Source organism: Apium graveolens, chromosome 2 (genome assembly GCF_009905375.1).
Source record: "Apium graveolens cultivar Ventura chromosome 2, ASM990537v1, whole genome shotgun sequence".
Lineage (NCBI taxonomy): Eukaryota > Viridiplantae > Streptophyta > Magnoliopsida > Apiales > Apiaceae > Apium > Apium graveolens.
The window spans coordinates 82226625-82298713 of record NC_133648.1 but is presented as its reverse complement, the minus strand read 5'-3'; the positions used below and the strand labels follow the sequence as shown (position 1 = coordinate 82298713).

Genomic DNA, 72089 nt, shown 5'->3' with positions numbered 1-72089 from the left:
GGACGTGGTACTTTAAATAATGGTCTGTATGAATGTGACATAATTTACTTCAGATTGAACAAACTAATAAAAGAAAAGGGATGATGAAAATCTCACTTAATTGTGGCACTGCAGTCTCCATTTAGTAGACATGGAGAGAGGGCTGCAAATTTGCTAGGAATGGTACACACAGATGTATGTGGACCAATGTCTATGCAAGCCATGGGTGGATTTTCATACTTCATTACTTTCATAGATGATAGATCTGGATTCGGATATGTGTTTGATGAAACACAAGTCTGAGGCCTTTGAAAAGTTCAAAGAATATAAGTATGAAGTGGAGAAACAACCAAACATAGTATTATAACTCTTCGATCAGATTGAGGTGGTGAATACTTTAATGGAGTGTTTCTAGATTATCTCAAAGTAAATGGTATAGTCTCCCAGTGGACTCCTCCAGATTGGTATCTGAAAGGAGAAATCGAACTTTGTTAGACATAGTTCGGTCCATGATGAGCTATGCAAATCTTCCAGTATTCCTATGGGGTTATGCATTGGAAACCTCAGCATATTTACTGAATAAGGTGCCTTCCAAAATCTGTTCCTCAAACTTCGTATGAGATATGGAAAGAAAGGAAACCGAGTCTTAAACACGTTAAGATTTGGGGATGTCCAGCTTATGTCAAGAAAGTTGACCCAGATAAGCTGGAATATCGATCCGTAAAATGTAGTTTTGTGGGATATCCTAAAGAGACTTTAGGGTATTACTTTTGCACCGATCATCGGGTGTTTGTCTCCAGACATGCTACCTTCTTGGAAAAGGAGTTTATCCTTGAAGGAAACAGTGGGAGCAAAATTGAACTTGATGAAGTTCAAGAAGCACAAACTACTACAGATCGAGTGGAAACACCTGTTATGACTGAACAACCTTTTATGGAACAGCCCATTCAAAGATCAGGGAGAGTGTCTCGCCAACCTAAGAGGTATTATGGCCTTGTCATTGAGAATGACAATGAGTTGTCGATCATTGATGATGACGACCCTGTAAACTATAATGAGTCTATGAGTAGTGTTGACTCAGAGAAATGGCATAGTGCCATGAAATCCGGAATGAAATATATGTATACGGGATACAAAAGAATGATTAGAGCAGATGGCCAGGTGGAGACCTTTAAGGCCAGGCTTGTGGCAAAAGAATTCAAACAAAGGCAATGGATTGACTTTGATGAAACCTTTTACCTGTAGCCCTGTTATAATCAGTTCGGATTTTGCTTGCGATTGCTGCTTACTACAACTATGAGATCTGGTAAATAGCCAGATGGTTTTCTTTCCAAGAAAAATGAAAACCTAGTGTGTAAGCTGCTGCGAACCATATGTGGTTTAAAGCAAGCTTCTCGAAAGATGGAACATTCGTTTTGATGAGACAATCAAAGAGTTTGATTTTATCAAAAACGAAGATGAACCATGCGTCTACAAAAGGGTTAGTGGGAGCACGGTAACATTTCTTGTATTGTATTGAATTAGAGTTGACACACATAACAACATAGCAGACCCACTCACAAAGCTACTTTATGAAAGTCACTTTGATCATCATAAAGACAAGATGGGTATTAGATACCAGAGTGATTGGCTTTAGTACAAGTGGGAGATTGAAAGGAATATGTCCTACGTCCAATCATGTATGAGGATTTAGGAATAACTTTTATGTAATCTGTTTTGATTTCATTGATATTAATAAAAGACTTGTTTTGTTTTTATTACGGGCTTTATCTATTTAAGTGTTTAAATAAGATATACCATAGTTTAGAGTAAAGCTTTTTATGGATTATGATGAGATCATAATAGTGAGACCTAAAATATGATAACTCTAAACTTAAATAGTTCCTGGTTGTAGGATTACTAACTGGTAATTAATAATCCGCAAAGATCGGTACATACTATGCTTGCTTCATTATGAAGGATGTCTGTTCTCATAGACATTTGTGTGGTGACACTATAGCTAGTATGTAGGTGCTTATTATAGAATAAGTTTATTGAACATGACTCACCCAGCTGAACAACTGATGGAGTTCACTTACGTGTTAGCAGTTGTTCACATAGTGATAGTTGTACAAGTATCCTTAGACTTGAGGTCATCATAGTCATCTTGTGTACACTGAACTATGCTTTGGTTTAGTTCTTAGTCTCCAGGGACAATTATTAGGGCTCTACTGGGCATACGAATTTGTACACGAAGATAGTGTATGATCAATAAAGGATCTACCCCTTCCAGTGAAGGAAGCGAATGTTCAAGGCTGATCCACTTATGCTAGTTCAGGAATCTCTGGCCAGAGTGAATGAAATTAGAAAGGAGTTTCTAATTTGCATAGAACTAAGCATAGTAAATGGTAAGCAAGTGATTGAATTAGATAGGCTTGACACGAGATCCATGCCTTGTATTTAATCGGGACATTGTAGGGTAGAAGGAGTTTATTGTACGGTAACTATTCACTGAATAGGTTCTTGGTATTCTAAGCAGTGAATTCATATTATCCGGATAGTCGCGATATGCTGAGAAGTATCCCTCACGATGTAGAACAAATGTGATTAATTAATTAATCATATTTAATAAATTAGAGAATTTATATAAATAATGATAAAATAGTTTTACTATTATTTATTTCTACTACCGGCTTAATATTGAACCTACAGGGTCACACCATAAAAAGAGAATGATTTAATGGTGGAGGAATTAATTAATAATGGCTGATAATTATTTATTTATGAAATAAATAATTAATTAGCAAATTTAATAATTGATTAAATGAGATTTAATTGATTATAAATTAATTAAGAAAAGTTCTTAATATTATTAATTAAAGGATTCAATTTTTGGAAATTAAATCAAGAGAGAGAATTATTTCTAAAGTGTTTAGAAAAAGGATTAATAATTAAAAGGTATTTTAATTATTAATGAGAATAATAAATGGGATAATAATAATATTATTTATGGGAAAATTTCAACTGAAAATTTTGCCTATAAATATACTATTATAGACCCTATTTTCATTCGAACCCAAAAAAAACCCAAAAGTTTTAGAAAAACAAATTCTCTCCACCTCCTCCTCCTCCTTAACGTCGTTTTTTTGGTGGATACCGGTGGAGTGCTTCACGTTTGAGGAGCAGCTGCTAAGGATCTCCGATCGTTGCTTTTGGATCGCATATTAATGGTAGTATTCGTTCCCTATGTTTTTACCACGATTTATATGCTTTTATTTGGATTTTATGTGTGTAAAAGTGTTTTACCATGCCCCCGCTGTGTTTAAAATCCAACAATAAGATCCCGGGTATGATCCCTCAAATGATAAACGAGAACGAAAGTTAAGCGAACCATATAACAGATAAGCGGTCATTAGCCAAGTAATTAGGGGTTAATCAAAGAGGTTAGTGGATGATGATGTCATCACACCACAAGTAAAAGACATGTGGCAATTGGATGACATAAGAAAGATGACATAAGCATGACAAAAAGAATTGTGTTGTTGGTTGATTCTTGGCCATGCAAAAGTTACCATGGTAAATCCTAAAAATTAGCCAAGCCATAAAAAGAAACAAAACAAATATCATAAACAAACTTGGAGTTGACTTTCCCTTTCAAGAACATCAAGCTCTCGGCTCTTCATCTTTTCAAAGAGGAGAAAATCCAAAACCAAGATCCAAGCCTTGTTAAATTGTGAGGTAATTATCCAAGGTTCCTTATACTTAGATATAGCTATCCTATGAATCTAAGCTTCCATTTCCTTCACAATATCTTTCAATAAATCATTGAAGAAGAGAGTTAATAGTGTTTTCAAGAACTTGAAACTTTTGATCTTGTGTTTTTGTTTAGATAAAGCTTTGGTAAGGATTTTCAAAGGTTGTTTCAAGCTCCTTAGTTACTTCTACTCACCAAGGAAGGTTTAATCTCTTACCCTAGCCTTATTATTGAATATTAGAGCTTATTATATTTGGTATAGTCCATGGAAAGTATGATTCTTGTATATTTAGAGTTTGATTGGATTTGTAATGAGTTTGAGTTGTAAATCTTGGATTATTGGTTAATGAACTTAAGTATAGCTTTTAGTTCATGTTTGGGGGTAGTATAAATTGGAAAATCTTGAGATGTTGGGACTGTTGTAGTGAAGTATGGATGGAGTTTGGTTGTAATGATTAATTGTGGGTTGATTTGTGGATTGATTGGAGTAGTTTAAAATTTGGTAATCGCGTAAATATAGCCGTCATAATGCCCGATTTACCTTAGACTGTTTTTGTTCTTAACTTCAGGACCCGTGAACTCACTGTTAGATTCTGACCATTGCCATGTTTAGATAGTTCATGTTATGAGCTTCGTTTTGATATGTGGTTCACTTGAAGCCGATGTACGGTTTAGGAGAAACGACCGTTTTAAGTGACGGCGTATCACGAACGAACCATTACCCCTCACCTTACTTTGAAACCTTGGTTAAGGATCTTAAATGACTAATTGGAGTATGAAACAATTATGTAAAGTGTATTAGGTAGTTGGTAGAGTACTCGCGAAAGAATCGCCTTAAAATTCTTAATGGTTAATTTATTAAAAAAGGGTGGAGCCGAGGGTACTCGAGCGACTTAAGTGAATCGTTAAGCGCAAAAGCGAATGTTAGAGTCTAATTGGCTAAAGTCTAGATTCTTAAGCGACTTTGGTTTAATTCCAACTTATATGTTGTTTATAGGTTACCAGACTCTCCCCAGGCCTTTTACCACCCCCAATCGCTCAGGCAAGTTTTCTACCCGTTATACTGTTGTTGTGATGTATATATGTATATGCATTATCCTGTGATAAGTGCATTATTGTTATTAGCAAATCTTGCGATATATTGGAGCATGTTGATATGATATATATGCATGCCTGTTTTGTAATCTTGATATCTAATTGTTGATTCAATTGCTTATAATTTGCATAATACATATGCTAGAGATAAGCAGTAATTGCGTATACCCTTAGTATAGGGGACCCGAAGTTGAACATTTTTCTAAACTGGGAGTCGGTGTTCCCGAGTATAATATATGTATATTTATATATATATATATATAAATAGTTTTCAAAACTATTAATTGAATAAGGTTTATTCGATAACTTTATTTATTTAATGAATATTATCTTGAATATTCATTCGAGGACTTATGACTCCGCTTATTTTATTTAATGAATATTATTTTGAATATTCATTCGAGGACTTATGACTCCGATTATTTATTAAATAATATTCTTTATTTTGATTAAAGAATAAGGTTTTGATATTTCAAACTTATTTTCGATTATTCAAATAAAGATCGTACATTCGTATATAAGTATATCTTTGGTTATTTATTATTCAATTCGAGTATGAGCTTTTAAAACTTTCACTTCATTTATTTTTATAAAGATCATCCTTTATGGGAATATTATTTAAATAATAATATTCAGATATTCTCCAACATATCGGGACTGATTTATTTTATTAAATCAGCATCACTCCAAACATTCTCAAAAATGTTTTCGAGTCTTCAAAATGATTTTAAAAGTTAGAGCAGATCCCAAAACTCATTTTCAAATTTAAGATCTTCCTTCGAAGGGGACTTGAATACTCGCTCAAAAATCTGAGGGATCCGGCTATGTGATGTATTTTATATTCGCAACAAGGTTGTTATTTTGATAAAAGAGTTTTTGATTACTTACCCAACACTCGGGAAGTAAAATTCTTGGAACAAGTTAATCCATTAACAGGCATCGCCTGGGAAATATCGGTGAGTTTTCCTTTCCAACTAGATACAACTTCTTGGTGGAGCCGTATCAACAAGTTTCTACTTGGGGAAAGTGGGGACGAGCTTTACATTTCAGAGTCATGGATTTCATCTGAACTAGGAGTGGCGTAAGTGGTCGAGTGGCGCCGGCCCAACCTTATTATATTGGCCCAAATGGCCCGAAAGTTCCGCTAAGACGGTCCATTCCTTAGGAGTCCTCTGTTCGGTTGACAAGTAAATCCGACTGTTCTCCTCTACATGAAGAAAATAGTGGGGTTGCACTACTGCGACTGATCATCGTGAGTGGTCTTCCTTGCGCGGAAAACTCCCGTAATGAGTTCATCATCCAATTGGATATTTCTGTAACACTACCCAGAGCACTTCGATAGAAAGGCTACGGCTGGGCGATTGTTGAGTGTTGGCAGGGTTGAGTTTTTAAAATGATGTTTTCTTCAAATGAAGTATCTCGTAACTTCATTTCATTTTGATGGTATTTCAAAGATTGATTCTATACAAGTTTTTTCGTGTAGCTTCATCTATGGGATGAAATATTTATACCTTGAACGGTGATAGTTCAAGTAGTGTTCGGAAAAAGATATAAGTATATTGGAGTATCTTGTACCTTCATCTTTTCAACTTATATCTAGTAAATGATTATCTTATGCATGACAAAGATTTTCAGAAAAACGTTGAGACAAGATTAGATATATGAGATCACCTTGCAACGATATTTTATACAGTTATAAACTGGAACTCTGTGTATATTATACATGTCAGAGGATTTCAAAGATTTGAGAAGTATATATGTAAATATATACTGAATATTTTGCGACTTCATCGCATTAAGATATCAAACTTGGTTCATTTCTTTTTGACCAAGACTTTCATGAGTACTATGAGAATGCTCATATATTGTTAATTATTATACATATTATTTCGGCGGGCTTGTTGCTCACCCTTGCTTTCTTCTTTCATCACACAACAACAGATAGACAAGATGAACAAGATCAAGCTCCCAATTCGTGAGTGGTTAGGAAATATTTCGCAGTTTCCTATAGGCGTTGATATCGTTGTAGCTGAGGTAGGAACTACCAATAGGCTAGGCTTTCAACTTTTGTTGCGCCAGACTAATGTGTATTTATGAATTGTAATAATGGCAAGGAATATGTAAATTTATTCAGAAACCCTTTTGAGGTGTAATGGCTTATAATTGTGGAATAAAATGACTTGTGTTATTTTTGGATATTCATCTCTGAGACTATAACTTGTGGTGTGTGTGTATTGTGGGGTCACAGTACGCAGTAGTTGGTTGATTATTAAGATTAAGTATTATTAAGGGAAATGGAACTCGAGATAACCCGGATCCCCGACTCCGGATTTGGGGGTGTTACAGAATTCCACTAGCAGTAAATGTTCGTCCCAACTGCCTTCAAAATCTATTGCACATACACATAGCATATCTTCAATTGTTTGAATCGTCCTTTCACTTTGCCCGTCCATTTGTGGATGATAAGCGATGCTCATGTTTAGTTTATTACCAAGGCATTCCTGAAATTGTCTCCAAAATCTTGAATTAAAATGTGGATCTCGATCAGACACAAGGGATACAGGAACTTCATTGCACATCACAATTTCTTTGAGATATAGGTGCACTAACTTATCAAGCGAGAACCTTTCGTTGATTGGGAGAAAATGTGCTGACTTTGTTAGTCTGTCGATAATGACCCAAATCACATCATGGTTTGCTCTGGTTCTCAGAAGTCCTACTACGAAATCCATTGTTAAGTGCTCCCATTTCCATTCTGGAATATCCAATGGTTATAGTAATGCTTTGACTCGTCGTAGTCTTTGATTAGCTCTAGCCAACGTCGATGTCTCATGTTTAGTTCTTTCTGCGTGAAAATATATTTCAAACTCTTATGATCCGTGTAGATTTCACATTTTTCACCATAAAGATAATGTCTCCAGAGTTTCAGTGCGAACATAATAGTTGATAGTTCCAGATCATGCATCGGGTATTTTTGTTCATGAGGCTTTAATTGTCTAGAATCATGCGCGATTATGTTGCCATGCTGCATTAATACACATCCAAGTCCTCGATAGGAAGCGTCGTTGTAGATGATGAAGTCTCCTTGATCATCAGGTAACACAAGTATAGGGGCGGTTACTAGTCTATTCTTTAATTCTTGAAAACTTTCTTCACATTTTTCATTTCAAACAAATTTTTCATTCTTCCGAGTCAACTTCGTCAATGGCGTAGCTATCTTCGCAAAGTCTTTAACAAATCTTCTGTAGTAACCAGCTAATCCCAAGAAACTTCTAACTTCCGTCGGGGTCTTTGGTCTTTCCCAATTTAAAATAGCTTCAATATTTGTTGGGTCGAATTGAATTCCTTTAGTACTCATTATATGACCTAGAAATTGCACTTCCTTTAACGAGAATTCGCATTTTGAAAATTTCGCATAAAGTTGTTCCTTCCTCAATGTTTCCAAAGTGATTCTCAGATGTTCTGCATGCACTTCTTCAGTCTTCGAGTATATCAAGAGGTCATCAATAGATACAATGATAAATTTATCCAAGTACTTTTTGAACACTTTGTTCATCAAATCCATGAACGCTGCTGGTGCATTGGTTAGTCCAAACGCCATCACGAGAAATTTGTAATGTCCGTATCTCGTTCGAAAAGCAGTCTTAGGAATATCTTTTGTCTTGATCTCCAACAGGTGATAACGCGATCTTAAATCAATAGTTTAATAGTATAATTTTATAGCCGGATTAGTAGTATTTATTATTTCGTGTTAACCCGAGACCCATTATATCAACCAAAGCTAATTCATTATATTTATTTTGCTTAAATTTATTTTAGCCAGAAATATCAATTAGAATAATATAGAACTCGATATAATATAATTTAAATTGGTAGAAGAAATTAATTTAAATTGGTAGAAGATGCTGACTTTATTATCAATTATAGTGATATAGAGTTCGATATAAAATAGAATTTAAATTGATGGAGTAATTAAAATTAGAATTGATTGACCAACACCAATTAGAATTAAAATTAATAGGTATGGGTAGATAAGTAATTTCAGCAAGTATCGACCGATCAACTACCAAACTTTTAATGTTTCGTCTATTATAATATAGTATAGATTATAGATAGATAATATAGATTAGTTGTTATAATATCATTATTCTATTTTATTAAATAAACGTGTCCGTGATATTTAGAGAAATTATTTTAATTGAGAGAAATAAAAAAGGTAATGTGTTATAGTTGAAAAAAGATTTTTATTTCTTTTTTATTATAATTTGATAACTTTTAAGTAAAATGTTAGATATATTTGATAATGTCATGTCTAATATGATTTGTGTTTAGTTTTCAGATCTTACTTAAACAGGATAAATCAGTACTTAACTGAAATCAGCACTTATACTGAAGTCAGAACTTAAGTTATCAGTACTTAAGGTTCAGGAGATATTTATCAGGAGATAATATCAGGACTTAAAGGAAACTTTCAGATAAGGAAGGTGGCTGATTGAAAGGAAAGAAGATCAAGACAAACGTAAGAAGAGATATGCATGAAGAAGGAATTCTATGAAGAATGGAATACTTGGAAGAAAAGATATCTGATTGATATATTTTAGGAAGCAGAATTATATTCCATATCAATTAGTGATTATCTTGTAACTGTGTAATATATAAACACAGACATAGGGTTTACACTATAAGTGTTATCATTATCGAGAATATTATTCATTGTAACCCTAGCAGCTCTCGTGATATTTGTTCATGACTGAGAGAGGACAGTTCTACATTGTAACAGAGTTTAATAAAGTTTGTTTTCTGTTACTTGTGTTCTTTGAATTCGATTTGATTGTGCTATACACTGTATTCAACCCCCTTCTACAGTGTGTGTGACCTAACAAGTGGTATCAGAGCCAATCTGTTAACACACAAATAGTTTAAGATCAAAAAACAATCATGTCTGAAGCAGAAACTCCAACCAAACCCACCAAAACGGAAGAACCTCCAAAGACTCAAATCTATAGTCGATATGAGGCTATTAGAGTTCCCATACTGAACCATCTGAATATCCCATATGGAAGGTGAGGATGACTATGTTTCTGGAAGCTACAGATCCAGAATATCTTGATAGAATCAATGAAGGACCTCACAAGCCAACAAAACTCGTTGTTGTAGTTGCAGGTGAAGCAGTAAAGTCTGTACCAAAGGAGAAGAGTGATTATACTGCTGAAGATATCGCATCAATTGCTAAGGATGTTAAGGTACGACACTTGCTGCATAGTGCCACTGATAATGTAATGTCAAACAGGGTAATTAACTGCAAGACTGTAAAGGAGATATGGGATGCCTTGGAGACAAGATGCCAGGGAACTGATTCAATTAAGAAGAACAGGAAGACTATACTCACTCAAGAGTATGAACACTTTGACTCAAAGCCTAATGAGTCATTGACTGATTTATATGACAGATTTGTCAAACTCTTGAATGATTTATCACTAGTTGATAAGGAGTATGATCTTGAAGATTCAAATCTTAAATTCCTATTAGCTCTTCCTGAAAGTTGGGATTTAAAGGCCACAATTATAAGAGACAACTATAATCTTGAAGAAACAACTCTTGATGAAATTTATGGGATGCTCAAGACTCATGAACTTGAGATGGAACAAAGAAGCAAGAGGAAAGGAGGAAAGTCAAGGACAGTTGCTCTTAAGGCTGAAGAAGAATCCCCCAAGGCAGCTACCTCAAGGAAAGGCAAGGGAAAAGCGCTCATCATAAAGTCTGATACTGAGTCATCAAGTTCTGATAGTGATGATGACTCTGAAACTGAAAGCTTGCCTGAGATAGATGCTGATGAAGAGATGATGAAGCTGTGTGCTTTTATGGTGAAAGGAATCATAAGGATTGCATACAGAAAGTTCAGAAAGGGAAAGAAGTTTTCCAGGAAAGGTGCAAGTTCTGATAAGAAGAGTTTCAGGAAATCTGAAGGCAAAGGAGGGAAGTCTGACAGAGGAGATTACACAAATGTCAAATGTTACAACTGTGGTGAAAAAGGCCACATATCTCCTGATTACAAGAAAGTGAAGAGTGACAAAGGCAAGGCTCTTGTCACAAAGAAGAAAAGCTGGATAGACATTTCAGATTCTGAAAGTGAGGTGAACTATGCCTTGATGGCAAATGTTGATAGCAGTTCTGAAGCTGCTGAGTTAAAGGTACCTAAAACTACTTATGCCTTTCATACTGATGACATTGATGAGTTGATAAGATATCTTAAAACCATGTTCATTAGTTACAGAGATCAAACTTTAACATGTGAAAGATTAACTTCTGAAAATCTTGCTTGTAAAAAGAGGAATGATCGTTTAGAAAAAGAGTTAGTCATGTTCCATCAAACTCAGAAAGATAGAGATGATGCCTTCTATGTTAGGGATGAAGTTCTTAAAATGAATGAATCTCTAAAAACTGAGTTAGAAAAGGAAAGAGTGATTATCAGGACTTGGACTAACTCTGGCAGAATAACTCAGAATTTGTTAAGTAGTGGAAACTGGAAAGAGGGCTTAGGTTATGGAGATGATAAGAATGATAAAGGAACTGTAGAAATTAAGCCTATAGTTGTTAAACAAAAGTCAAAGTTAAAACCTGTTAAGTTTGTAGCTGTAAAGTCTGATACTGAGAAATCAGAAGTTAAAGAGGAATTAACTTCTGACAAACTAAAACAGGAAAAGACAACTGAAGTTAACGTAGGCTTAATGACAAAGAAGCAGCTTTAGTATAAGCTGAAAGATATTAAGAATGTAAACAAGGTAAAGTCACCGAGGAAAAATAGGAATGGAAAGGAAGGTGTGAATAAAAGCAATGATTATAAGCCTGTTCCTGATGCTTCTAGAAAAACATGTCATAACTGTGGAAGTTCTAACCATCTGGCTTCTTTTTGCAGGAAGAATAAGAACATAAACTCCCCACCTTCAAAGTCAGGAGTTAAGAGTCAGTCTGTTAGATATAGGCCACAAAATCCTTGTTTTCATTATGGTAGATTATGGCATTCCATTTATACTTGTAAGGAATATCATAGTTTGTACTATGATTATTATCAAATAAAACCTTCTTTAAAGAAAGTTAGCATTATTCCTTCTAGTGTAAGTTCTGATACAAAGTCTGATAGTGTAAATGCTGATATGAAAAATGTTAACATAAACTCTGATACTAAATTCGCTGCAAATGTTAATAAACTTAATAAGGCCAAAGGATCCAAGCAAGCATGGGTCCTTAAAACTAATCATTAGTGGTCTTTGTGATTGCAGGGCAACAGGAAAAACATCCTAGTTCTGGACAGTGGATGTTCAGGACATATGACTGGAAATAAAGCCCTGCTATCAGACTTTGTGGAGAAAGTTGGCCCAAGTGTTTCTTATTGAGATGGCAACATTGGAAAAACACTGGGATATGGCAATACCAATCTTGGGAATGTCATCATTAAGGAAGTAGCTCTGGTCTCAGGACTTAAACACAATCTGCTGAGTGTTAGTCAAATCTGTGACAGAGGTTATCATGTGGATTTCTTTGAAGAACACTGTGAAGTTGTAAGCAAATCTACAGGCAAAGTTGTTCTGAAATGATACAGGCATGGTAACATTTATGAAGCCAAGCTTTCAACAAGTATTGATGGTTCTGCAATCTGTCTGTTGAGTAGAGTATCAATTGAAGAAAGCTGAAATTGGCACAAGAAACTCTCTCATTTAAATTTCAACAATATAAATGAACTAGTCAAGAAAGATTTTGTGAGAGGACTGCCAAAATCAGTATTTGCTCCTGATGGCCTTTGTGATTCATGTCAGAAGGCTAAACAAAGAAAATCTTCATTCAAGAGCAAGACTGAATCATCAATTCTTGAGCCTTATCACCTACTACATATAGATCTATTTGGTCCAGTGAATGTCATGTCTATTACAAAGAAGAAATATGTTATGATCATAGTGGATGAGTTCACCAGATACACATGGGTGTATTTTGCACACAAAAAGTGAAACTGCATCTATCTTGATTGATCATGTCAAGCAATTGGATAAATTGGTCAAAGATTCTGTAAAGATCATAAGAAGTGATAATGGCACTGAGTTCAAGAATTTGATCATGGAAGAGTTCTGCAAAGACCATGGAATCAAGCAGGAATTTTCTGCTCCTGGAACTCCACAGCAAAATGGAGTTGTTGAAAGAAAGAATAGAACTCTTATTGAAGCTGCACGAACTATGCTTGATGAAGCAAAGCTACCAACCTATTTTTGGGCTGAAGCTGTGCAGACTGCTTGTTTTACTCAGAATGCAGCACTCATTAACAAGCATGGAAAGACACCATATGAGATGGTGAAGAAAAAGAAGCCAAATCTGAAGTATTTTCATGTATTTGGATGCAAGTGTTTTGTTCTTAAGACTCACCCTGAACAGCTATACAAATTTGATTTAAAAGCTGATGAAGGAATTTTTGTTGGATATCCACTTTCCACAAAAGCCTTCAGAGTCTACAATTTAAGAACAAGGGTTGTCATGGAATCTATCAATGTCTCCTTTGATGATAAGAAGATTACTGGACTTGAAGATTTCAATGATCATGATCAGCTGAGATTTGAAAATGAAGACTTAAATTCTGATACTGAAAATCCTGACAGTCTAAATACTGATACTGCAAACTCTGATGGATTAAACTCTGATGTCATTGAAACTGTGGTGACTACGCCAAAGGAAGATGCACCTGTGCAGGGGGAGCATACTGAAGATACAACCACATCTTAAGAAGCATCAGAACATACAACTGGCTCTTCAAGTTCTGATTCATCAAGTTCTTATAAGCCAAGTTCTGATAGTTCTGATAACTTAAATTCTGAAGGATCCAACTCAGAGAGCATAATTTCAGGGGGAGCATCAGAAAATGTTGATGAAGACAACATGGATTATGGGGAAGCATCCAGTTCTAGAGAAAATCTTCCATCTGCAAGGAAGTGGACCAAATCACATACACCTGACTTAATTATTGGAAATCCTGATGCAGGTGTCAGAACTAGAACAGCTACTTCAAGTGAATGTCTCTATAATTCTTTTCTCTCTCAAACTGAACCAAAGAAAGTGGAAGAAGCTCTTCAAGATGCTGATTGGGTGCAAGCAATGCAGGAAGAGTTAAATGAATTTGAAAGAAACAAAGTCTGGACCCTAGTACCAAGACCAAAGAACATATTTGTTGTTGGTACAAAGTGGGTGTTCATAAACAAAACTGATAGTGATGGCATAATTACAAGGAATAAAGCAAGGCTGGTTGCAAAAGGATATTCTCAACAGGAGGGAATTGATTATGATGAAACATTTGCACCAGTTGCTAGATTGGAAGCCATAAGAATATTTTTGGCTTATGCTGCTCACAAAAATTTTACTGTCTTTCAAATGGATGTGAAAAGTGCTTTTCTCAATGAAGAGTTGGAAGAGGAAGTATATGTTGAACAACCTCCAGGCTTTGTAGATTCCAAATTTCCAAATCATGTCTACAGGCTTGATAAAGCACTTTATGGCCTTAAGCAAGCTCCACGAGCATGGTATGAGACTTTAGCTCAGTTTCTTCTGGAAAGTGGATTTAACAGAGGAACTATTGACAAAACACTGTTCTACCTCAACCATGGAAAGGACTTACTTTTGGTGCAGATATATGTTGATGATATCATTTTTGGTTCTACAAATGACAGACTTTGCAAGAAGTTTGCCAAACTGATGCAGTCAAGATATCAAAAGAGTATGATGGGGGAACTTAGCTATTTTCTGGGCCTTCAAGTCAAGCAGAATGAAGAAGCCACTTTTATTTGTCAAACCAAGTACACCAGAAATTTGCTGAAGAAATTTGGAATGCAAGATTGTTCAAGTGCATCCACTCCCATGGCCACTATAACAAAATTGGATAAGGATACTGGTATATCAGTAGATATTACTGATTACAGAGGTATGATTGGCTCACTACTCTATCTAACTGCTAGTAGACCTGATATCATGTATGCTACATGTCTTTGTGCAAGATTTCAAGAAGATCCAAGAGAACCTCACTTCACATCTCTGAAAAGAATTTTCAAGTATCTTAAGGGAACAGTTGATCTGGGATTATGGTATCCTAGAGAATCAGACTTTAAACTAATAGGTTACTCAGATGCAGATTTTGCAGGATGCAAAATTGACAGGAAAAGCACAAGTAGAAGCTGCCAATTTCTTGGAGGCAGATTGGTTTCTTGGTTTAGCAAGAAACAAAAGTCAATTTCCACATCAACTGCAGAAGTAGAGTACACTGCTGCAGGAAGTTATTGTACACAGATTCTTTGGATGAAGAATCAGTTACTGGATTATGGGTTAACATTTTTTAAAATCCCTATTTACTGTGATAATCAAAGTGTTATTGCTATGACAGGTAATCCAGTTCAACACTCAATGACAAAGCACATCTGCATTAGGTACCACTTCATAAGGGAACATGTGGATGAAGGTACAGTGGAATTGCACTTTGTTCCAACAGATCAACAACTAGCAGATATCTTCACAAAACTACTGTGTGAAGCTACTTTTACAAGATTGGTAAATGAACTTGGAATGGTTTCAGGTTCTTTCTCTAAATCTGCTTAGTTTTTGTTCTGATGCATCAGACTTTATGATCAGTATTTACAGATATTACTATCTTTGTGTATTCTATACTTAATTGAAAATTGCTTAAGTACTGATTGTTGTCTGATGTGAATTTCTAAATTCTGATAGTGATAATGTTTCTGTGATTATTCAATCCAATGAGGATAACTATGCTAGATGCTGACCTAGTAGTCTTTAATATAATAAAGATCCCATGTTTGAAGTAATTGTTTATGTGGAAATCTCTCAACACAAGCAAATTCTGATACTGAGCTTAGTTGAAGTTTACTTTGTGTATCTCATTACTAAGTCACAAACTGGAATAGTGCTTCTTATCTGTTAGGTTCTGATGTTAGTAAATCTGATGGATGTACTAAGTGCTGATAAACCTCACTTATCAAAAGAAAAAGAAAAAGAAATTAAAATCAGGTACTTCTTTGAGATCTAGAGTAAAAATGTGGAAGGAAAGACCCAAGTGCATTGCTGGTATTAAGTAATATGCATCAGAAAAGCAAAATGAATATTTTTCTTGGTGACTTTTTACACTCTATGATTACTGGAGAAATACTCTGATAATAGCATAAATTCTGATGAGCAGTCGTGACTCACTTAAACTGAGAAGCCACTGTAAAATGGAATTTCAAAAGATGCATAAAATGAGCACAAAAAAGTTGAGGTGGACTCATGCATGAACTCATTATAAAGTAGACTTCAGAATCATGACAGATTTTGAGCAAAGTTCTTAGTTATGCCTTATTTCTAAGATGTACTGAAGTGAATCAGACTTTAATCTTTATCTGATATTTAGCTTACTGCACACACATACACTCCATATGAATGATGAAAATTACTGTGGTGATAAATGTTGTTTTAGATGAACGATTAAGTGTCAGTTGCATAAATTCTGAGGACAAGTTCTGATGGAAGTTCTGATGATTAAGTTCTGAAGAAACGAAATCAGAATTTGTGTGAAGAATTACAGAAATAGGCATTCACTTTTCGAGTTAAGAAATCATGTTCTGATGACTGTTAAGTTCTGATATAAGTCTAAGTTCTGATATTAAACTCTGATTCTTTACTTGACTTATTTATGGTTAAAATATGAAACAGTCTTATTTAAAATCAGAATATGTTTGGGTGAGATATTGACAGTCAATATAATTTGGGTTAGTGGTACTCGTCTATGCACAATAATTTTTACTTGTTTCGTGTGCGCATTAAATCCTGTTTTAAACTTCCAATGGCTTTTATTATTCTCATCAGTCTAGGGAGACGAGGTAGAATTATTTCTACCTGTAACCATTCAATTTTCCTTGCGTCACTTGGTATACTATTTCCTATATAAACCAACACCTCATTCCAGCCAACACATCTCTCATTTTTTTCTCAAACTCATTTTTTTCACTCATCACAACCATGGTTCACTTTAACTTAGTTCTGAACTATGACACTTTCACTATCAATTTGAGGTATCCTGAATGCCAGCAGGAATGGCATGTCACTGCCATTCCTGATGATGCCTGGGACTCTGTTCCCCAAGAGGTCCTCACAGACCTCTTGTTCTTCTACATGGACTACCATCGCCATCTTGAGCGCCTGGAAGAGGAACGGAGAGAAGCTCTCCGACAGCAGAAGCGAATCATTCGTCTCGCTGTTCTTTTTGTTGAGAGTAGGAAGAAGAAATAATTGTAGCTATATGTTTCTCTTCACCGTCAGCTTTGTCTGGCTTCTTAGCTTAGGACTAAAGCTGTTGATGTTAGGATTTGTAGCTTCGGATAATCTTGTAATTTTAAGCATGTAATTTAAATTTCATGAAATGTATTTGCTCAATATATTAATGAAATTTTCTCTTTATGCAAGATTTTGTCTCTGAGTCGTTTGATATTCTGATAACATTTTAAATCCTGATACTAACCATATTCTGATGACCTTTTTAGCTCTGATACAAATCAAGTTCTGATTCTGACGTGGCAGTATTTGTTTACTTGGTTTATTAATGGTCATTTTCTCATTGGTCATAATTTTACAGAATATTGGTAAGGCAGTAATAAAAAAAATTAAGTGGGAACAGTTTTTAAAATTTAAAACTTAACTACCTTGATTAATGGGATTACTTGGAAAGTGGAACGGTTATTCCTTGAAAAACTGCATGTGATAAGTAATGATTACTGAATACCCGTGCCCATTAATTATCTTTTACTACTGCATGACTGACAGGCGTCTCAACGGTTACTTTTTCTACCGTGTATAAGTAAAAGAGAGAAAAGATTGTAAAATCTTTTATTTACTTTTATATTTTATCTCTCTCTTTTTACTTTTATTCTCTCTCATCTACTGACAATTTTTCATACAGACATTTTCTCAAACACCTTACAGGCAATTTTTTTCCTCACAAATTCTCATGGCACCCAAGGACATAATTTTTGATGAAGCTACGTTTGTTCCTAATAACTTCTCTGTTATTCTTAGCAAGTCAGAAGCACCCTCTGAACTTCACTTCATTCAGGACTTTCTTGCTAGTTCTGATATTGGGTATGCTCTGACTGAACCCGAAGCAGTCTCTGGTACTCAAGTACTGGAGTTCTGGAGAAGCAGTGTATATGATGATGGTGGTGCTCAAGGGTCCCCAAGTATTATTTTTTCATCTGGGAGGATGAGTATGTTGTGACATTGTCTACGGTTCGACAAGCACTGCAGCTACTTGAGAACTGTGTTTATTCTACTGTTGACGAGCCAGTTCTTCAAAACATGATGGCCAGTCTGGGATATGAAAGGACATTGGCAAAGCTGGGCCAGTTGAAGAGATCTTTCATAAGGAGGGAATGGAGTTTCTTCTTTGATTGCATAACTAAAGCTTTTACAAACAAATGTTCCAACTTTGATGCAATTCCCATATTCAGCCAACAAATCGGGTATACTCTCATAAATCGAACTGATTTTGACTATGCAAGTGTTGTTTTAGGTTTTATTGGGGACAGAAAGTATGAAGATAGATCTACTATTTATTTTGCTAGATTCTGTCAGCTTATCTATAGTTTCTGTTGTGATAATAATCCCCAAAATTATGGTGAATTAATTTCATCATTCAGAATAGCTAAAAGAACTTTTACTGACTTATTATCTATTGATAATAAGAAGGCTGTGTTAAGACCCCTCTTAATTCCTTTATCTGTCAAACAAGCCTTAATAACCTATGATCCTGTTAAGTACACTGCACTATATCCTGATGTTCAACCATCTGAACCTCATCCATCAGCACCTACCACCTCTACTCAACCACCTCAAACTTCTCCACCTCATCCATCAGAACCTACCACCTCTACTCAACCACCACAAACTTCTCAACCTCAACCTTCAGAACCTACAATGCAGCCTTCATCTTCCAAACCTAAGAGGACTAAGAAAGTACCTCAGACACAGCAGAAGAGAAGGAGATTCATTCTGCGAGATGAATCAGATGTTGAGGAACAGGTTCCTGTATCAGAACCTGTTGTTCTAGAAGCTGAGAAGGTCTCTTCTCAGGAGGATGTTGATATTGGGAGTTCTAGGCCCCTAACAAGGCTTAGAAAGTGTAATTCTGATGCCACAGCTCCTAAAGTCACCTTAAAAGGTAAAAGATTCAAAACATTGGTAAAAAGGCCTGAAGATTCTGGTAAAGGAATGGAAGCAGCAGCTAAGGAAGGGGATCAGGAATCTCTGATCTCACAAGACCCTGTTGAAGCTCACAATCCTCCTAGTGCTGATCCAGATTCTCATGCAACTCATCATTCTCCACTACATGAGCCAGAAAGTACTCACATTCCTACACCTCCAGTATCTCCAGTAAATGTTGATACCCAGGGGCCAAGTGATGAAATTGACTTACATAACTTAAAAGTGCCTCAGGTTTTGTATCTAGAAGCTCCATCAACTCAAGTCACTCCACTAACAACACCAATTCCTGATGCTGATTTTAATCCAGAATTGCCTACAACACCTTCTTTGCATCTAGATACTGAAGATCAGATTTTAGGTGAGCATCAGAATATGGATCTTGATCAGAACTTAGTTGGAGATCAGCCCTTAGAGGATGATGTTGAAGCCTCCATAGCTTCTCATACTGTTCTTTTATCAGAAGATGCTGACGAGGTTGACTCTGTAAGTTCTGATGCTGCAAATATTGATGATACTGGTAATGCTGCTACAAATTTAGATGTTGATGCAGCTGGTCCTTCTGGACATGCACCTCTACAAGCTTCTTCAAAAGCTAAGATAGTCAAAAAGTTTGTTACAGGGGAAGCACCAATACCTTGGAGTGAAACTCCTAGAGGATAGGAGTGGACTAAGGAGTGGAACACAGTTACCTTTGTTCCTTCTGACAAAATTCTTGCTGATCACTTGGCAAAAGCTGATGAGATGTTAGTCAATGATGATTTCAAGAAATAACTAAGATTTACTGCACTTAGTACAAGGCACCTTTAAGGTCAACAGTCTGTAACTCAGGCCAAGGTGGACAAGATTCAAGAAACCTTAATGCAGCAAGATACAGTTGTCAAGTTGGACAAGAAAAGGTTTTTCAAACCTTCCTTTGACAAAATTACCAACATTGAGAAAACTCAAGAGAAACAACAGTTTCATATTGATGAAATTTTGAAAAATCAAGCTTCTCAGCAATCTCAACTCAATGAGATTCAATCCTCAGTGGAATTGCTTCTCTCTCTTCTTTTACATGCTGATGCCAAAAAAGGGGAGAAAGTAATTAAGTCCAAATGCAAATCTGATAAGACACTGAAGAAAGAGGATGATGGTAATGACCCGGGAAACTCTGGAATGGGTGGAGGTCATGATCAAGGTGGAAGTCTCTCATCAAGTAAAGCTGGAACTACAAGTCATAGAACAAGTTCTGATACTGGGAGAAGAATAACTTCTGATACTGGTAAAAGGATAAGTTTTGATGAATTTTTGGAACTTGATGAAGAAATTTCAAGACAGTTATTTCTGGAAAAAAATCCAGGAATGGACTTTGAGAGTCTAATGGAAGAAGAAGCTAGACTTAAGTTAGAAAAAGTCAACTCCAAATCTGAAGCTTCTGTTGTTAAAAAGAAACTTCCTACGGCTAAAGACATTGTGATAAAAGAAAGGATAAAATATGTGGCAACTAAAGCCAAATCACAATTACAGATAGATCCAAGGTCCAAGGGCAAAGAAAAAGTTGGTGAACCTGTAAAGGTTTATTTGCCTCCTATGGATGAAGAAATTTCTGATGAAGATGTTAATCTTACTTTGACTTCAAGGAAGATTTCTAAGACAACCTCTGACATGGCTCAAGTTATTCAGAGTCAAGATATAGTTAGTTTTGATATAACAATGAAGCAAGCAACCTCTGACATAGCTCAAGTTGGCTTGATATCAGAAGATAAGTCAAAGGAAACCTCTGACATTGCTCATGTTAAATCCTCAAAGTTACTCCTACCAGGATTCACTAAAGCCAAACAGACTCAACCTTTGAAGACTGCAGCAAGTGATTTTGAAGCAAGAGTGATTACTGGAAAGGAAGCAAGAGATAAATATGGATTGGGTAGTGCTGATGAAAGAAGAGTGCAGAACACAACCAATGATCCAACTTCCTTAAGTGAACCAGGTATTGGAGCAACTCCGGAAAGATTGAATCAACTAGAGATGGTTTACCATACCTTCTTGAAAGAACACATCTTGCTATATTTCATGACAGATGGAAGGGTTTATCACATAAGGGAAAATGCTATACCACTGAAGTATTTTGAGGAATTAGAACATGTTTTATTCTTACTTCAAGTGAAGGACAGATTAACAGAAAGTGCAGCAAATTATTTGAAGACTCAAATTCAGAGACAGAAAAGGCTTTATTCTGTAAAGTGTAATAGCACATAATATCCCAAGTACAAGGATCACAAGGGTGATATTGTTGATATGAAGCATAATACTGCAAAGATTAGAACATATATTGGTATTAAGGGAATTGAATTCAATCTAGAGTCTGACAAAGCCTATGTCATAAGACTAGATCAGGAGTTGAGAAAAGCAAAAATTAATGATCTCAGATATGCTATCTTCCAAACTGGTGAAGATACTGCAGAGCATAAAGATGCTAAAAGGAGGATGATTGATGAACTCAGATATGCTGAGAGATGTTTGTTAAAGAACTATCTCAGAACAACTCCTGACATCGAAGAGATCAGAAAGTGAAGTCAAGTCAAGATCTACAACTGCTCAAATTCTGATATGTATACAGACTGAAGTTGTTATCAGAAGTTAAAGATGGTAAAGCTTTAAGGACTGTAAGTTGTAGTTATCTAGTCGAATTCTCATGCATTTGTACTTAATGTTTTTGACATCATCAAATATCTGTTAAACTTGTATATTATGCTAATTTACAAGTTGGGGGAGATTGTTAGATATATTTGATAATGTCATGTCTAATATGATTTATGTTTAGTTTTCAGATCTTACTTAAACAGGACAAATCAGTACTTAACTGAAATCAGCACTTATACTGAAGTCAGAACTTAAGTTATCAGTACTTAAGGTTCAGGAGATATTTATCAGGAGATAATATCAGGACTTAAAGGAAACTTTCAGATAAGGAAGGCGGCTGATTGAAAGGAAAGAAGATCAAGACAAACGTAAGAAGAGATATGCATGAAGAAGGAATTCTATGAAGAATGGAATACTTGGAAGAAAAGATATTTGATTGATATATTTTAGTGTACACAAGATGACTATGATGACCTCAAGTCTAAGGATACTTGTACAACTATCACTATGTGAACAACTACTGACACGTGAGTGAACTCCATCAGTTGTTCAGCTGTGTGAGTCATGTTCAGTGAACTTATTCTATAATAAGTACCTGCATACTAGCTTTAGTGTCACCACACAAATGTCTATGAGAACAGACAGCCTTCTTAATGAAGCAAGCATGGTATGTACCGATCTTTGCGGACTATTAATTACCATTTAGTAATCCTACGACCAGGAACTATTTAAGTTTAGAGTTATCATCTTTTAGGTCTCATTATTATGATCTCATCACAATCCATAAAAAGCTTTACTCTAAACTGTGGTATATCTTATTTAAACACTTAAAATAGATAGAGCCCGCAATAAAAATAAAACAAGTCTTTTATTAATATCAATGAAATCAAAACAGATTACATAAAAGTTATTCCTAAATCCTCATACATGATTGGACTTAGGACACATCTCTTTCATTAAGAATCCTTGGAGGTCTGTTAGTTATGTCATGAGGGATTTTGTTGTTATTTTGGTATTGCTGACGATGGCATTGCACTCTGAGCATTACGTAATTTTGTAAAATATTACAAAGGTGAGTTCCTGCAGGAGAATCCGCCACAGAACTCACCATCAGAACCATGGAAATATTGAGAAGGATGAATCTTGGGTTCCTGTAAAGTTTCTTCACTCTCATACACATAACTCAAGAATTGTTTTTTCACAGTTCCTTATAATAAAATGTGCATCAATGTTTTTTATTTTGGTTTCAGCTACCAGAAAAGATATACAAAAGTCTGTCAGTCCACATTAAACTTCTGAGATTCAAGATTTCTTTTCCCATATTTGCATATCTTTATATCTGGTGAGAAATCATCTCTGTTTTGATAGAAGCTAACATATGTCTCTAAGTTCTGAGAATATAAAAGCTCATAATTTGTACGTATAATCTGCATAAATAACATATCAACAATATTCCAGGGAAGAAAGGTTCACAGTTCAACCCATATAGTGATATATTTCACCTGAGTGAGAAGAATTTGGTGGTAACGTCGACATTGTGTTGAACTGCAATGCTAGCTTTCCTTGGCTACATGGCTAATACATTTGGCTAGGACTGCTGCAGTTAATACTATTAAATTGCAGTGATATTGCACCTTATATCATGTATCATGCAAAGAAGTGCTGATACAATTGGCAATGATGGAGGAAGCTAATGCTAGAGGAATGAATTGAAGTTTAACTGTATTTCCATATTTCAGTGTTAGTGTAGGTGATTTTTGCTAATTTGTAGTGATGGAGGAAGTTAATGCTAGGTGATTTTTGCTAATTTGTAGTCTGTTGCTTAGTGAGCTTCAATTTTCTAAATTATGACCAAGTAATGTAAGATTGTAATAGTAAAGTAAATAGTGAGTGTGTTCTTCTTTAGTATATTTGGTCCAAGAGTATGTGAGACTACATGCTATGTTTAATAATTGTATTAGTATCTTCTTAGTGAGTGTGTTCAATTTTAATATATCAACTGACTTTATAAAAAAAGAATGTTTTTATAGTTACAGAAATTGCAAAGTATATAAATAATAAATTTAGTACAAGTTGATTCATTTTTACATTTTATTGAAAAAATCAGATTAAAAAGTATCATAGTATATAAATAATAAATTTAGTTTATATGCATACTTTTTATTATATTTAACTAATAAAATTATTAAGTTCATTCAAATTATTTACAAAAAAATATTAGGAAGATAAAAGTGCAATATTAAACTATGCAAAGTTTGGATAAATTATGTAACCTTATGTAATATTGATTTTGAGGTCAATTATCTTTTGATATTAAAATCTCAAATATTGAATGAATTAATGAAAATCTCAAAAAAAATTAAAAAAGAGATAGTGTGATATTTATGTGATATTTTTATGCATTTCAAAATATATGCATACACAGTTTATATTTTCAAAAAAATTATATTTATCTGCATTTCAAAATCATTGTTATATTTTATGTAATTTTTAATTTTTTTTACAGCAAATTATGTCGAGAAAAGAAATATTTTAATTTTATAATATTTTTTCTAAGTATTAATTTTATAATACTTAAAATAGGAGGTGTCAATGTTAGGTGAATATAAGTAATATTAAATTGAATTTTTAATTAAAAAAATCTGTTAGAAAAATAATTTTAATGCACTAATGTTTACTTTTGTAAATTGTATACATCAAATATAACATAATGGTTGTCAATTAACATATTTTAAAATAACTTATGTAGAGTGTTTATATATATATATATATATATATTCAAAGTTTAAAGTGTGAGGTGTTGTGATGGCGAGTAATATTGAACTAAATTGTATATCAAAATTCAGCTATTTTGATATACTTTTCATTTGTCTATAGTATATATTTACCTTTTGACAATTAATGTAATTTATATAATTTTAAATTTTTTTACATCAAACTGTGTCGAGAAAATAAATATTTTGTTTTATTATTTTTTTTGAATAATTAATTTTTTAATGTTTAAAATTGGAGGTGTGAGTTTAAGGTGGCTATCAGTAATATTAAAATGATTTTTTAACAAAAGGTTTTTGTTGCAAAATAATTTTTTATGCACTAATATATATATTTTTGCAAATTGTATACATCAAATATAATATAATAGTTGTCAAATAACATATTTTAAAATAACTTATGTAAAGTATATATATTTATTTTTTCAAAGTTTAAAGTGCGAGGCCGGATGATATTGAACTAAATTGTATGTTATTTTGAATATAACTATATAATTTTTATTTGTATATATTTACCTTTTGACAATTAATGTAATTTTTGTAATTTTAAAATATTTTAATTTTATTATCTTTTTTTTTGAAGAATTAATTTTATAATGTTTAAAATTGGAAGTGTCAGTTAAAGGTGGATATCAGTAATATTAAAATAATATTTTAATAAAAAAAATTCGTTGTAAAATAATTTTAATGCACTAATGTTTTACTTTTGCAAATTGTATACAAATTGTATACATCAAATATAACATAGTGATTTTCAATTAACATATTTTAAAATAACTTATTTCAAAGTTTAAAGTGTCATGTGGGACACCGAGTAATGTTGAACTAATTGATATGTTTAACAATTGTATTATTGTTTTCTTTGAACTATCAGGCTTGAACTATCAGGCTTGTTGTGTTCTATTTTAATATATTAATTGACTTTGTAAAAAAAGAACTTATAGAAATTGCATAGTATATAAATAATAAATTTAGTAAAAATTTATATATTTTTACATTTTATTGAAAAAATCAGATTAAATAGTATCATAGTATATAAATAATAAATTTAGTTTATATGAATACTTTTTATTGTATTTAACTAATAAAATTATTAAGTTCATTCAAATTATTTATAAAACAATATTGGATAGATAAAAGTGCAATAGTAAACTATGAAAAGTTTGGATAAATTATGTAACCCTATGTAATATTGATTTTGAGGTCAATTATCTTTTGATATAAATATTGAATGAATTAATGAAAATCTCCAAAAATTTAAAAAAGAGATAGTGTGATATTTATATAATATTTTTATGCATTTCAAAATATATGCATACACAGTTTACATTTTCGAAAAATTATATTTATCTGCATTTCAAAATTATTATTATATATTATATAATTTTAAAGTTTTTACCGAAAACTATGTCGCGAAAAAAAATATTTTAATTTTATAATATATTTTTCAATAATTAATTTTATAATGCTTAAAATAGGAGGCGTTAAGGTGGATATCAGTAATATTAAAATGAATTTTTTATAAAAAAAAAATTGTTAGAAAATAATTTTAATGTACTAATGTTTGCTTTTGTAAATTGTATACATTATAAGTTGTCAATTAACATATTTTAAAATAACTTATATAGAGTATTTATATTTTTTTCAAAGTTTAAAGTGTGAGGTGTCGCCTAACGTGATGGCGGGTAATACTGAACTAAATTTTATATCAAAATTTAGCTATTATTTTGAATATTTTAATTTTATTATCTTTTTTTTGAAGAATTCATTTTATAATGTTTAAAATTGGAAGTGTCACTTTAAGGTGACTATCAGTAATATTAAAATGTTGAAGAATCAAAATTTGTGTCGACGGGTTTTTCAACCATCCTTATATTACTTCTATGTCATCTGTGTCGTTTTCAAACCTGATTAGCATTTGATAACGTCATATTTTTTGTTAGAGCTCTCATCTCCCTTTATAATCTAACTAAAGTAGGTTATAAGGTTAATATCTAAAATAAGTGCATTACTGTATCTGTTTATGTAGATATTTGGTTATTGTTGCAATTTCGTCAATATTATTTTGTGTATGATGTCCATGCACGGGTAATCTTAGATTTATGTGAAAAGTTTAAACATGGTATCGGTTTTAAGCATGTTGAAGGGGATTTTGACTAACAACAAGAAAATGGTTATCAAAACAACTTGATAATCATCACATGCTGCTCAAACATAGGGGAGTAAAAAAATGTGGTATCACTGATACACATACTACATTATTTTCTTATTACTTATTCTTCTATTTCTTTTTATTTTGACATTATTAGTGGCAAGTTTAAATACAACATATCTTATAAATATTCCAGAATTTAATTTTTTTAAGGGGAACTAATGAATATGCTTTCTATCCGGGTGATTATGCTATCGATGTGCGCATTTTTATACCTATATCACTTTCATCACCCTCAAATGCAAGTTACATGTGACCGGTTATATTGTTACATTTCTTACCGTGTTAGACACGATATTCATGAAACAAGTTTTCTAAACTCTCAATCATATTCTTTGGATTACAATTGACAGAGAATATTGTGGATACACAAACTCTCAGTCAATTAATCAATGAAAATAGTGAATATCTGTTTAAAAGTTGAAAATATTATGCAACTCTACCATAATCAACTTCATTTAATTGTACTATATATTCACATGCTTGGGCTCTCAACCTATACTCAAACATCAGAAGAACATAATAGAGATACACATTCTTGATTTTCTCAAATATAAATTGAAGTTTTATATTGATTTATTAAGTTTCTCCTCTTCTTGCATTCAGATATGAACAACCATCAGCATTTTTCCGCTTTGGATGCTACTCAAGTAGCTTGGAAATTGAAGGTTCGAGTGACAAGAATGTGGATATCAAGGAATAACCATGGGGAGGCAATCAGGCATAATCTTATTTTGTTGGACTGTGAGGTGTGATTTAATTATATTAGTTGCATTCGAACCATTGTTCATATCTCTTGGCGCATATTCTGCATATTAACATCCTAATTTTAATCCCGATGATGAGAAATCCTGATTTCTTCTGCAACAAGATATGATCAAGATCATGATATGTTCCTATATTTCTCCTTCATCAGGATATGAATCAGGGTTTGTTAGCATCAGGATTAGAATCATCATGTGATTACAATCTTAACTTTCAATTAGATTCTCCATGATTACAATTCACAGAGAATATTATGGCTACACAAATTCTCAGTCAATTAATCAATGAAATAAATGCATATCTGTTTAAAAGTTAAAAAGATTATGCAACTCTACCATAATCAATTTAGTTTAACCGTACTATATATTCACATGTTTGGGCTCTCAACCTATACTCAAACATCAAAAGAAGGTAATAGAGGTACACATTTTTTATTTTGTCAAATATACATTGAAGTTTCATAGTAATTTATTAAACTTCTCCTCTTCTTGCATTCAGATATGGACGACCATCAGCATTTGTCCGCTCTGGATGTTACTCAAGTAGCTTGGACATTGAAGGTTCGAGCGAACAATCCCATTTCTCACATCTATTGGAGCATACTCTATATATTAACATCCTGATTCTAATCTTGATGCTGAGAAATCCTGATTTCTTATGCAACAAGATATGAATCAGGGTTTGTCAGTATCAGGATTAGAATAAGGATGTGATTACAATCTTAACTCTCAATTATATTCTCCATGATTACAATTCACATAGAATATTATGGCAAATTCAGCAGTAGGATTAGAATCAGGATGTGAATACGAATAGTATATTATTTCATATCTATGTTTTTAGTTAACTTTTTTAATAACATTTGCAGAACACACATATGCTTGCAATCTTGCCATTAGCTATTTGCAATCAATTTGTGATTTCCATGACATCTACTGTTTAAGAGACTTTTTTTTTATCGTAGGTAACCCGCAGCAAATCTTTTAGAAAACTGGAGAATCATTTTGCAAATTATAGAGCATTGATATGGATATGTGCTGATAAAAAAAATATTTTAATTGTATAATGTTTAAACGACGAGGCGTCGCAATAATATTAAAATACTTTTGAATAAAAATTTCCTTTAACAGAATAATGACTTTTATTTTAATGCACTAATTTATATATTTTGTATATTTATTCAGGTAAAACATTATGGTTTTCAATTCAACAGTTTTAAAATAACTTATATTAGTATTTATATCTTTTGATTTTCAAAATTTTAAACTGCGAGCTGTCGCCGTAAGGCGACGCCGAGTAATATTGCACTATTTTTTTATATTTAAGTTATATATATAGTAATACAGTTAGAGAGTAATTGTCAAAAATTGATTTCAAATTCACATGTGTAAGCAATATATGTAGAAATGTAACATTGTAGTTTTCAATTCAACTGTTTTAAAATAACTTATATTGAGTACTTTCATTTTTTAATTTTCCAAATTTTAAACTAGGAGGTGTCGTCGTAAGGCGATGCCGAGTAATATAGAACTAATTTTTTTATATTTAAGTTATATATATTGAAATACAGTTAGAGAGTAATTGACACAAATTAATTTCAAATTCATATGTTTAAGCAATATATATAGAAATGTAACATTGCAGTTTTCAATTCAACGGTTTTAAAATAACTCATATTAACTATTTACATTTTTTTAATTTTTCAAATTTTAAACTGCGAGGGGTCGCCGTAAGGCGACGCCGAGTAATATTGAACTAATTTTTTATATTTGAAATTTATATACAGAAATACAGTTAGAGGAGTAATTGACAAAAATTGATTTCGAGTTCACATGTTTAAGCAATATATGTAGAAAAACATATATGTGGAAATTAACTTTAATAGATTTTTTTAATCTCATTATACAAATATAATCCACTGTTAACTTTCATTATTGAAGTAGACACCATTGTATAATGCTATACAAAATTGAAATATCTGATTAGTAATGTTTAGATAGTAATAAAAATCAACCAAGTTTTTCTATATGTCAAATCTATTCACATACTGTGTACCAATCTAGTGCAAAGTTTAAGCAGGAACAAGATTGATAAAAATATTCTCATACTTTAAAGAATCCTCATGGTGTACTATTTATGTTATGTAATATTTACTGAATTTTTTTAAAAAATATTTAATTAAAAAAATATTTACTCAATTTTGTTGTACAAATTATTAAAATATTCACTACTAAAAAAGGTAAAAGAGAAATGTTAAAATATGAGTTAAAAGACTTTTAATTAATTAAAATGTGAGAGAAAAAAAACTAAATTAAAATAATGAGATTTAACGTTAAACTATAATATCAATTTTATATTTCAAAATAAACGGAACCTAAATAACTGTAATAAATAAATTAAATTAAACTAGAAGATAACCGTTTATGTTATAAAAATTACAAACTTCGTGAAAAAAAATTCAAAATTGAAGAAATTTGGAGCGCGCGTAGCGTGGGAAAAAAGTCCCTAGTATAATAGCAATAGATGTAAATATATGTATGTATTAATATGTAGAGTTTGTTTTAGGTTGCAACTAGGCGGACGGGGATACTTTTATCTAATAGCTACAAAATCAACAAATATAGAAGAAACGTTTATAGTTTTAACTAATAACTACACAATCAACATATATATACAGAATCAACAAATATAGAAGATCAGATAGAATTTAGAAAAAAAAAGATCGGACTTTTAGCTGATGACTACATAATCAACAAATATAGAAAATCGGATAGAATCTGACAAAGAAAAGACCGAATAGAACATACATAAAATTATTGCTACCAAGTATTATGGTTGGATCATAATGGTACTTGAAATTTTAATCTAACATGTGATTAAATCTAACATGTGATCATGGTCGGAGATATTCTTAAAGAATATAAATCGAAAAATGCTTGAAAAGTGAATATAAATACAAATTCGAAATATTGAATTAGATAAATTAAATTAAAGTAATAGAAAATAATCATATTAGCGTTAAACCTAATTTCTCCCGTTAATTTATGTTAGAGATAACTTTTAATAGATAAATTTAAGAAGATAATATATAAACCATTCTTCATGATTTTTTTAATAAAGTATCATCTTGCAAGTCCCGCTCATACCTTGTGCAGTTGTACAGCAAAGTTATGACAAAATGTTGATATCTGTCTCTAAACTCGTGGCAAATATATTTGAAAAATTCATAGTACAAACCAATTGCAATAAAATTAGTGAAAATTTTCTATCAGAAAATAGTGTGATTGACCGAAAAGTGAAGGCGGCCTGAAGGATTTAGGCTGGGGTAGCTTTCATATCTAATTGGTGGCCAACCAAGGAGCCCACCAAATCACTAATAAACACAATTGAGATTATTAAAACAAAAGTCTACACAATTCGAAATGCCAATCCAGCCGTGACTCACGACCTTATCAACCCCCCCCCCCCGGTCAATTTGCAGAAGACTTTTGACTAAAAAACAAATATAAAAGGAGGATGCAATTTTGACAATAATATGTTAATAACTTGGTTTATACACCACATTCTTCTTTAACCAAAGCAAACTTAGGATACAAGTATGTTTTTACATTGCACTTGTACATTGTGTAGGAGCCAAAACTTGGAATGTATAATTGGTGAAAATATACTGGAATGTGACTTGGAACATTCCATTTTTTGTTCTTGGTGAGATTAGTGAAGATGTACGAGCAGAATTTGCTAATATAATTTAACTTATTAAATGAAACCTATCAAGTACGTTTCATTTCCGAGTAAGATAAAAAATATAACAAATTTACGCCTTACTCCCAATTTTTTATAAAGAAAGTAAATAAAATAGTCTCACTTTTATTACGCTCCTAAATTGTTAACAAAACGAAAATAAGTGTAGGTGAACGCAAATTCAACATATTTTTACTTCAAAAATGAGATTAAATTATTTTACCTATTTGTCACTTCCTTATGGGAGAATTTACCAAAATCCGTTTATCCAACAAACTCGTAAAAATTTATTATGACAAATAAATTTCAATTTTCAGCATTCGAATTATGACTACTAGTGTGTTCTTTAGTACTATCACAAATGTTTAAGAATGGATCATTTGACATACTTTGTATACATATTATACAAACATAGATCAGGGAGATCTAGAACTGTTACAATTGGAAGAAGCGCCAACCCTGCATCACTCATCTATCCTGTACTGTAGTTTGTTGTAATGTATCTCTCAATCACTGCTAATAATATTTCAAAAAACTCCTATAAATATACACGCTATAATGGTACATGCTATAGTAACATGGGAATAGTCTAAATAGATAACTTATACCGGGTTGTATCGGTGTATAGTCAGAGTAGAAAATCGTGAAACAGGTCAAACTCGGCAAAATCTGGGTCCTCGACATGAGTCTTGGAGTAGGTCCTGGAAAGCATATTATCGGTCAAGCAGAAAGGGACTAGCTGGTCCTCAATCCGAAATCCAAAGGCATCAACATCCCCGTAGCCAAACGGCGTTAGGTCTTCGTCGTCGTCGTTACAGGGAAGGACTGATGTTGGGGACAAAGCACCAGCAGTGAACGGAAGCACATCATGATCAGCTGCACTAGTTGTAGATTCTTTAACCATCTTTTTCTCTTCATCATCAGGAGAAGTAATAATTATTTCAGGGGGCGGAGGGAAATTAGTGATGGCAGCAGGACCCTTGAGTTTGAGGGCAGCTGTGTCGTAAACAGACGCGGCTTCTTCAGGGGTATCGTAAGTACCCAGCCAAAGCCTTTTTCTCTTGACAGGATCACGAATCTCAGCAGCATACCTTCCCCAGGGGCGCTGCCTCACGCCCCTGTACTTTCTCTGCGGACGAGCAGGAGGAGGATCAGGTAATCTATTAGATACCTCCTCCTCCTGCTGCTGTTGTTCTCGCCTCCTTGTACTATTAGTATTTGTACTCGTAGTAACAGTAGGAGTGAAGTTGATCTCCAGCACTTGTCTTTTAACCACCCTTCTCTTCTTCCTGTTTCTCTTATCGAGGACTGTAGTATTGTAAACATGATCATCGTTTTCATCCGATGAACAATCAGTAGCATCAGCATCGACAAGGATGATTCTTAGGATCCGACGGTGGGAGGCGGAGGAGTGGTTCTTGCTAGTGCGGCTGATCACACGATCACAGAACTCGACCACGTCAGTCTCCACCATATCCCTCCGTATGTAGGTTACAGCTGGATCACATAGAAAATACAGCCAGCTTTCTACTAAATATATAGGCAAAATATTGAAAGAAGACTTGTCAAAAAAAAAGATCTAATTATTTTAGTAACCACTATCCTTGATATTTATAAGATCACTTGTTGAGGATGACTCCAAAAAAAAGAGAAGAAGAAGCAACAGTGTGAGTGTAAAAAAGAGTCCCCACACCTGTTTCGTGGTAAATATAGAGTGGAATGAAGGACGTATGCAGGCTGCATCAGCACATAAAATTACCTGCACCCCTTGACCTAAAGACGGACTCCTTCCCACAAATTCATTTACTTTCTTGACTTTTCTACTTCCCTACCCACACTCCCGCGGCGGCCTTGCCCCCTGTCTTTTTCGATGGCCCTTACGTTATGGCCTTGTTTTATTCTAGAATTCAATCAAGAGGAGCATGATTGGATCGTCTTAATTTTAAATATCTACTCTTTGCTCATATTCGACTCGAATTCGAATATAAATATTCGTACATTATTTGGTTCGACTCTATTATATATCAAATTACTCGTTTTTATATATTCGGATCCGAATTCGTCTAAAATAATATTAAAAAATTAAGAATACTCTGTATACTTAATTAAGTTATAATACTCTGTTTTTAATTAAGTATAAAAACAGAGTATTAGAACTTAATTAAGTATACAGAGTATTCTTAATTTTTTAGTATTATTTTAGACGAATTCGGATCCGAATATATAAAAACGAGTAATTTGGTACATAATGGAGTTGAACCAAATCATGTACGAATATTTATATTCGAATTCGAGTCGAATATGAGCAAAGAGTGGAAATTTTAATTCGAGTCTAATTATAACTACGATTTCTTTGTGATTTATTAGAGAGATATATTGTAAGAAAAATATGTACGTATGACTCGCAGTCATATGAGTGATTCTTAGTTAATGCCGATAAAAGATAATTCCAACGCAAGCAAATGATAAGATTGTAATAAAAATATTCGTCAATATCCAGCGGAAGAAAGACAGATAACGGCTACTCAAAATGATGAAAAAGCAGCGACAGGTACATCAAGACCAATTCCAATTCACCTCTTGTGTTATATATTTGCCCGTTGTGCCACATTTCCCTCTTGTGACTTTCACTCGTGGGCCTGGGAACCACTTGCTTGTATTTTGATAATTAGCAGCAAGATATTAGATACCACATAATATATGCATGCACTATATGACCAGTCAACTATATTACTTGACAGTAGGGAACCATGACTTTATGCCTTCCGCAAAATTCAACATTGAAATGTAATTTACGGGGCACATTTATGAAAGATACTAATACGGTTCAAAGTAGTAGTAATACATTTTATTCATTGTATGTGCGCAATTATCAAACCTCCGACCTAATTTATATTAACTTCTATGACTCGATCATGACGTCCTAATCGTTATGGGTTCGACTCTCTTATCCGACATTAGGATGAGGTTAATGTAATGATAACATGTCTCCTGACTAGGGCTGCCAGTTATACGGTCCGTGCGGTTCGAATCGGGTTTGGGCCGAGTTTGAACCGGGGAATAATGAATCGTAATCAGCACGTGAATAATCACGGATTGGCGGGATGTGCGTACTACCACGAGTCGGGCTGTGCGTGCTACTACGAATCAATTTTTTTCTGTCATTTCTGTGTGTTCAAGCAGGCGAGACTTGAGAGTTTGGAAAGTAGTAAATATCTATATCTACTATCTACTACTTGGAAAATATTACTTGGAAATCTTACTGGGAAATCATCAAACATCAAGTCATTTGCAACAAATTCACGTCAGAATAATAATACGAAATCTTACTTGTGAAAATAGTTTTATACACTGATCCTTTTGACCAACATAGTAAATACAAGACTCGCGGGCTGTGCGAGCTTGTGCGGTCATGTGCGGGCTTCACGAGCTGTGCGGTCATGCGGGTCATGTGCGGTCCGTACCGGGTCCGGTCCCAGTTTTCTAAAACTCTATTTATAACTGGCTCGTGACATGTAAAGACTTGTACGGTTTTGAACCGGCCCGAACCGGGCCAAATAAACCAGGGCCTGGCCTGGACGGGCGATTCGAACACGCACAAGTGGCCACCTCTACCCCTGACCCTCACGTATTCTATACAACCAAACAACTCAAAAAGGAGACTGCAACATAAGCACAACAGTTCTTGCCTGTATACTGTCATCAGATTAATTTCACACTTAAACTGGCTGAAGGTTTTTCTTATCTTTGGACCTTGGGTCTTCGAACGAATGTATATAGTTTTTTTTTTTGCTGATACTTGTATATTTCAATAGTAAGTCAGAAATGAAATCTAAACAGTCATGACGGGAATCATACCTATCTACCCCATAGCTCACCTCTGTCTCCAGCTGACCTGTGGTCTAGCATTTTGCATGGTCAATTATATACTACTTCAGACTTAAGAGTGATTTCAGGGAGCATGGATCATCATGGTTTTGGTCGGTCAGTAGAGAACAGATAGACTACATGGCCCGAAACATATCATTTACGTCATAATAAGTGCATGGATTCGACTCAGAGTCTGTAAATAGTTATCAATATTTTGGTTCCTGTTATTACAGATAAGTGGATTTTGAGATTAGCCAGCACCTTCCACAATCATCCAACACATGGATATTTGTTCTTGGTCTAAAGACATAACTATTCCAGAGAAAGAAACGTCGGTATGCATTCATACACAAAGTTAAGAGTAATGCTTGCAATGGAATATTTACCATTACCATCACAGCATGATGTAGGAGAATCCTTCTGCAAATCATTGAGCTCGCTTACAGTCCATTTCAAATTTCGATGCTTTCACACACAAATAACCTACAAAGAAAGTTTAAGGAGATTACACAGCTGAGCCAAACAATAATCTCTGCTGAATCAGTGTCACAAATAGTGTCAACGATTTATAAACTAAAAAGAAAACACCTATAAGATGATCCAAGTGAGCAACTAGTACATTTAACTCAGGCAACCGTTCACAACACAATATTGAGATGATAACAATTCATCAAACAACTTCAGAAGCAGGAAGGCTATCCATATCAGACTTTTTTAAGCAAAATAAAAAGCTACATAATTTCAGCATTTGATATACATACTGATTGAGAGTTATACCTAATGAGAGGAAGATGTGTGGAACGAGAGACTGATGGAACGCCTTGACAAAATGGTGCAGCATGAAGCGCAGAAGAACAGAGTATCAGAGCTAATCTTACTCAACACATATATCCAAAAAAATACATTACTAATCAAGAAATTTGTTACAATTTTCCGAAGTATATTGTTCTGAAACTTAGATGGCTGTAAAAAAACAAATAATCTGTTCTATAACCATGAGCATAGGTTGCATGTTTGCAGATTCGATTTCTAAATCTTTTCAGCATAAATCTCAATTTTTTTTGTTAATGTTCAATCAAATAGCATTGCTTACATTGTAATTATTACAACAAATAGTATTATGACATGCTACCCCTCCCTAATTCAAGTGAACCCCTGAAAAACATAATGGAAAAACTGAACACACTTCACTCTCTCAACAGAATCTTACTATCATGTAGAAATCATATAAATTGTCAAACTGACATTTAATTGTATTGAACGGACTATGGGGTCTGCACATTTGAATCTTTAGATTTGTTGTTCTCTTCTGAAGATGGCCGGTTCTCCGAGTCAGATTGCCGAATCTCTTCGATCATTTGAATCACTTCATTTATGTTTGGTCTCATGTCGGGCGACCTTCCAACACATGCCATTGCTATCTGCAGCATTTGCACCATCTCTTCTTCTATGTTTTGAAATCTCATTAACTCTACATCAAATACTTCAGCTGTCCATTCTTCCCTCACAACCGACCGTACCCACCTTGGGAGATCAACCATATCATCACGAGTTGGTGACTGAATCGGTTGTTTTCCTGTCAACATCTCAAGCAGGAGAATGCCAAAGCTGTATACATCTGATTTATGAGTGTGCTTGCGTGTTTCAATCACCTCAGGAGCTCGATACCCTACATGTCGAGATGGAGTGGCAGGGAAGTTCATTAGAGGAGCTAAACCGATATCAGAGACACAGCCGTCTAGTTCTTGGTTGAGAAGGACATTTGAGGACTTGATGTTTCCGTGAGTAAATTTACCACCACCTGCAGAATGGATGTGAGCTATACCTCTTGCAGCTCCAAGAGTTATCTTAATCCTGGTGACCCAGTCTAGTGGAGTTCTCCCAGCTCCCCTAGTTCCTGAGACAAAATTAATATTCAGCAGGGTGTATAATAATATTGGTTCTCCTATCAATCCTTATTGAAAATTAATTTCAGAACACATAAAAGACAGCAAGAGTGTATATATATATTGGGGTACTGCAGAAGAAATATATTATGGCAGCAATATCAACACTAGTCAAATGTTCCAAAGGAAGGCAGAGAAAGCAGTTTTATGAAATTTTGCCTCTCAAGTGAATCAAATACTATCTGCCATAGTTCGGTAAACTGTGTTCAATGGTATACATACTGAGGGCAGAAATATCTAGAATTTGATATCTGCAACTATAAGTGGAGTTCATCACGACGCTTAAAGACAATAGACCACTTTTAAATTTTCAAATAAAAACAATTTAAACAAGCATACCGTGCAATAGTGTGGACAAGCTTCCGTTTGGGATATAATCATAGACCAGAAGTTTCTCATCTTTAGAGTAATAATATGCACGGAGAGGCACCACATTTGGATGCTGCCCAACTCTTCCTATGGCATCCATCTGCTGTTCAAAGTCTTTCTTCCCCACCACTACTTCTTTCAGCCTTTTCACTACAACAGTTGTTGACTCCTCCAGCACAGCTTTATATGCAGTCCCGTAACTTCCCTTTCCAAGAACTTCAGCTGAAGCCCTCAACAAATCCTCCAGATCAAAATTATAAGCACAGCCTTCAAAGAAAACCAGCTTGTTCTTTTCCGGCTCTTGCACTCCACTGCTAAAATCCTCCTTAGGTTTCTCACTCCTTCCACCGGTAGTAGACTTCCCTTTTGTAACGCGTTCGCCGTCACTCCCTTTTTTCCTCAAGCAGCACAGAAATAGGACTAAAATTAGAAGAAACAGAAGCACAGCGCCTCCGGCTGCAATAGCAATAATAACACCTAAACTAATTTTCTTTTTAGAGCTTTCTTTTTTGGGCAGTGGTGGAACAGATGGAGAAATCTTTGGAGAAGGTGGACGGGGTACAGGTGAGCAAGCATTAAGTGGCGGCCCACATAAGAAAGTGTTTCCCACAAAGGAGGAATCCGGGAATCCTTGGAGGGAGGATGGAATTGAGCCATTTAGACGGTTGTTGCTTAAATTTAAGCGCCTTAACCCGGGAAGGGTGGCATTTGGGATATGTCCAGAAAGCGAGTTATTCTGAAGGTTTAATCCAGTAAGTCCTGTCCAGTTCTGTATAGACAATGGTATGTTGCCAGTTAAGGAATTGAATGAAAGATCCAGTATGCTGAGTTGGGGAGAAAAAGAGGTTGGAATATCACCAGAAAAGTTGTTGTGTTGGAGAAAAAGGTTATGGAGGGAAGGTAGGGACGCAATATCAGATGGAATACTTCCATCTAGGGCATTTGATCGGAGGCTAAGAACACTTAAACCGTCTAGCTTTCCAAGTGTGTTCGCTGGAATTTTCCCAATTAGTCCAATACCAGGGAGTCGAACAGAATTTACATGAGCACCATCTGGAGTGCAAGTGATGCCTACCCAAGTTGTGCAGATAGAGGTAGATAAATTCCAGTTCAGCTTTCGACCATGGGGAACAGCAGCAGCGAATGCAAGAAGAGCTTGTTGATCAGAATTCAAATCACCAAAAGTCTGAGGCAGAAGAGCAAGTATGGTGAAAACAGACACGACCAACTGGAATGGAGAGCAGAGTTTCATGAGTAATCGATCAGCTGTATGCGTGTAAATGTGGTTCAGGTCTCTCATTTTCCTGGAAAGAGACAGGAACAACGAAACAACATGAACAACTAAGCAAAAAACTTGATTCGTGACAGAATCATAGATAGTAGTAACTATACAATCCTTGAAGATAAAGTGAACAATTGTGTCTTCATGTAGTAGTGGCCACACAATTACAAGCAAGAAAGTAAAAAGTGTATACTAACTAAATATCCTTACACTGCCAGACCCACAATTATAATATTGACAAACATGGAACATTCATCAGCTTCTGAAGAAAGACATGTCAAAGTATATTGACCAAGTTAAATACTAAGATTTCCAAATAGCTTATTACAATCGGTTATCTTTTCCATTGACGGAAAAAAAATGTTTCTGCCATCGAGTGTCGATGTGGGGATAGAAGGACAAGTGCCCCTAAAACAACTTTCTATCAGGATAGACCCTGGCCTTTTAGCTCATACATTGACAATACCCGAGCGAAGAGACTACATTTCTGTCGTAGTGAACATGTCATTATGAAAATAAAGTTTTTTTTAAGTAAACTATTAAAGGCATCTCGTAACGAGACTACGACATGCCACTTCTATTAAAACACACTGCAATATAGAAAGTAGTGTACAAAACACAGATCAATGTAGTTTAAAGCACTAGGTAAATACGATATAACATGATACGGACATTTGATTCTGCAACTTGAATGTCAATAATCGAAAACATGTGATTAGGTAAACAAATATCAGTGATTCAAATGATAATTTGATTATTTAGGTGGAACAGGTAGCAGTGGGTGAGAGATTAACACTAACAAGTGTGGGGAAAAAAGTGAAAAGCATTAATAATAATTATGAGTGGTTGGTTTCGATTTAAAGCTGGTCAAACCAACTCAAAACTCTAAATTATCTAAAAAAAATTCATAAAAAAATTAAAAGGTTAAACTTTTAGAAAATGGAAAGATGTACTAATTATAAACATACTTTTTTTTTAATTTGTTAAAGAAACAGGTAAAAATGAGCATGTAAAAACTAGATTTGTTAAGCAAGAAGTGAAGTATAAGGAATAATAAAATATAAGAAGTAATGTGATGTAATGTAATTGAGCTACAACATATATACTTTAGAGCATGAATTATAGAGATCTGAAGCATAGGGTGGGGGGGGGGGGTAAATGTAGTACCTGTAAACATTGGTGAGGCAGAGTAAGTACAAAATGAATGTCAGTGACTTTAAAGCAAGCCCTAATTAGCAAATGAGGATGAGCAGCAGAGACAGAAAGAGAGAATTGAGGGAGAGAGAGAGAGAGAGATATGAGTATAATTGGAGGTTGAGCTCGAGAGAGTTTCAAGCAGCTGCTGCTTCCATGTAGTGGTAGTGTAGTTTGCTGGTATGGGTTTAGTAGAGAGAGAAGATAAGAAATTTAGAGAAAGAAAGTAAAAAAATGGGGTGTGTGTGTGGGGTGGGGGGAGTGAGTTGATGAGCGACTCAACTCAACCACCGGAGGAAATGAATAGAGAGAGAATGAGGAGACTACTGGCTATTCGACACCCGAGTTGATGATGCAATAGCAGCAATACATACATACATTATTTTAATTAATATTCCTCTAACCTCCTCCTAATAAATACTAATTAATATTCTTTAATTAACACTAACTACATCTCTTCCATGTTTCCAACATTTAACTAACATTGACTCTCTTTTGATGCTTCGAGCAGGGTGTACACGGGTCGGTCAAATCGATTAAATCGACCTAAACCAGTCCTTGTTTCAACCAACTCAACCCAAATAATTAGAAACCGGAACATATTTGGGTTAAGTTGAGTAGTTGAGTCCAACCCATTATTAATGGGTTGGATATAGATTTAGGTTGTATGGATTTAGGTTGATTTGGGCCAACCCAATCCAACCCAACCCGTAAGGCACTTTAGTAAATACATATTGTCATCAATATTACACCTCTGGCTGCGAGAAGATATTTACTTCATTTACCTAATAACATTTTATATTTTAAAAAGCAGCCACAGCTTCACTCTCTACTTAAACCTTAGATCTCATATTGGCGCCTCTTTGTTCAGAAAAAAAGGTACATAACTATGAATCCTTGTTGACTTAATCTTTTTTATTATATTTACTCAACATTAATATATTTGTTATATATTTACAATACTGAACTTATGCAAATTACACAAACACAAATACATAATGTATTATTTGCTTTGATAGATGTGTTGATATACAAATGGACCATTGTTAATTTGTTGTTGTCTTATTGATGTTATTATTAGATTTGTTGTGTTAAATTATTTGTCTAGGTATAGTAATTAGTAGTGACTACTGACTAGTTAAGACTTATTTGCTGTTTCTTGGTTTATAATTGACAGTATCTTGGAATTGATACGTTGTAGTTGACACTTTGTAATTGACACGAAATAGACAAGTTCGTTATTCCGATTGTGACTGAAAAGTTCACACTGGAAACTCGTCTGAATCCCTCAAATCCCACCCCAAACCCCACACAAGATACTCCTCCAAGTCCCATCCTGAACACCATTGCAAATAACTCCATAAACACTATTCTTATTGAGCTTAAATCACCTAAAAAGAAGGTGATGTTAAACTATTAACAAATAAGAAGAAGTCGACTAGGATATCGGACGTTTGGGGTCACTTTACTAAAGCTCCGGGTGGAGACAAAAAAAATCCCAGATATACATGCAATTATTGTGGTGCCGACTACACCTGTCGTAGTACCCGATTCTAATACAAGCAGTTTGTGGGGTCACTTCAAAACATGCAAGAAGAATCCAACACTGAAAGTGGATAAAAAGCAAAAAGTACTTAATTTTCAAAAAACACTTGCTGGAGGTTTGGATTTGTTGGTTGTTACCTTTAATAATGTAAGATACTGAAACGCTTTGGCCAAATTTGTTATGCAGGACGAGAAGGCTTTAAGAGTTGTGGAGGGCGAAAAATTTAAGAATCTTGTACAAGAATTATAGCCTACGTTTGTTGTCCCGAACAGAGTAACCATTGCTCGAGATGTCCATCACTTGTTTTCAAAGGAGAGGGTGAAATTGATGGAGTAGCTAACTAACACTGGCCAAAGAATGTGTCTGACCACAGATTGCTGAACTTTTAGAACGCAAATGGCCTACATGTGTTTAACAGCGCACTACATTGACTCGGATTGGAAATTGTAGAAAACGATCATTAACTTTTGTCAAATTTTTAACTACAAAGGTGATACAATTGGTAAGGCAATTGAAACTTGTCTTCTTAGCTGGGGAATAGAAAAGGTGCTTACGGTGACAGTTGACAATGCATCGGCTAATAAGGAGGTTGTTTCTTTTGTTAAAAGAAATGCACGATTCGATATCTGCCATTAGAAATAGCGTGAGATACATTCGTTCATCACCGGCAAGGATGTAAAAATTCAAAATCTGTGCAGAAAAAGAGAAATTTGAGTACAGAGGAGGTCTGGTTTTAGATGTGCAAACAAGGTGGAACTCCACTTATGTGATGTTGGATGTGGCTTTGAAATTCGAAAGGGCATTCGCAAGGTACGAGGAAGAGGATGATAAGTTTGTTAGTTACTTTCTGGAAAATGAAAATGGCAAGAGTAGGATTGGTCCTCCTATTTATTCTGATTGGCAAGCTACATCTGTTTCTGTCAAGTTTTTAGGTACTTTTTATGAAGTTACCTTGCAGTTTAGCAACACCTTGCAAGTGACTTCGAACAATTTTTTTCATGAGATATGTGAGGTTCACACTACATTGACTGATTTGTCTAATAGTAAGGACTCTTTGTTATCTTCAATGGTTGTGAACATGAAAGGGAAGTATAATAAGTACTGGGGAGATGCAGAGGATATCAATCCTTTATTGTTTCTAGCAGTTGTTATTGATCCGATACAAGATGGGATATCTAAAGTACTACTTTAAATGTATCTATAATGCTGAAATAATTGCCATAATTATAATAAAGGTGGAGTCACTCCTTCAGCGTTTTTATACTGCCTAAATGGTCATGTGCCTGTTGGCGATATCTAAAAGGTAAACTAACTACCTTAGCTTTTTGTAAAAATTTGTGCACCTGATTACCTTGCTAATTTACATAATATGATGTAACTGATAAATGATACACGAAAAATAGGTTTATTTATTTTGAGCAGATATATCTATGCTAGTGTAACTCCCTTAATGAGTCGTCATAGAACCGCTGAGTTGGTACTAGATCTTGATATAAATTATTGAGTTATTTTCAGTTAACTGTTTTAAAAAATCAGGCAGTGCGAGCACATTTAGGTGGGAATAAAGTCATATGTATTATGATTTTTATTATGATTTCCATTATGATTTTATCCATAGAATAGTTTCTAAAAACTTTCTTCAGCATTGCCGTAATTCTTGTTGTTAGTGTACAACAATCCTTTACCTGCCCTTTAAATTCCTTTACCTGAATTGCTTCTCTTTGACAGGTAAGTGAGAACAACATACAATCAAACACTGGAAGTGAAAGCAGGAAGATGAGATTGTTGGAAATCTACTTGCATCATCAAAAAATGGAGACTACTGAAAAAAATGACGTTGATCATTACTTGGCTGATGAACTTCTCAATCCAATGACTTCTTCGTTTGACATTTTACTTTGGTGGAAGGAAAACTCTAAAAGGTATAAAATCTTATCAATGATTGTTAGGGATGTTCTTGATATACAGGTTTTCACGGTTGCTTCGGAATCTGCCTTCAGTATCAGGACATATTTTGGACCCATTTAGGAGCTCTTTGAGTCCAAAAATGTTGGAGGCCCTGGTGTGCACTCAAAGCTGGTTGAAAGGGTAGCAGGGGGACTAAAATTTGATAAATATGATGATGAACACATGCTTACCAATTTCTTGAAGAAGGTATATAATATAAGATCACCTCATTCTCCAGAAAGCATTTTTTAGTGCAAGCTTTAAGACTATGTCTTTTTAATGTTCTTTTGGTTTGTTAAACTTAAAACTTAGACACTTAAGACATGTTAATTTGGATGACTATAATATTCAGGTGCCACTGATATGTTGGCTTTGTTTCGGACTATCAATTTTGTTATTTACTTTCCTATAGTATTTTTTATATATATTTATTAACCCATCCAACACAACCCGAACCAACCCAAACCGAAGAACATTAGATAGGGTTGGGTTCTGATTTTTTTTCTTACGGGTTGGGTTGAAAATTTTTAAACCAATTTAAATGGGTTAGGTTGCCAATATTTCTTCAACCCGGCCAACCCGACCCGTGTACACCCCTACTACAAAGTCCTGCTTCATTTGTCCGACATTTTTTTGGAAAAATCGAACTTGCATAAATTAACTTTCGTCCTCAATTAAATTACAAATAAAATCTGGAGCAGTATTATACCACTTCATAGGATCTGACATAGAATAAGTAATTTGAGTTAAAAAAATGTGCTACTTTATTCGCAAATTTTTTAGTAAAAACTACTAACACTTCTCTGAAGTGTTTAAAAATTTTCACACAATTTTCACCAATTGTATGAAAAATAAATTTTCACGCGCCTCCATGAATGACATCAATTACAACCTTAGCATCAGTCTCGAAGATGCACTTTGTATGTCATCATTGTTGGATCCAAAATAATGCTACTATGAGACTTCTTGCTTCTCCCTCCTTTGCATCCATTCTGACCACACACTCAGCTCCAATAAAATCATAACCAGTTCGATAAGAGGCATCAATGTTGATTTTAATCCACCCCGATGGTGGTTTGCACCACTGCTGCAGCTGCACTCCAGAGTTGTACCTTGTACTTTCCTCTTGTGCCCTCTTCCAATCTTGAAACAAGTTTACAACCATGGCATTAACACCAAAGACTGACATGGCCTTTCTATCCCATACCCAGTTATTCCACCGCACCCATAAACTCCAACACGGCAAATCAATTTGAGCACACTGCTCCTTCATACTGTTGTTAAAAGCTTGCTTTAAAATTTCCAACACATTACCTCCTTCGCCATCTGGAACCACCCTCTGTAACCCCACCAAATGCCATAATTCTTTTGCAAAATAGCATGTAAATATTACATGACGTGCATTGTAACAGCCCGTACTTCTGGACTATTAATTCTAAATCAAAACTAATATACAATACAATTTACTAATCAAAAATCTATTACAAAGATGACTATTACAAACACGCAGTTAAAAGCGGAAGTCCAAAAGTTATTCTACTCCAATACTAAGTCCTCGAACTTCAATGCAATCCAACTCGAATCTTAGATGAAACCTGAAATTGTAAGTAATGAGCTATATAACCTAACAAAGAAATAATCGATTCGACTAGCAGGCCAAGTAACACATACATATATAATAAAATACGATAATCTATACAATAGGATATACGAAATAAACACTTTCGATATAGATTCTTATTCTTATTCGATACATACAATACGCATACCACATAAACAACAATAATTCAAAATCCATAATTCATGCCACGATCACTACAACCCCATGATAACGGTCCTAAATTTTCAGAAAACTGTCACTACAAACTGGTCACTACGGTCCTAAGTTCGTATTCGATATTTCACAAACCAAGGCACAAATCAGAGATCGAAAATTATTGTTGACACACAACACATAACACAACACATATACGATAATACATAGCACCTCAAAATATATTATCACTTAGTCCATATTTTCATAATCAAATATAAACACATAACATACAATTTTAAAAATACTAGTAATAGCGACCGAAAACTTACTTTAAAATCTGACCAAATTCAAAATTAGCCCTTTTGACCATCTAAATGATATTTTTGGAAAACACGAAACACCAAAGTTTTAGAGAACGAAAAGACCATTCTGAAAAGTCCACGATCAACGAATTCCGACTTACAATAAATTTTCTACGATTTTATGTAAAAGAGCCCTACGAATATTGATATTAAAAATGAGGAAGACAGATATGATGTATTTATAACGATACAAAACCCTATTTTTTAACCTACAACTTATCCATATTAGAATCTGATCCAAAATTAAGGCTCATTATTCTAACTTAATTTTAAATTCTAATCCTTATCAAATTTTAATCATTTTATTCTTTTATTCCTTTACTTCTGTTATTTTAAAAATTGTGGGATATTACATGCATCTTCATGATATAAATGGCACCATAAACAAGAATGCAGCACATTTACCTTTTTAATAGCCAAAGCTCTTGCCGTAGGTAACACATTTGTACATGCACATCAGAGAAAGTTCAGCATTTTACCTGGCTTTTTAATTTTCCACAGTTTTCTCCAGAATTTCTTTTCCTCGCAAATATGTTCCCTTTGTATTAGTCGATAACAATTGTGAACCGTAAAATCCACTTGCTCATCACAAATCCAGTACCAGGTATCATGTCAAGTATATCGACTGGAAAAAGGTAATTGTTGTATCTGAAGCTGATCCCTCTCATTAAACAGGTCCAGCCAAATGTCCTAATCCCAAGTTCTACTCTCTGTTTCCATCAACTCATGTACAGTGGTATTTTCCAACTCCTAGTGCATATCAGTAGCAACATACTCATTTACACGATATGACGCCCAAGGAATGTTCCATACACGCGTATCTTTCCAATCAATTATATTCTTCCTACTTCCCTGCTTCATACTCTCTTGTACAACCATGACATTCCTCCATGTATAACTTGGGTTAATACCCAAGATAACATTTAAAACATCACCATTGGCATGGTACTTGGCTTTCATTATCACAGTCACTAAAGGATTCAAGTTGTTCATTATTCTCCATGCTTGTTTAGCAAGCATGGCCATATTAAACTCTCTCAATCTGCTAAAACCCAAACCCCTTCCCTCCTTCACATCACACAACTTACTCCATGATATTCATTTTATACCCTTACCATTTTTTCCTCCCCCACCAGTATGACTTCATTTTTTACTCAATGGAATCACAAATGTCCAATGGAATTAAAAATAGTTGCATCCAAAAGTTTGGCACCACCTGTGCAGCACCGTTAAGCAGAGTAATTTTACCTTCTTTAGATATGTTTAACATTTTCCATATTTATATTTTTTGTTCAACTCGATCGACCAGAAAACTAAACACCGTTTTTTCTTGCTTTTTATGTACTTAGGAATCCCCAAATATCTTCCTGGATACACACTCTTAAATAGCTGCAGTTGTAAACACACTTCCCTATGAGCTTCTGCTTTCGTATTTGAAAAAAATGCAATAGTTGATCTACTAAAATTGATCATATATCCTGAAATGTTAGCATATTTATCCAATATTTGCTTCATTACATTAACTTCCATTATGGTCGCCCTGAAAAAAATAGCAGTCATCGTTAAATAATATATGGGAGATTGTTATTCATTAATAATCAACTAGGTTAATTTATAGAAGGGGGGTTGAATACAAATTAAAATTTTTAAATTAATTTGTGCATGGTAAAGGAAATATGAACACATATTTTTATAATTTCAAGTGGGTTATTTTTCGACTTGCCATTTGAGGTTTAGTTTTGAAGAAATAATATGTTATAATTACAAATGTAATCTCACAGCTGCAGTTTTCAGTGTTTCACTCAGATGAGGATATCTCTCTAAAGCTTTGTGAAAATGAAGAACCTATTTCTTAAGTGAAACATTGTTGCTACTTGGTTTATATATCACCAAGTTAGAAAGCTTGCTAGACTAAAAATATTACAGTCTTTGAGGTCCAGCAAGGTTGCTTTTTCATTTTCTTTCCCGTGATGCTTGACAAATGAGGATATATATTATCTTGATATACGGTCTTGAATATCTCTCCAAATTTCCATGCACGGAAATGGAATGTTATTTCTTCTTTAGAATCCAAGATCATATACAAAGTTTGTCTTGACTTCTCATCTTCTTTTCTAAAATACCACATCATTTGATTGGCTACTCCTTCAATTGTTATCCCTTAGGTCGGTTAGCAGTTGGAGGTTACATTCTACCTCAACATAATTATGCAAATGTAGTTTTGTTTATCATCAGAATTTAGGCTTGATTTCGAACAATCTCCCCCAATTAATGAATGATAGAATAATAACCATAAATTATACCCTTGATGATAACAAAACACATCCCGATAAATTAAGCATTAGGCGTGCATAAATGTGCTATGTTAAGCTGCTCAAAAATGAATTGTACAAGGAAATAGTTTTGAGAAAAGATGTTACTCTAAAAGTTGCTCCTTCTATTTGAGCATGTGTGAACATGTTATCTTTTAGATTTCTTTGCAATTTGAAAATCCAATATACCCTTTTAAGAACAATCCCTTCATCCTTTACTTTGACATGAAAGCTTTTTAGTAAAACTCTGAATATTTAGACTTTTGGCAGTGGAAGTACAAATTCCAGTTTCTGCTAAGTCCAGGCATAGATCCATGTCAAGATTGCATATCCTTCATTGATGAACTGAGATGGATGTTGTAAGCTACTACTTCTTTTCTTGTGTTCAGACACTGCTATAGAATTAGTTCTGAGAACTTCCTGGATCTTGTTTGGATGAAGTTTGTCTTGGAAAAGCACTCATCAGTATTGGAAAAATACATGATTGAGTTATTTCCTCAGTTTTCTTCTATGAAATAGAAGATTTCAAATATTGAATATTGATTTTTGTAGAAATTTCTTGTTTCTGATGACCTTCATGTCCCTTAATGAAGATAAGCTTGAAAAACCTTTTTCTCAGGATTGATAGGCTATACATTGGAGATAATTGGATCCTCATTAAGTTCAGTAGTTAATGAATCATAACAACCGAACTTTCTTTCTTTCTTGTAGTCGTGCTTGTTCTTTCCCTTGGATTTTGTGACTGCTTATAGGCTTGCAGTTGTTATGCTGACTTTGTGGCCATTTTCAACCAGACACTAAATTGTTGATAATTCAATATTTTTACATGCCTTCAGCCTAAGTAAGTTTCTAGCTTCCAAGTGATGGAAATATCTTCTCTTGAGCCATTACTCCCCTTTGTTGATGCACCGTTATCCTTATATTAAATTTTTGATGTCCCTTACTTCTTCTTGTCTGAAGAGATTTTCAGAAAAGACTTACAGAGTTGTCTTTAGCTCCCCCTCAGCTAGAGACTTTTTTCCTTCTGTTCTAAAATGAACAGTTGTACTGATAGGAGGAATAATTCAGAATCAAGGCATTCATGTGGTTGTGTTCTTTATTCTCATAAAGCTCCAGTACATTAGAGGGGATTTGAATGTATCTTCCACTTAGATAACAGTCTCAAACCCTGGTTCTCTTTGGAAGGGATCACCACAAATATGGATTTCCCAACTTGATAAATAAAGTTAGTTGAACTTATTATCTCAATACTTCAGTGAAATATATCATAAACAATAGTTATGAGGGTTGTTTATGAGTTAAACTTAACCTCCATTTGAATAGGAGTGGATTTGAATGATTTCCCCTCAAAAATATTATTCTCAAATCATGTAGCTATTATAGGTCTACTTGCACCTAAAATATGCTAGATATCAAAGGTCTTCACTAAAGAGTGATGAAACCATTGGTTTTGAGGTGGCATCATAAAGGTCTACCTCAACATGTAGCCTCTAGCCAAATCTTGATGGGCTTCTGAGTTAGAAAGCACAATGCAGACATTGTGTTTCATGAATGCTTGGATTAGCAATGCATCTGATTTATTGCTAATTTTAATGCAAGTAACTCAAACAAGTTGAGCTTCTTTATTACAAAGAAAGTATTGATCTTTAAATAAAGCTTTAGTCATAACTGAGTTTTGTCAACATTTTCTGAAGAAAAGAAAATATTTCAAGTGATGAGCTTCTCACTTGCAAATAACTGCTTTACATTGAACTCCACTGGTTTGTGAGGTGATTCTCTGAAGCAAGTACAAATATTCATTCAAGACACTAGTATCTTTGAGGAAGATAACTAAGCAATGCACTCAAGAATTACAGGGCAGTTGTTTTGTCTTAGAGATACTTCTGTATCACTCAACTCACAAGATTTGTTTTTTCTGACTGTTTCGTTATAATTCGATCACTTATGTTTTGAGAACTGGAATCAGAATATGGTTAATAACTTGCGAGTGCTCTTACAGTTACTCATTTAAGGTCAAGTTATTTACTTCTGGGTAACATAAGTAATAGTGTGCTAGTTTAATCCTTTCTGAAGCACAAAGAATGTTAAACAACTCAAATTATGTTTTGCTGAGGACCTGATTATCATAAAGCTCACAAAATGAATTAGTAAATGAGTTAACCATCTACTACTCCATGACTATGATTTTATGAAGAATAGTTCCAATAAATGTTAATAGGCATTCAGATTAAATCAAGAATGAACTTCCAGTTAAACATCATCAGTTCTTTAAGTTCCATTAATTATGAGTAATATCGATCACTTAAGAATGAAATGGAACAAAAAGTCATAATATTAATAGCAGGAACATAACCAATCAATAACCTGAAAACACAATAGAGGTGACTCACCAGAAAACACAATAGAGGTGACTCATCAAGAAGGATAATTTCATTAATATAGAATCAAATTACATATAAGAAGCTCAAAGGAAGTAAATAAAAGATCCTGGTCTAGGATGATTTCTTTTTTATGGCTTCTTTTCGACTTGCTTCCACAAGGATAACAAGCCGAATGATCCTCTCTTGCTGTGCAATATTTTTTCTCTTTAATGTTTTCAGATGATCTTGATACACGAAGAAGTTCATTTCAAGAAAGTGAACTTTATTTTGTTGTTCGAATGATAGAGACTCAAATATGTATGATGGGACTTCAAGAACATTATAGAAGGTTCCATCAATTAGAACTTTACAGGTTTCATAACAAGCTCTATAGTCCATTTGTGAAAGGGTGATAGATCAAAGAAGGAGAATGTAGTGAAGTGGAGAAGATGTATTTTTTGATGAGAGGGAAAAATGAAGAGGCATGAGCTTATATAGATGAGAGAGACAAATGGATACGAAGAGACACCTTCGCTTGAAGAGAAATAACTAGTCAGAATAGATTAATTAATTCTTCATAAAAATGAGAAGCGCTGTTGAGTGGCATTTATGTCACTTCATGACGCTCCGTAAATCTTTGAATTGGTGTTTTGTACTCGAGTTGTTAGTATTTTTAACGTGTTTTATAGTGTTTTTGCATTTCAGGCATTTATCAGGAACCTAGGTGATTTGGCATTATTTTGATGATAATATGGTGCTAGGAATGTGTCGGGAATAATGCTCGTGAAAAGATAAGCTCAAACCAGCAAGAAAAGAAAAAGTCAGAAATTTCTCCAGAGAGACGGCGCGCCCGCGTCCAAAGAGCAGAATGCCAACGCGGCCGCGCGCTTCAGATCAGGAAAATTAATTCCTGTTTCTTCTGGAATTTTGATCCGTTGGACTTCTACTCTGCATGAGCTACTATATATACATAACTTAAGGTCATTTTTCATAACAAGACATACCAAAGCTTAAGGAAAAGGCGTAAGAAGACCGTAGAGAATAATTCAACCAAGGCGAAGAGGATCTAGTTTATTCTTGTGATTCTTTGTTTTAAGTTGTAACTTTGGATGCTAGTTTTTTTCCTTGTTAACCTATACTCTTGTTTCGTGCTTGGTTTATTATTTATTCAGTATAAAGACTACGTTTATTATACCATGCTTTCATCGGAACCCACGTTGATTATCAGTCCGATTATGGGCTAATCGATATTGTGGGGTTCTAACGGATATATTTATAGATTTCTTTAGTTAATTTGTTTCGATGCCTTAGTGTGTGGTGATTGTATGATAACCTAGTATTGGTTGTGCTTATTCGTCTTATGAGCATCTCAAACTTATAAGATAGTGTGTTAATCTTTAATAAAGCAAAAGTGAATTTAAGGGTTTAGAACTTGCCATGCTAGCATAGGTTCATGTATTGTTAAGCATGATTCGTAGGTAATTTTAACCATCTTACTTGCCCTATCTAATCACGATAGATAACTTGTGCATTAAACCGTTATGTTTTCAAATTTTATAGACATATAGGGTCTCAATATAATTGGTGTCTATTCAGCTTCTATCTCTTTTGTGGATGTCTGGTAGTATGGTATTCGTACAACAAAAGTTGGTGGTTATCAGTTTCGTGTTATCTGATTAGTGTCATCACCATTACATGCTAAGGTTAAAAATGAAAAGGCTATTGAATGAAGTATTTAATGAAGTTAGAATCCCATGTTTGTGTCATATAGTATTCAACTCTCTTTAATCTCTTAGTTAATGTTCTTTAGTATAATCTCTTAGTTAATTGTAGTTATAAACAACCTCAATTTGTTATTCATCTTAGCATTGGATGATAACCATACCATTGTTGCATAAATACATTGATTAAAATTAACCTAAACTAGTCCATGTGGGAATGAACTAGAATTTATTCTATATTACTTGCGATCGCGTATACTTGCGTGAATATTAGCACGTGTTTCAGCCCTAACAAGTTTTTGGCGCCGCTGCCGGGGACTTCGGTGTTAATTTTTAGTTTATGTGTTTGTCATCATTGGTCGTTAAAGTTCAATGACTCGGACATTGTTACTTACTAAATTCCTTGTCGTGTTTCAGGTACTCTAGCGAGCATGTATGCATACGCATTCTCGGTCTCGTAAAAGAATACTGGATCAAGCTGAGGAAGAAGTTGTAGTCGAGGAGAAAGTTGAAGAAGAGGTCTTAGTTTGAGAAAGAACAAGAGGTTCTTATTGCAATGAGAGAACCAGAAGCAAATCCAAAGGCTTTGATGAACTACTCTCAACCAAAGATCAATGATATTCAATCTAGCATTGTTCGACCAGCCATCTCGGCTAACACCTTTGAGATCAATTCGAGCACGATTCAGATGATACAGAACTCAGTTCAGTTTGGGGGTTCTCCGACAGAAAACCCCAACATGCACATCAGAGATTTCATCGAGATCTGCGACACTTTCAAGTTCAATGGAGTTCCTGAAGATGCTATTAAGTTGAGGCTTTTCCCATTTTCTCTACGGGATAAATCTAAGTGCCGGTTACATTCTCTACCACCAGGGTCTGTCACCAAATGTGAGGATCTTGCTCAAAAGTTCTTAACTAAATTCTTCCCTATGGCGAAGACTGCTGCAATTAGGAACGCACTTATTCAATTTGCTTAGTAATCTGGAGAATCTTTATGTGAGGCTTGGGATCGTTATAAGGAGATGCTTAGAAAGTGTCCTCACCATGGGATGCCTGACTAAATGATTATTAACTATTTCTTTAGTGGTTTGAATGTTACTTCTAGACCCATGCTTGATGCAACATCAGGAGGAGCATTGTGGACTAAAAGCTACGATGAAGCTTATGAATAGATTGAACAGATGGCTGTAAATGAATACCAGAATCCTACTTAGAGACTATCTCAGGGCAAGGTAGCATAAATTCTAGAGTTAGATATAGCTACTACTATAGCTGCTCAACTTAAGGCCTTGACGATGAAGGTGGATTTTTTGGCTAATTATGGAGTTAATCAGATCACTAGTGTCTGTGAGCTTTGTGTTGGTGCCCATGAGACGGAGTAGTGTGCTATTTCTAGTGAATCAGCTCAGTTTGTGAGCAACTTTCATAGGTCGCAACAACCTGTGCCAACCACCTATCATCCTAACAACCGCAATCATACTACCTTTAGTTGGAGCAACACTCAGAATACGATTCAGTAACCTTATCAGCAGTATCCAACCAAGCAGTACAACCCCCTGGTATTTAGCAACCGCAATATGCACCAAGGCAGCAACTCCAACTGCAACAGTCTAATGAAAAATCTGAATTGGAGGAGTTGAGGCTCATGTGCAAGAGCCAAGTGGTTTCTATCAAGACCTTGGAAAATTAAATTGAGCAAATTGCCAATGCCTTGCTAAATCGTCAACCTGGTATACTCCCTAATGACATTGAAGTTCCAGGAAAGAGAGAAGCTAAGGAGCAGGTGAAGATAATTATATTGAGGTCTAGGAAGGTTGTGAAACCCGAACACTCTCAATTCGGATGAAGAAGCTGTAACTGAAGAAAAAGTGCAGAAGGAAGCTGAAGTGGAAACAAGGAAGACTACTGTTAAACACACTCCTCCTAAGGGTAATACAGGGGAGAAACAGATCTATCCTCCACCTCCCTTTCCTAAGAAGTTTCTGGAGGTGTTCAAGAAACTTCATATCAACATACCTTTCGTTGAAACTCTTGAACAAATGCCTAGTTATGAAAATTTTATGAAAGGTATACTTTCTCAGAAAGTGAAGCTTGATGACTTAGAGACAGTTGCTCTCACGGAGGAATGCAGTGTTGTGTTGTAACAGAAGTTGCCTCTGAAGCTTAAAGATCCTGGAAGCTTCACTATTCCTTGCACCATTGGAAAAGTGTTATTTGACAAATGCTTATGTGACTTGGGAGCTAGCATCAATCTGATTCCCTTGTCAATTTTCAAGAAGTTGGACTTACCTGATCCAAAGCCTACTTATATGACCTTGCAGTTGGCCGATCGTTCTATTACATATCCACGAGGCATTGTGGAGGATGTCTTGGTCAAGGTGGTTAAACTCATCTTTCCTGTTGATTTTTATAATTCTTGATTTCAAGGAGGATAAGAAGATTCCCATAATCTTGGGAAGACCTTTCTTGGCTACAGGCTGAACCTTGGTAGATGTGCAGAAGAGTGAGCTCACCATGCAAGTTCTGGATTAGGATGTAACTTTTAATGTGTTCAATACCATGAAATTCCTTACGGAAAATGAGGATTTCTTAAAGGTGGAGTTGGTCGATTCTGTGGTTACTTCAGAACTTGATTAATTGCTAAGGTCTGATGCCTTAGAAAATGCCTTGTTGGAGAATTCAGATAGTGAAGATGATGAAGGTGATGAGCAGTTGCAATATTTGAATGCTTCTCCCTGGAAGCGGAAGATGGATATGCCTTTTGAATCTCTTGGAATGGAGGAACTAAATAAATCTCCAAAGTGCCTCAAGTCATCTATTGAGAAAGCTTCTACACTTGAGCTTAAACCATTGCCTGAACACTTAAAGTATGATTTTTTAGGTGACGCATCTACTTTGCCTGTTATTATTGCATCTGACCTTTCAAGTAGTGATGAGGAAAAACTCTTAAGAATTATGAGAGAGTTCAAATCGGAAATTGGATGGACGATGGCAGATATTAAGGGAATCAACCCTTCTTATTGCATGCATAAGATTCTGCTAGAGGAAGTTAGCAAGCCTACTATTGAGCAACAGAGACGACTTAATCCAATCATGAAAGAAGTGGTGAAGAAGGAAATTCTCAAGTGGCTGGATGCAAGGATCATCTATCACATTTCTAACAGTTCTTGGGTGAGTCCAGTTCAGTGTGTACCAAAGAAAGGAGGTATCACCGTAGTTGCTAATGAGAAGAATGAGCTCATTCCTACTCGAATAGTCATGAGGTGGAGAGTTTGCATGGATTATAGGAAGTTGAACAAGGCCACGAGAAAGGATCACTTCTCACTACCTTTTATTGATCAGATGCTTGACAGGTTGGCTGGGCATGAGTACTACTGTCTTCTGGATGGCTATTCAGGTTATAATCAGATTTGTATCGCTCCAGAAGATCAGGAAAAGACCACTTTCACTTGTCCATTTGGTACTTTCGCCTTTAAAAGAGTTTCTTTTAGTCTGTGTGGAGCACCGGCCACATTTCAGAGATGCATGATGGCTATTTTCTCTGACATGAATGGTCAGATTATGGAGGTGTTCATGGAAGACTTCTCTGTGTTTGGCGATTCAATTGATGAATGCTTGCAAAATCTTGGCCTTAAAAGGTGTGTTAAGACCAATTTGGTTCTCAACTGGAAGAAATATCACTTTATGGTGTGACATGGCATTATTCTTGGTCACAAGGTCTCTATTAAGGGTCTTGAGGTGGACAAAGCCAAGGTGGGGGTCATTGAAAATCTTCCTCCACCAATTTCTGTTAAGGGAGTTCGCAGCTTTCTTGGTCATGCGGGTTTCTATAGGCGGTTCATCAAGGACTTCTCAAAAATCTCTAAACCCTTGTGCAATCTTCTAGAAAAGGATGTCCCGTTCAAGTTTGATGACGAGTGCCTAGCCGCTTTTGAGTTCTTGAAGAAGAGTTTAATCACGGCACCGGTCATAACTGCACCTGATTGGAATGAACCTTTTAAGATGATGTGCGATGCAAGTGACTATGCAGTTGGATCAGTTCTTGGGCAGAGAAAGAAGAACATTTTTCATGTGGTCTACTATGCTAGTAAGACCCTCAATGGTGCTCAACTGAATTATACTACTACTGAGAAAGAACTTTTAGCCATTGTCTACGGTTTTGAGAAGTTTTGATCTTATTTTCTTGGGACGAAGGTGACAGTTTTCACTGATCACGCTGCAATTCGATATCTCGTCTCGAAGAAGGACTCGAAGCCTAGATTGATTAAATGGGTTCTTTTGTTTCAGGATTTTGAATTAGAGATCAAGGACAGAAAGGGTACTGAGAATCAAGTCGCTAATCATCTCTCTCGTTTGGAAGATCCAAGTGCAACTTCACAGGATAAGACATTGATAAATGAGTCTTTTCCCGATGAGCAGCTGTTTGGAGTACAAGAGGAAGAACTGTGGTTTGCAGACATTATAAACTACCTTGTGAGTAATATCATGCCTCTAGACTTGTCTTATGCTCAAAGGAAGAAGTTTCTTCATGAGGTGAAGTAGTACATGTGGGATGAGCCATATCTGTTTAGGCAAGGAGCTGACCAAATCATCGGGAGATGTATTCCGTACATCGAAACGGGGGGGGGGATCTTGCGATACTGTCATTAGACTGTTTATGGAGGCCACTATGGTGGAGAGAAGACAGCAGCTCGTGTCCTTCAAGCGGGATTCTTCTGGCCTACATTGTTTAAGGATGCGCATCACTTTGTTTTGAAATGTGATTGATGCCAGCGTGTGGGTAATATGTCCAAGAGGGATGAGATGCCTCTTAATGTGCTTCTCGAGGTTGAAGTCTTCGATGTTTGGGGAATCGACTTAATGGGGTCATTTATCTCATCTTGCAATAATTAGTATATCTTATTGGCGGTCAATTATGTGTCAAAATGGGTGGAAGTCAAGGCTTTGCCAATAAATGATGCAAAGTTAGTGCTTAATTTTCTTTATAAGCAGATATTCACACGATTTGGGACTCCAAGAGTCATAATCAGTGATGAGGGATCGCATTTCTGCAATCGCAAGTTCACTACCATGATGCAAAGGTATAATGTGAATTATCGCATTGCTACAGCCTACCATCCTCAGACTAATGATCAATCAGAGGTGTCTAATTGAGAGATCAAGCGTATTTTAGAGAAAGTTGTGTGTTCATCAAAAAAGGATTGGTCTTTGAAGCTTGATGAAACTGTTTGGGCATATAGAACAACATACAAGACTCTGTTAGGAATGTCGTCATTTCAGTTGGTTTATGGTAAGGTGTGTCATTTTCCTGTGGAGCTCGAGCATAAAGCATATTGGGCTTTGAAGAAGTTGAACCTTGATTTGGATGCGGCTGGTAAGAAAAGAATGCTTCATGTTGTGCAAGACATGCCTGTATCATAACAAGACTAAGTCATATTGACAACCCTAAGATTAGTTGTATTGTAATCTTAATCTGTAATTTATACTTGTAACACTTAATGTCTGTAAAATGTAAATGGAGCAGACTGGAGTATTTTTCCCTAAATAGTGTCAAGCCTAAGAATTCTATCTGGAAGAAGATCAAGAAGGTCATGCCTCAGAAGAATTATGAAGAAGCTTGGAGTTGAATAATTCTGTTTGGTGAAAAACATTCTAAGTCAAGATCTCTACAAGTCAGAGAATTAGTGTTATAGAGAAGTCATTCAAGAACTCAGAAAGACCTATTGAGAACTCAGGAATTGTCTATCGAGAACTCAGGAAATGCTATTGGAGATATCGATAAGTCAGATACCCATTTGAGAACTCAGAGATATCGATAAGTATACATTCATTAGAGAACTCTGAGTTATCGATAAGCCAAAGTTCATTAGAGAACTCTGAGTTATCAATAAGCCAAAGTCCATTAGAGAACTCTGAGTTATCGATAAACCAAAATTCACTAGAGAACTCAGAGTTATTGATAAGTCAAGTCAACAATGAAGTTTCAGAGATATCGACAAGCCAACATGCCTATCGAGATGTCGAGTTCTCTACAGCTTAATTGGAGATCTCGAAGTGAAGAAATTTCTCTAAGTACAGAATTGCGGAATAGTTCAATATCCAAGGTTGCAAATCAACAAACAATTCACACAGCTGGATTGACAAGTCTACAAAAAGCAGCTTGAGAGATGTATAAGATTAATGGTGAAGATTAACTGACAAAGGAGGATCAACCAATATACAGTGGATGAAGATATGCTAATCTAGATATGGAAATCTCACTTTTCCCTTAAATAGAAGTGATTAGTGACAGGTTAGAAAAATGATTAGCACTTCTTATTGTTCACTATGTAAACCAAAGTTAACTATCATATAAAGTTAACTGAGGTCCTTTGTTTAAGATAGGACTGAATAGATTAGAAATTGTATTATCTCTCAAGAAAGAAGCTAAGTTCTAAACCAAGAACTTAGAGATTTTGTAGAAAAACACTGCTTGATTTTTAATATAAAATTAAGTGAGTTTTGAAGATCTTTGTTTTACATATTTGCATTGTTATTTATGTTTAACATCTATTCTACAAAATCATTGATAACAACCAACTGTTAAACCCAAAGTCGATCAAAAAGTAAACATTTAAGCCAAAACACATTCACCCCCCCCCCCCCGTGTTATATTCATATCTAACAAGTGGTATCAGAGCAAAATCTGAAAGTAAACAGATTAGATCTTGGAAAAATGAATACATAGAAAATCAGTAGTATCAAGATTCCGCCCTTTGATAAGGCCAACTACACTTTATGGAAAAAGAAAATATTGTTGTTTATAAGAATGGCCAATCACCTTTACATTCAGATCCTCAAGAATGGGCCCTTCACTCCTATGGTTAGAGTTGAGGAAACCACAGATGGAGACATGGTTATTCCAGCTCATTATGCTCCCAAGGATGCCTCTGAGTATACTGAAACTGAAAGAGAGAAAGTTTCCCTATACAGTGCTTTGCAACTGATACTAATTGAGTTACTTGATAATGTAATGTATAATAACATTGTCAATTGTGACACTGCTAAACAGATCTGGGAAAAGATTGAGATACTCTGTGAAGGAACTGAGGAGGTTAGGTCAAATCAAAGAAGGATATTGATTTCTCAGTATGAGGGTTTTATGGCTAAACCAAAGGAAGGTATTACTGATGTGTTTGAAAGGTTTAATAAGCTGATAAATGACTTGCAGCTTCATTAATAAATTTTATGATGTTGAAGAAGTGAATTTGAAGTTCTTGCTTACTCTCCCTCATCATTTGGAACAAAAGATCTCTGCAATCAGAGAAGGAAGGGATTTGAGTAGAATCACACTGGAAGTGCTTTATGGGGTTCTAAAAACTTATGAACCTGAAATGATTCAAAAGAAATCATTAAGGGCTGGTCAAGGATATGTAATGGATGGCTCAAGTGCACTGATTGTGAATGATGGCCAGACCTCTAATGATGAGCAAAGATCCCAAACTCCAGTAATTTCTACAAGTGAGAAAAGAGTCAATGACACTAAAGAGCAAGTCATACTGGAATTGGATGAAGAAGATTAGTTCTACACTCTTGATGAGCTTGATGAGCTAGACAAATCAATGGCTTACTTGGCTAGAAAATTCTCTAACATTAGAGTGAAGAAACCAAGATTTTTCAAGAGCAAATGACAGTCCTTCAACAAAGACAGCAGCTGGAAAGGATAAGGGAAGTACACTCCTGATAGCAAAATTGGCTACAAAACTGGATCTGTTGATAGATCAAACATAAGGTGCTTTAACTGTGATGAGTTGGGCCATTTTGCTACAGAATGTAGGAAACCCAAGAAGGCAAAGAAAGACAAAGCCTATCTTGAATTGGAAGCAAAGTATGATGCTCTTCTAAAGAAGCAACAAGGGAAAGCTTATATTGCCGAGGGCGAAAGCTGGGATGATTCAGATAATGATGAAGATGAAGAAGTTAGAAACTATGCACTCATGGCCTTGGAGCAAGGAGATTCTTCATCATCTAAATCACAGGTACCAACTCTTACCATAATTGATTTAAATGTGAGTCAATATAAGGAAACTGTTGAAAAGATGAGCACAGAAATGTTCCACATTCATACAAGCATGGTTGCTGCAAATGAGGAAGTTAGCAGATTGAAAAAGATCAATGAAAAACTCGAGAGTGAAAATAAGAGACTGAATTATTGCTGGTTGAGCTTGATGCTGCTAAGCAAGAAAGTGCATACTTAAAGAACAAATTAAAGTGTGCAAGTGAAATTGAAGTAGTATTGAGAGAAAGGCTGGAGAAGAATGAAGTGAAGCTGAAATCCTTCAAAAATGTTTCTGAGTTGATTGGTCAATATCATGAAAAGAACAAGTCATGTGCAAACATTGCCATTGGTCTTAATTATGAGGGTTTGAACAACAAAAAGAAGTCTGTCAGTGACAAAGGAAAATCAACTGAAACAAAAGCAATAATTTTGCTTATGTTGCAGATGCTCCTAGAAAGATGTGTGAGAATTGTAGATCAATGAATCACCTAACTCACCTTTATAAAAAGATTGTTAGCAATCCACCTGAAGGAGTCTGCAAGTACAATGAAGCTAAGGCTAATGATCCTTATTCATTCTGTGACAAGTTTGACTGCATTCCCTGCAACATGAAAGTGATGAAGAGTTATCATAAATTGAGAATTGATCTCATAGAATCAAAAGTTGGTTCTATATCTGAAATGGAAAATGCTCAACAGTCTATGAATTTCATTTTATCTGAAAATTCTCATTCTACTTCTGCAAAATCAGTTAATAAGAAGAAAGTGCCCAACACAGCTTGGGTAGCTAAACACACTTAATCCTCATTGCGTGTAGGGCAAAGGAAAGAAGGTCATATAGATCATTGATAGTGGATATTCTAGGCATATGATAGGTGATAAGGCCCTGCTATCACAATTTGAGGAGATGGCTGGCCTTTTGGTGACCTTTGGAGACAACATCAAAGGATTCACAATGGGATATGGCAAGATTGTTTCTGGAAATGTTGTCATTGAAGATGTAGCACTAGTTACTGGATTAGAAGTAAATCTTCTAAGTGTTAGTCAATTTGCAGACAGAGGTTTTCAAGTTGTTTTCAACAAAGAAGATTGTGCTTTTATTGGCAAAAAGACTGGTGAAATTGCTCTTAAAGGAGTAAGAAAGGGAAGCTTGTTTGTTGCAGACTTAGACTCAATAAATAAAGATGGAGTGTGTTGTTTCTACATCAAGGCATCAGAAGAGCAAAGCAAATTGTGGCATAAGAAGCTATCTCACTTGAATTTCAAAGCAATCAACACCTTAGTCAAGAAGGAGCTTGTGAGAGACATGCCCAGTCTGGAATTTGCTCAACTGGAAGTTTGTGAAGCTTATCAGAAAGGAAAAATGAAAAGATCAAGTCACAAGTCAAAATCTGTGAATTTATATAAGTGCACCTCTGCAACTTATTCACATGGACTTGTTTGGGTCAGTAAATGTCTTGTTCATTTCAAGGAACAAATATGCCCTTGTCATGGTTGATGATTTTTCAAGATACACTTGGGTTGAGTTCATGTACTCTAAAGATGAAACTCCAAACATTATAATTGAGCAAATCAAGAAAATTGAGAAGCAAGCTGAAGGAAAAGTTAGTGTGAAAAGATTGAGGAGTGATAATGGAACAGAATTCAGAAACTCAACATTAAGTGAATTCTGCAAAAGCAAAGGCATTGTTCAAGAATTTTCAGCAGCTAGAACACTTCAACAGAATGGAGTAGTTGAGAGGAAAAATAGAACATTGGTTGAAGCTGCCAGAACCTTGCTAGAAGATGCTCAGTTGCCAACTAGTTTTTGGGAATAGGCTGTTAATACTGCATGCTACACTCAAAACAGATATCTCATCAATAAAGCTCATGGAAAATAACCTTACTCAATCATGTCTAACAGGAAGCCTACAGTGAAGCATCTACATGTGTTTGGAAGCAAGTGTTATATTCTAAAAGACAACTCTGAATATGTGGGAAAATTTGACTCTAAAGTTTTTGAAGCAATTTTTCTGGGATATTCATTGGAAAGAACAGCCTACAAAGTTTATGTGATTGATCAAAAGAAAATTATGGAAAGCACAGATGTGACTTTTGATGATGACAAGTGTCCAGGCTTGGAATGCCTTGATGTAAATGATGCTGAAGCCCTTGCATTTGAGAATCTAACCATTGATAGTGATTTTGATGAGGAAGATGAAGTTGTGGCACAACAAATGACAAATGAAGAGACCTCTGAACAAAATCATGGGAATGAAAGCTCTCTTCAGACACCTGAATTTGATGGCACAAACTCAGGGGGGGAGAAGGAGAGAATGGAAATGACAGTCATGGTAATACTGAAGAAAATAAAGAAGGCACTAGTCAACAGACACACACTAGAAAGTGGGATAGGAGTCATACAGTAGAAGCTATTATTGGTGATCCCTCAGCTGGTGTGAGAACTAGAAGTGCAACTGTTAATAAATGCCTACATGCATGTTTTCTATCTCAAGTAGAGCCCAAGAAAACTGAAGAAGCCCTATTGGATCCTGATTGGATATGTGCTATGCAGGAGGAGCTTAATCAGTTTGAGAGAAATAAAGTTTGGAAATTAGTCCCTGCACCAAAGAACAGAAGCATAACTGGAACTAAGTTGGTGTACAGGAACAAAATGGATGAAAATGGAATTGTTACTAGAAACAAAGCAAGGCTGGTTGCTAAAGGCTACTCACAAGAAGAGGGAATTGACTATGATGAGACTTTTGCTTCTGTTGCAAGACTAGAAGCAATAAGAATTTTTCTGGCATTTGCTGCACACTCAAATTTCAAGGTGTATCAAATGGATGTCAAGAGTGCTTTTCTTAATGGTGAACTAGAAGAAGAAGTTTATGTGCAACAGCCACCTGGCTTTGAAGATCCAGAATTTCCTAACTTTGTTTACAAATTACTCAAGGCTCTATATGGATTGAAACAAGCACCTAGAGCCTAGTATGACACACTGTCAGAATTTCTACTCAAACATGGTTTTACCAGAGGTACTATTGATAAGACTCTCTTCTACAAGAAGCATGGTGAAGCTATGATCCTAGTTCAAATCTATGTGGATGATATCATCTTTGGATATATAAATGAAAAGCTTTGTCAAAGATTCTCTAGGCTAATGCAGAGTGAGTATGAAATGAGCATGATGGGAGAATTGAGTTACTTCCTTGGCCTTCAAGTTAGTCAAAGAAGTGATGGTATTTTCATCAGCCAAACCAAATATGTGAATGACTTATTGAAGAAATTTGGTACGGTGGATAGCTCACCTGCATTTACACCAATGTCTACTGCAACCAAGTTGGATGAAGACAAGAAAGGCAAGAGTGTGGATATTTCAAGCTACAGAGGGATGATTGGATCATTGCTTTATTTGACTGTTAGTAGACCAGACATCATGTTTGCTACTTGTCTATGTGCTAGATTTCAAGCCAATCCAAAGGAATCACATTTGATGGTTGCGAAAAGGATTTTCAGATACTTAAAGGGAACTCCAAACTTGGGATTATAGTATCCTAAGGGAACTGGTTTTGAAGCTATTGGATACACAGATGCAGATTTTGCTGGATGCAGGGTTGATAGGAAAAGTACTAGTGGAAGCTGTCAATTTCTTGGTCAAAAACTTGTATCCTGGTATAGTAAGAAACAACAATCTGTGTCAACTTCCACAGCTGAGGCTGAATATATAGCTGCTGGAAGTTGTTGTGCTCAGGTGCTTTGGATTAGAAATCAACTAATGGACTATGGTCTAGTGTTACATAAAATTCCTATTATGTGTGACAATACTAGTGCCATATCTATAGTAGCTAATCCAGTTAATCATTCTAGAATAAAGCACATTGATATTAGGTACCATTTTATCAGGGAACATGCTGCAAATGGTACCATTGAGCTCATTTTTGTTCCAACAAAGAAACAATTAGCTGACATTTTTATTAAACCTTTGGATGAAGCAACCTTCACTAGACTTGTGAGTGAAATTGGAATGCTCAATTCTTCATCCTAAGGCAAGAACTCAGCTAATGTGTTGCATCAGATTAATTTCTAATAAATCAACCTAGTTTGATTTAATTGGAAATTAACTGAAATATGAATTATAAATATTTCAGAATCTCTGTATATTTTTTTAAAAATAACTCAAAAATTAACTTAGAATATTTCAAATTCTAATTAAACTGCATAGTTATAATTTACATCTTAAATGTGTAAAATTAACACAAGGCAGAATAACAGTACTCAAAGGTATAGAGAACTGAGTTCTCGATAAGTCAAAATGACTTATCGACAAGTCATTTTAGAGTTCTCGAGTGAGTCCTCGATAAGTCTATTTACAGACTTCTCGAATGACTTCTCGATAAGCTCTATTATGACTTATCGATAAGACCATGTAGAGTTCTCTAATAGTGTTAATTCACAGAGTTCTCGACAAGGATATTTTGAGACTTATCAATAACTCAGAACTAAAATAATTTAATTCAATGAATTATTTTAGACAAATACTTTTGGAAAATTTATTCTGATTTCAATTTGATTCAATTCAAATAAATTAAAATCATTTTTAGTCCATTTTCGGACAAACTGGGCATTTATCAGAGTTCTCGATAAATCATTTCTTATTTCTCGAAAAGAATTAATAAAATGACTTATCGAATGTACCTTTTTCAAATTCAAAATTACTTCTCGATAAGTTTAATATCAAACGTTTATTTGACTTCTCGATAAGTATTTTACTTTTTCTATAAATACCCAGACTTCTCGATACATACACTGTACTTACACTTTTTCGAGATCTCAAGTGACCTAGCTTTCAGACAAAAGGCGATTTCTCTCTCGTTTTTGCTCCTTTCTCAAAACGTTTTCTTACCCACTACTTTTAAACACTAAAATGGCACAAAACATTGTAAGAGCTATCATTCCAGAGAAGGGAACCAACTTTATTGCTTTTCTTGATGTTAACCAAGCCCCTGATAGTTTCAAGGGGTTTGTGAAGTTTCTTTCTGAATCCTATATTGCAGGTGCTTTAACTGCAAGTCATGTGCTGTATTTGGACGTTCTTCATGAATTTTGGATATCAGCTATAACTAGGACAGTTGTTCTAGAGAATGTCACTTCTATGGTGGTCACCTGCACAATTGGAGGCCAAGAAATTGAGTTTTCAGCTGCTGATGTGAATACAGCCCTGGGATTGCCAACTGAGAACTATGGAGCGATGCCAACTACAGATGAGCTGAGTGAATTCATGGACTTCATCAACTACAGTGGCTTAATCAACTTGGCAAGCCTGAACAGGACAAACCTTAGGAAGGAATGGTCCTTTGTGTTTGATTCTGTAGTGAGGGCTTTCACCTGCAGAAAAATTGGCTTTGACAACATCTCAAGTGTGGTGCAGAAGCTGGTGTTCTCAATAGCTCACAACAGGCATCTAAATGTTGGGGCTCTAATTCTGGAGGAGCTGGCTACCAGGCTTACTATGCCTTTGAAGAATAGAAGTAAAGAAATCTTTTTGCCAAGGTTTATTATGTCTACTTTAGCTCATAAAGTAAATGACATACATTTGTTAGCTGGTATTGATAGTAGTAGAATTGGCAATTGTAAGCAAGTGTCCAAAATAATATTTGGCTCACTTACTACAAAGAATAAGGTGAGTGTAAGTCTTAGAATCACTCCATTTATGTTGGAGAGATCCAGGTTTTATCCTTACCCTAAGCCAGACATGAGGCCTCCTCAATTTTCTAGTTCAGCAATGGTTCCTGAGCCTGTGGAAGTACAAACACAGGCACACCAACAGGGACATTCCAAAGCTGCAGCCCCTTCTTCTAAACCACTAGATGTTAGCAAACCAACCACTTTAGTCTCTCAAAAGACTGAAGTGAGTAAAAAGAAGAGAAAGGAACCAACCCTTGCTGTTGTAAATGAGAGTGAAACAGTTCAAACTGAACTAGAGTCACCCTTGGTCAAGAGACCAAAGAAGAGTAAGATACTTGAGTTGACCACTCAAAATACCTCCGTGTCCTCCCAAAAGGGCACAGTTGAACAAATGGGGAGTAAACAGTTACTAGATGCATCTTCTCAACAGGGTGTATCTATTGAAAAAAGAATTCACCCCAATGCATTATGTACTGAGTCAGCACAACCTGCACCTAGAGTGTATGGTAGAAGAAATAAGGATGGCACATACATTGAGGGCACATCATTTGAAGCTCCCTCATCCATTTAGGGGGAGCTGACAACACTCACAACTGAGCAAACTTCTCTAATCTATCAAATTTCTTCATCATATAGAGCACTTGAATCTAATTCTCAAGTGCACCAACACTCAAGTGACATGGTTCATGAAACTGTGATGACCACCCAGAACCAACATCTAGATGGTGAGAGGCTACCAGCTGGGGTAGACCTTGATGACACCATGAAAAATATGGGGGTTTAATCAGTTTTTACTGAAGACCCCATGGTCACTCTTGCACCTTCATGTGCACAATCATCTTCAAAGATGAATAGGTTTGAGGGTAGTACTCTTGAGGGAGAGCTATCTAAAACCTCTCCAATTCAATTGGAGGTTCCTCTAGAAGGAACAACTCCCCTCAAAACCCTAGCTGAAATTGCCTTGGCAGTTGAAGCTAGTGAAAGAGATGTGTCCTAAGTCCAATCATGTATGATGATTTAGGAATAACTTTTATGTAATCTATTTTGATTTCATTGATATTAATAAAAGACTTGTTTTGGTTTTATTGTGGGCTTTATCTATTTAAGTGTTTAAATAAGATATATCATAGTTTAGAGTAAAGCTTTTTATGGATTATGATGAGATCATAATAATGAGACCTAAAAGATGATAACTCTAAACTTAAATATTTCCTAGTCGTAGGATTACTAACTGGTAATTAGTAATCTGCAAAGATCGGTACATACTATGCTTGCTTCATTATGAAGGATGTCTGTTCTCATAGACATTTGTGTGGTGACACTATAGCTAGTATGTAGGTGCTTATTATAGAATAAGTTCACTGAACATGACTCACACAGCTGAACAACTGATAGAGTTCACTCACGTGTCAGCAGTTATTCACATAGTGATAGTTGTACAAGTATCCTTAGACTTGAGGTCATCATAGTCATCTTGTGTACACTGAACTATGCTTTGGTTTAGTTCTTAGTCTCCAGGGACAATTATAAGGGCTCTAATGGGTATAGGAATTTGTACACGAAGATAGTGTATGATCAATAAAGGATCTACCCCTTCCAGTGTAGGAAGAGAATGTTCAATGCTGATCCACTTATGCTAGTTCAGGAATCTCTGGCCAGAGTGAATGAAATTAGAAAGGAGTTTCTAATTTACATTAAATAGAACTAAGCATAGTGAATGGGAAAACAAATGATTAAATAAGATAGGCTTGACACAAGTTCCATGCCTTGTATTTAATCGTGACATTACAGGGTAGAATGAATTGATTGTACGGTAGCTACTCACTGAATAGGTTCTTGGTATTCTAAGCAGTGAATTCGTATTATCCGGATAGTCGCGATATGCTGAGAAGTATCCCTCACGATGTAGAATAAATATGATTAATTTATTAATTAATCATATTTAATAAATTAGAGAATTTATATAAATAATGATAAAATAGTTTTATTATTATTTATTTCTACTACCGGCTTAATATTGAACCTACAGGGTCACACCATAAAAGAGAATGATTTAATGGTGGAGGAATTAATTAATAATGGCTGGTAATTATTTATTTGTGAAATAAATAATTAATTAGCATATTTATTAATTGATTAAATGAGATTTAATTAATTTTTAATATTATTAATTAAGAATTTAATTTTGGAAATTAAATCAAGTGAGAGAATTATTTTTCTAAAGTGTTTAGATTAGGGATTAATGATTAAAAGGTATTTTAATTATTAGTTAATTGGTTAATAAGAATAATCAATTAAAGGGTTAATAATAATAATATTTTATGGAAAATTTTCAGCTGAAAATTTTGTTTATAAATATACTATTATAAACCATATTTGCCTCAACTCAAATAATTAACCCTAATTCTAAAGTAGAACACGAGGGAGGCAACTGATTCTCTCAACCTCTTCCTCCTCCATTACATCATTTTCTTGGTGGATACCGGTGGAGTGCTTCACACTTGAGGAGCAGCTGCTCAGGATCTCCGCTCTTGGTTCTTGGATCGCCATTAAAGACCTCCATCTTTCCATTAATGTAAAGCTTCTTAAGGTAAACATACTGAACTACGAATTAAATATTATTTTTCGCATGGATCCTGTGGAGGGTTTCAGTTTTTATAAGATTTAAATTTACGTTTTCGTTGTGTTTATGTGCTAAAACCCCTTTAATGGCATCAGAGCTACTTGCGAAAAGTTTTTAATTCATTTCTGTGTTTAACTATTTTCGATATATGAGCATGTACGTGATTCGCCATGATTTGATCTTGATATAATATGCTTATATATGTATGGTTTTGAATATATGATATTCATGTGAGTTGTATAATCATAATATGATTATGTAATCTGTATATATACTGATATATACATGATTTATGTTTGTTCTAATTATGAGAATCATATTAGATACGGATTCTGAATTGGCTGCTGCAGATTTGCTGAAATCTGGATCTGGTGTCCGATTTACGCAAACGAATACCCTATTCCATAGGTAAACGAGCGTCTGAACAAAACTGATAGCAAAAGCTATCAACGACTCATCTGTAAGGCATTTGACGTCATTTACTGCCCGTAAACAGTGATTCTTGTTTTTCTGATTTGATTCTGATTTTTCTGATTTTTGTCATATTTTTTTTATGATTAGATCATGGATAATATGATATGTTAATATCAGATTATGTGTTTTAACATTTTTTTATGTGTTGTATGAGCATGGTGGATGGTTATGGCCTTTCGACCTTAGTGTAATGGTTTTGGTTTTGATTTTAAATATGACTTGCATGTCGTCAATCTTTGTAATCATAAATCTCGAATGTAACTCGAGTTATTCTTGTAAGTTCATTAGATTAGTTTTACTTTCAATCTATGTAATGTAATTGAAGACTCAAGAAGGCTATCCAATGGAGGTGATACAAAGAAGAAGACGAGGCATACAAGAAGTCTAAACAAAGAAGACGACTTATGTAATAAGTAGTTGTATTTATTTCCATCGCCATATTAGATTATCCTTGATCTTTATCATGAGCTTGATAAAGATCACATAGGATGGGGCCATAACCAAACACATTTACTTTATTGCACTTTACATTTACTTGTTTATTTAATTTTATATATGAGATATATGCCTATGTTTACCATGCGATGACAGATTTAGGTGAACTTAAATCAATATAAGGCGTGCTCTAGAAAATCTAGAATAGGAATCGTTTCTTACCTTAACAATAATATTATGAATACAATGATGAGATTCTTGTGTTTATGAAACACGTAATTAAATATGAATTTTCAATATTGAGAGAAAGGATGATTCTGTCAATAACAAATTTCTATTTGTAAGAAAGGGTTATTAAGTGACGCCTCTTGACAATGCTCCACCCGATCTGGGAATCATCTGATTATCGATTATTGATTTGAAATATTTAATTTAAAAGGAAGAATCTCTTTATAATATGATTATGATTGTAACGTAATATAATCCCTCTAAAATTAAATAATATCAAGTAGTAATTGGCCAATGACACAACGGGCTTGTGTCGGTCATAGCCTTCCAACATGGTAGAAAGTGGTTCTTATTTTTAAATCATTGTCGTTTCATGCTACAGCCGAGGGCTTTGATTTTGAAATAAGAAATACTTGTCTATTACATAGAGATGTGTACATTGAATTAGAATCTAAAGGTCGTTACGTGCTACAGCCGTGGGCCGTTGGAGACTAATTCAATTGTACGAAATGTTGGGTTAGACTTGACTTAGAATATTGAGTTTGTCGTGCTACAGCCGTGACTCAATTATTCAAGAGGCTAAAGTTTTATTAGGGAATAACATAAGATGTAATTGACAAGAGTTGTCTGCCTATTGAACATCACATGACGTTTCGTGCTATAGCCGAGGTTGTTTGATGGAATGTAGGATCCCTATTCTCACTAGCATTATGAATGCTTAATTTTCACTTAGGGGGTTGAATAAATTAGATAAACTAGTGGGAGACACTTATGAATAAAGACTCGATTCATATAGTGTCTTGAAATGAAATTGAATATTTGCTAAGTGTTGTTATGTGTTCATCATTTACAGATTTACTATATTCGTTATGTCTTCTGCACTATCACTCCGGAGTATACTAAATGCTCAGAAGTTGACTGGTCCTAATTTTGCTGACTGGCTTCGAAACTTGAGAATTGTTCTCAGGGTTGAGAAGCTGGAATATGTGCTTGACTCACCTAAGCCTACTGAACCTGCTAGCGATGCACATAATGATGAACATGTTGTGTATTGTAAGTGGATAGATGATGCAAATGTTGCTCAATGCATCATGCTAGCTTCCATGAACATTGAGCTACAGAAGCAACATGAGCATATGGATGCTCACACTATCCTTATGCATCTACAAGAGTTGTATGATGTGGCAGGGAGGATAGCTCGATATGAGATATCGAAGGAACTATTCGGTTGTAGGATGTCTGAGGGATCATCTGTGAATGACCATGTACTTAAGATGATCAATTTGATTGAACGTCTTGGACAACTTGGTTTTGCCATGGATGGGGAACTGAGCCAAGACTTGGTCTTGCAATCACTTCCGAGTTCGTTCTCGCAGTTTGTTGTGAACTTTCACATGAATAAGCTGGATGTCAGCCTGCCTAAACTCTACATATGTTGAAGACTGCGGAATCAAATTTTCCCCCTAAGAAGAGTTTTGTTCTTCTAATTGGTGAAGGTTCCAATCCTAAGAAAAGGAAGAAGAACCCTTTCAAGAAGAAGAAAGTAGGTGAGAAAAATCCGGTTCCACCAAAAGCTGAAGACCCCAAGAGCAAAGTTGTTTGCTTTCACTGTAACAAAGTGGGGCACAGGAAGAGGAACTGCAAGGTTTACCTTGCAGAATTGAAGAAGAAGAAGGGTAGTGAGACTACCGCTTCTGATTCAGGTATGTTCATGATCGAAGTTAATATGTCACTAAGTCAAATTTCTACTTGGGTATTCGATACCGCCTGTGGTTCTTGTGGCGCCCTCCAAACCCTGGTCAGAAGTTTGGGGTCCACACACACACCTTATTAATAACCTGCTTATAACAATGATAAAGATAATAATAATATGTAGTGTAGTATTTAGCAAAAAAAAAATAAAAAATAATATGCAGTGACCCTACTTACCAACTACCACGGACCGCAACAGGTTAAAGTATGCACACAAGCCAAACACACCTACTTATATTACAAACATTCAAATCCCAACTATTCCAAACTCAGAACTGAGTATTAAACATATTACAAACTCAAATTATCCCAAAAGAAGCCTACTAGCTTAGCTCGATCAACCTGAACCCCTAGCTCTCGCGCTGGACTGGGGATCCTCGGTACCAACCGGTTCCTTCTTAACTGGAAAAGAACATAAACAATATCGCACAAATGAGCTAACTAGCTCAGCAAGTCACAATGATAAAACTGAGAATAATGATCATCAGGTAAATATGGTTATGATATCAAGGGAACAATGGATTATGATTTAGAATTGGATATTATATTTACATGTTAAAAACCAAGGTTAGGCTACTGATCAGTCACGCACTAACCCCGAGCAAAGCACACAGCACTGCTCTAACTACTGGATCCAAGGCACACATTGGCCTAACTTGACCATTATATGGTCTGACCACGAATCTGGTCCACAATTTTATAAAAACAATCCAATTCTACCATAATAACAGAATAAGCAGTAATAAACAATAAACATGATCATTAACAATATTGGACATTCAATAATGAAAATGGTTTCAATCTGTATAAAGATCCATATGGCATTTCCAAAGCTTGGCTGTTAGGTAATGAAAGAATTGGATAACAAAGGAATCAACATTTCAAGGTTCCAAAATTTGGTCTTTCAAAGCATAAGATACAATGGTTTAATTGTGTAAGCAATCTGGTTCAGTGTTTGATATTTATTTTGTATGTATTTGTGGAGTAGTATCGTATATTTGAGGTTCATATTTG

At 35.0% G+C, this 72089-nt stretch overlaps 3 protein-coding genes and 1 non-coding gene across 5 annotated transcripts; 1 reads left to right on the top strand and 3 right to left on the bottom strand.

The window, feature by feature from the left end:
• Positions 1 to 31556: 31556 nt before the first annotated feature.
• Positions 31557 to 32790, bottom strand: LOC141707584 (pathogenesis-related genes transcriptional activator PTI6-like). The gene has a single exon (XM_074510814.1). It carries the CDS (start codon positions 32664 to 32666, stop codon positions 31821 to 31823), a length of 846 nt encoding a protein of 281 aa, XP_074366915.1. The 5' UTR covers positions 32667 to 32790; the 3' UTR covers positions 31557 to 31820.
• A 3319-nt stretch (positions 32791 to 36109) lies between these two features.
• Positions 36110 to 40212, bottom strand: LOC141707583 (putative inactive receptor kinase At5g58300). 2 transcript variants are annotated; one of them, XM_074510813.1, is made up of 3 exons: positions 39827 to 40212; positions 37348 to 38681; positions 36110 to 36959 (listed from the first exon to the last, which is right to left on the bottom strand). In XM_074510813.1, exons 2-3 carry the CDS (start codon positions 38675 to 38677, stop codon positions 36328 to 36330), a joined length of 1962 nt encoding a protein of 653 aa, XP_074366914.1. In that variant the 5' UTR covers positions 38678 to 38681; positions 39827 to 40212; the 3' UTR covers positions 36110 to 36327. The 2 variants fall into 2 exon arrangements, with proteins under 2 accessions (XP_074366914.1, XP_074366913.1); XM_074510812.1 differs by lacking the exon at positions 39827 to 40212 and adding an exon at positions 38870 to 39229.
• A 1956-nt stretch (positions 40213 to 42168) lies between these two features.
• Positions 42169 to 43491, top strand: LOC141690985 (zinc finger BED domain-containing protein RICESLEEPER 2-like). Its single transcript, XM_074495737.1, has 3 exons — positions 42169 to 42579; positions 43128 to 43321; positions 43368 to 43491. The coding sequence occupies exons 1-3, from the start codon at positions 42169 to 42171 to the stop codon at positions 43489 to 43491; spliced, it is 729 nt and encodes a 242-aa protein (XP_074351838.1).
• A 9312-nt stretch (positions 43492 to 52803) lies between these two features.
• LOC141709602 (small nucleolar RNA R71) lies at positions 52804 to 52910 on the bottom strand. The gene has a single exon (XR_012570168.1). It is a non-coding gene; the product is annotated as a small nucleolar RNA R71 (small nucleolar RNA).
• Positions 52911 to 72089: the final 19179 nt, after the last annotated feature.

What these genes read in the sequence shown, in the direction of transcription:
- LOC141707584 (XM_074510814.1), bottom strand. Translation starts at nt 32,666, where the DNA reads ATGGTGGAGACTGACGTGGTCGAGTTCTGTGATCGTGTGATCAGCCGC.
- LOC141707583 (XM_074510812.1), bottom strand. Translation starts at nt 38,904, where the DNA reads ATGTTTGTCAATATTATAATTGTGGGTCTGGCAGT. An exon ending in ATAATTGTGGGTCTGGCAGT is followed by an intron (nt 38,682 to 38,869) that starts GTAAGGATATTT and finishes GTCTCTTTCCAG; the next exon opens with GAAAATGAGAGACCTGAACC. An exon ending in CTTGTCCACACTATTGCACG is followed by an intron (nt 36,960 to 37,347) that starts GTATGCTTGTTT and finishes ATTTTGTCTCAG; the next exon opens with GAACTAGGGGAGCTGGGAGA.
- LOC141690985 (XM_074495737.1), top strand. Translation starts at nt 42,169, where the DNA reads ATGTTGGATGTGGCTTTGAAATTCGAAAGGGCATTCGCAAGGTACGAG. An exon ending in TACAAGATGGGATATCTAAA is followed by an intron (nt 42,580 to 43,127) that starts GTACTACTTTAA and finishes TCTCTTTGACAG; the next exon opens with GTAAGTGAGAACAACATACA. An exon ending in TGGAAGGAAAACTCTAAAAG is followed by an intron (nt 43,322 to 43,367) that starts GTATAAAATCTT and finishes CTTGATATACAG; the next exon opens with GTTTTCACGGTTGCTTCGGA.